Source organism: Balaenoptera physalus, assembly GCF_965194825.1.
Source record: "Balaenoptera physalus genome assembly, chromosome: 5".
NCBI classification, from domain to species: Eukaryota; Metazoa; Chordata; class Mammalia; order Artiodactyla; family Balaenopteridae; genus Balaenoptera; species Balaenoptera physalus.
Genome location: NC_138884.1, coordinates 60,209,799 through 60,278,004, shown reverse-complemented (window position 1 = coordinate 60,278,004; position 68,206 = coordinate 60,209,799). Strand labels below are relative to the sequence as shown.

Sequence of the window (68,206 nt, the reverse complement as noted above, 5' to 3'; positions counted from 1 at the left end):
TACCCTTGAAGGGTCAGCCAAGGGTCAGGGTCACAGAATTCTGTGTGTGTTAATGTGCTCTTCAGACATTAACCAAGAAATTTTGCAAAAGCCTCCCCAAATTGTCTGTTTTTGAACAGGGAGCTCTGGAATCCTGGTGGTCCAGACTCTGTGTTGGTGTTGATTCTGATCTCTCTATAAAGCCATGGACAGCTGAACTATCCACCTCCTTCTGCGCTTTGAGGTCTGTGTTTTAATCTGCCTGGACAGCTTTCTCCTGCATGCCTTTAGGTGCCTCAGAATCAACGCATTTGAAACAAAACTCATCAGTAGCAGAATGAGCTTTTAAAATTCTTTTTCCTCTTGGGATTGAGTTCATACAGGCTAGATGACAAAGGGACACAGCCTAGAAGATTGTTAATCTGAGTGGTATAAAAGGTTGGATTATCCCGCATGTAGCATAGCTCTCTGTCTTCCTTCCCTCTTCTGTGATTCAGCTGGGGAACAGCTGGAGATGAAGGGCTGATAATGAGCTCAGCAGGGAGGGAACCATTAGAAGTCCCGAGAAAGTGGTGTAAGAGGACAAAGGGGCTTTGGGATAGGAGGAAGGGGTATGAGGTTCCTCAACCGACTTTAACTAGGTTCATCAGTTCAACTAGGTGAACTGAAGGTCAACAATTGTGACGTTGCTACAGTAAGAGAAATGTGTGACCAAGGCAGTGGAATGGGGCCCAGAAGCCACTTTGGACTCCCACCTATTCCCATCTTATATTTTCTTTGTAATTTTTTCAGCTATTTGTCAGATTAACGTTTAGGCCATGTGGGACAAGGACAGTGCTGTTCCCACTTGTCTCAATAGAAACACAGCTCTGGAGGCTTCACATTTTTTCAGTTTAGCAAGTCTACAAGCATAGGTTAGACATCAAGTTTCTGAGCAGGGCTCTGAGAGCCACTGATAAGACAGTCCCTTCTGTCATGGAGCTCACGCTATAGCTGAGGAGACAGGTCAACAGGCGAGCACAGCGCCAGATCTCAGGCTGTGGGTGAGACCCTAGGGCTGATAGAAAGGAGTGCACATGACCCCTGTCTTTAAGGAGTGTACCTAGAAATTAAAATGACTGAGCAAGACAGAGCGAGGGTGTTGCATATTATGTGTAGCTCTCCAAGGGGAGTGTTGGATTCGGGGGAAGAGTTGTGGAAGGGAATTCTGAAAGAAATAGTTGAAGACCTGAGTTTTGAAAATGAAGTTATTATGATTATTTTATATTTTATGTGTTTGAAAAAAAAGTTTTTTCTATTTATACTTTTTCTTCTCATAGCTTTCATAGTACAGTGCTTTGAACCCAGTATTGGAGGAGAACCTTTTGGGAAGGGACTGGGGTATAGTTTCAATGGTTAAGGCTTCCAGACGAGACATCTACATCCAGGGTGTAAACATACGTTTCTTTCAAGTATAATTTCTTGGAAAATTAATGGAATAATATTTTAATTAAAGTCTTTTCATTATAGAACAATGGGACCTGATTAGAAAAATGGCTAATTATGGTCTTGTCTTTCTTGAAACCTCAATGGATCCTTGAAAAAACTGCAGCATAAAGTAGACCCATCTAGGAAGCTTAGTTTAGGAAGCTAACCCATCACACTGACATTTGTCAAGACACTTAATTTGTTTGGTTTTAAGAAAATCCTTTTCTTTTTTTCATTGTTAACACAAAGAGCAAATTTATATTTGTTCATTGAAGAGTTTCTAAAGTGTTGGAATCACAACAGTAAGAATTCATTTCTCAATTTGCATTTATCATTAAAGAGACACCAAATTGCTCATGAATTAATAAGCTGACAGATATTGTCATTTCCTGGTGGGATACTTTCACAGTTTTAGGACAGGAGGAGATTGCATACAAGGTACTGTTCATCATGTGTCTTGGGGTATGTTTCCAAAGGTCTGAAGTTTACATTAAATTTATAGGAACAAATGTAATTGAATTAAAAGAGAGAAATCTACATCTTAGAATAAGGCTGTGGAGTCAGATGGTGGTTCTAAGAGTGCCTGCTATGCTTAACCTTTAGCTATAATTTCTTTCTCACATGCACTGACTCAGTATACGCTGCTTCATGTTCTGTAGCTACTTGTCACGCTTATGAATCAAGACACTGAAATATTAGCCAAATGAAATGTTGCACAATTCAGCCTGTTCACTCATAGCACATAATTTTGATTATAATCATCTGTAGCCTCAGATCTGGCAGGCTTGAGTCCACTAAGGGAAGCAGAAATGAAGCAAGAGATGAAAGAATCTGACCTTGGCTGCAAAGGGTAACAGGATGCCAGCAGACTCAAGGTCTTGCTGTTTTCCCCCTTTTATTGAAATGGCAGGTCCATAACAAATTTATGCAAATACTACATGGAAAAAAATTTCTCGAAGGCAGTTTCTTCATGCCAAACCTTTTTGGTTTTCTTTGCCCTAGACTGTGGATGATATTAGCTTACTTTAGAGTCTATTTCTTCCAATTTTCCTCCAAGCTAGGGCAAAGGAGTGTTTATGTCACAAAAAGGCCAAGGCCCTACAGGTAGGGCTGGGAGTGAGAGAGGCTCTGGGGCAGGATAGAACACCAGGAGGTTTCACTAACGTTCTTTTCTTCTCAACCACCCCTTCCCATCTCACGAGTGGCTAGGGTTCAGTAAAAGGATAGTAATTTTCATCTAAACCTGGGAACAGAGGTGCCTGGCACTTGAGGATGAAACCACATCACTTTATTCAAGATCCAACTCAAGAAAACTCTCTCCTCATGACTAATAGAATCTGAACACTGACTCCTTAAAGTGAAAATGCAGTGGCATTAATACATCAAAAGAAAGTTACATTAAAATAAAACAAATCTCTAAAAAAAGTAAGTATTCTACAACAGGAGAATTCTAGTCCCTGGGTCCTATCGGAGCCCATTGTTAGTCAGCGTGTTTCCAAGTGTCACTTACTTCCACCTGTCATACTGTATAAACATCCTGCCCCTTGGGAACTCTGGCCTCCACCTGCACTCTTCTCTACTGGGTGGTTCCATTTTTCCCCTTAGCTTTCAGTTTTCTAGTTTTACCCATCCAGGCATCTCTTGTGGCAGAGGATGCTTGTCCCAGGAGTTTGTCTTCATGGATTAATGGGTGAAGGTGGTTCTTTTGACAACAACCCAGGGTCTAGAACTGAAGTGTTAAAAGATCAAGAATTCATTTCTCATGGACATCCCTTCCCAAATGTCCTGGACTGGTGAAGCATTCTGTGTGCCCAAATTACTGTGTGTAGATTCCAGGTAGGTATTCTCAGTGACCAGCTCTGGGTCCACTTCTGTTGCCCCCACCCCATTTCTACTGAAAATTCTGTTTCATGCAATGACCAAAAAAAGTCGGCATGCCCTGGGGTAAGGTGTGTTAAATTATCCTAAATGAAGGTGGAGAGAGATAGCATTTACAAGTGGAAGGGATCTAAAAAATAATCTACCCCAACTCTCTCAATTTTCTGATGAGCAAAGAGAGCTTTGAAGAGGTTACTCATTCAAAGTTACTTGGTGGTAGTCAAGTCCCTGATTTCCCCTTCTGGGCACTGTTACTTGTACCATGATGTCTACTATGTTATCATTATTACAAGGGCCACAGCAAAGTGCATTCAATCCAACCAATGGTTATTGACTCCCCACCACGTACAGCTACAGCTCACTATATGTTAGTCACAGACCTAGGAGCTGGATGTACCCACAAAGACCCTGCTCTACAGGAGCTCACATTTAACTGGAGAATAGATTGCAAGAAAAACACTATTTGTGTTATGATTATGATCTTAGTTGTTACGCTGCACAATGAGATTATTTTAACTGGAAATGGCTGGCTTTAAAGTTGTTCTACAAAGGTTTGAACATGTTTGTCTTCTGTGACATTCCCAATTTATAACATTCCAGCTGTCTGAATGTTTGCCTAACGTTGGCTATCCTGTTCTCTGGTTCTGAGGTTGTAGTCACAACAATTGTAGCAAGAGGTGGGTGGGCTACTTAGAAGGCAGGCTAGAAAGGCAGTCATTGGAGGAACGGCTACAAAAAGCCAAAGCGGAAGTTTACCCAAACCAATTGGGAAAATTTTTTTACATTAATTACTATTTTTTTTCCTTGCTGAGGAGTTATATTAACTCAGAGTTTCCTCTGAATATTTCTGTAAAAAATTCCCCTTTGATGAAATGAATTACCTCATGAAATCTAAATAAAGAAGGAGTTGGGAGAGCAGGAAGGAGACTCCAGGAATGTGGCCACTGGTAGGTGGGCTTTCTGTGGAGAAGCCTCTCCCTGACCTGCCTGAAAAAGCCCTCAAATCCTCCACCTCCTTTGCTTTTGATTCCAATCATTTTTTTCTTTTCTTTTTTTTTAACCAAAATTCTGCTGACTGGATTGCAGATTAGGACAATGGCATTCTAAATTTTTTAAAGGAAATGTTACCTATGCCCCTTTGTATAGACCAAATTGTTTGAATTCTCCTATTGTGTCTGTAAAAACAACTTGGTAATTTAGACAAAAGTAATTTCTCAAAGTGAGGTTATACATGTATTCCATATATGTCATGCTAGGTATTGTTTCCTCAAGAGGCAAGACCCAGCCCTTGTCCTAGAATAGTTTACAGTCCAGATGGGGAGACACCATGATATGGGCAACTTCTGGTCAACTATTCTAAATTTAGCAGCATCTAGACTCAACACCAGATCGTGGCTATCTGGGATTTCATGTGAAGTCATAATCGGAATCCCATTCATGTGAAATAGAATTCCTTCATTAAAACAATGTATATTGAGCACTACTATGTTTCAGGTACTAATACTGACAGACAATTACAACTCCCCTGTAAACAAAACAGACCTAATTCCTCACTCTCGTGAGAATTTATATTTCAGCTGAAGCTTGGTTAGTTGCTTTGATAGACCCCACGAGAGCTCATTTCCCATGATGCTCCACAGCACTCAGACAGGCCACGTGTCTGCAGCAAAAGAGGTGAGTCACCAGAACTGTGAGGAAAACCCAGTCTGAGGAAGTAAGGACTGTGGTAGGAGAGCACGTATGACTTCCCCCTGCAATTTAAAACTCTTGTCTTAAGCGTTTCTATTGAAATTTTCTAAGCAAGGTAATAATCCACAGACTATGACACTTTCCCTTTATGAAAATTGCTAGGTAAAGAATGGGTCACCCTGGTATTGGTTATGTGATCGACCCTGAGGGAGGGAATGGAGAGCAGGCAGTCTGCTGGATCTGGGCCTGGAGCGCTGGGCCCACCTCTTCAGCTGTGCCTTAGCAGCTTTGCAAAAGGCAATGAAGAGCTCAGAGCCTCAGTTTCCAATGATCTAAATGCAAACAATTTGCAAACTATAAATTGTTATACTCCTACGAGTGATTATAAATATGCATACCGATGTCTACATGATTGAACTTTGAGAGTCTAGTAGAGCAAATGTTACAAAGAGGGTGAAAATTCAAATACACATTGAGAATCTGCATTGGACTAGGTAATGTGCTGGGTTTTTTTTAATGTGGTTCTAGTTACTTACCTTTCATACCACTCTTGTAAGGAGAGATTATTAGTTTATTTTATAGCTAAAATAACTAGGATTCAGAGAGTTACCTAGAGTCCCACAGACAATGAGCAGAGGGTTGGGATTCTAATTCTGAACAATTGGCCTTTATACTTGTGCTTTAACTAGGCTAAGTGGCTGCTCATACACAATAAATAATTCTGTCATGGAATCTCCTAGATATGTGTTTCACTAAAATGTAATTTTCCTGAATGGAGAAATGATAGAACTTTTTGGTCAAAGGAGCCTTTTTGAAACTACAAAAATATACAAGGATAGCATCTTTTTTTTTTAAACATTCTTCTGATGTGACATTTGCCATCATCCTTTCTGAAAGTGGGAAACTACAGTAGAAAACTCCAGTGCAGGATTAAGGAGTTAATTCAAAATACTACCTTTATTTAAATTATAGTTGAGCAAAAATTCACACAATTATTCACTTAAGAAGATTAATTGGATCTCTGACAACTTTCATAATAATAACTACCACATAATGGTATTTGTTGTGTGTTCCGATGTTAGCATAAGGCTTTACATTGACCTCAATTTTCCCAGCTCCCCTCTGAGTCTGAAGTGCCACTATTTCTCCATTTTATAGATAAGAAAAAGGAGACAGAGAAACACACAGGTGGGTTTCCAGCCTGGGGAGGGCTACCTCAACTTCTGGGTTGAGAGCAAACTGCAAAAGAGGGAAAAAAAAATAGATTAGGCAAGATTTCTAGGGATTAGGTCCACTCTGACGAAGGTCTGGTCTTTCTGATTTATACCATTGCTTAAGTTAGTCCAAAATGTGCATCCTCATGTTTAGGTGAATAACACAACACCACTAACAAATATAAGAACATTCTGTTTTCTTGCCAGGATGCTGAACGGGGTTTGCGTAATTATGAAAAGGGAAATGAATTTTGACTAGGTTTGAGGAACAAGGCTGCCCAAGCTATCAACAACTCTTGAATTCCAGCTGTGATCAGTGTCTTGACAAGTATCCTTTGCTTAGTCTTGGATGACAGAGCAGAGTTGTAAAAAATTGAAAGTTTAAAGTTTTTTAGTAAAAGAACCTTTTCTTTTTCTTTCTTTCTTTCTTTCTTTCTTTCTTTCTTTCTTTCTTTCTTTCTTTCTTTCTTTCTTTCTTTCTTCCTTCCTTCTTTCTTTCCTTCCTTCCTTTCTTCCTTCCTTTCTTTCTTTCCTTCCTTTCTTTCTTTCTTTCTTTCTTTCTTTCTTTCTTTCTTTCTTTCTTTCTTTCTTTCTTTCTTTCTTTCTTTCGTTCTTTCTTTCTTTCTTTCCTTCTTTCTTTCTTTCGTTCTTTCTTTCTTTCTTTCCTTCTGCAGGGAAATAGTACGTAAAACTACATATAGTAGATTATTCTTTGGACTGAATTTTAAAATTTCCATCTGGTAATTTAGTTTCATTTATTTGTAGTAAGAATGAGTGCCTCTAATGATTTAGCACTAATTGTGCACTAAATTCTATTTGAGGACTTTACTTAACTCCTTACTAACTTAATTATTTACCATATTTTGAAGTAGGGAATACTGGCATCACATTTTAGACTGAATAAGATGTGCAAAGGATGAGGTGTGTTCCAAGTCCACACTGATGATCGTCTTTGGAAATGTGTCTTCAACCCAGTGTTATCTGACTTCAGACCTGTGTTTCTAAGCACTGTCTCTGAGTTTTAAGCAGCTCTTTCATTACTTCATTGAGACAGGTTTCCAGTCACACTGTTACATGTGGAGATCAAGACCCGTAGTAATAATAATGACAACACTTTCATAGCACCTGTGTTAACACACCAAATTCTCACCACACTGTCAGGTAGGTACTCTTTTACCTCAACTTTATGGATTAGCAACTAAATACAGAGAGGTTAAGTAACTTGCCCAAGACCACATATAGTAGTTAGTAGAACTGGGGTTCAAATCTCAGGCATTCTGCCTCCAAAGCCATATGTTCTTATCCATAATTCTATTCTGTCTCTCCGAGTTTTTAATTTAATTAGAGTGAGCTAAATATGTGTGCAGCTCTTAAAAATTATTCTGCATAATTAAAAAATTGATACTCATATGCATTTCAGTATTTTATCAGTTCTCCAACTTTCACAATCGTCCCCTATGTCTTAATCACATAAAGAAGAAGATTTTCCAAGCACTGATGAAACCTCTAATTCAATGAAATTTACTAGTTATAAACATTTTCTTCCTGGAATTTAATTTGCATATGCCTACTGTTTCCTTAAAGCATTAAGAATGTGCATAAATAACATCTTGGAAAAGCAGGGTATGTGGCATGAGTCTTGAGATTGATAAGGGAGGGCAAGGGAAGGATTAAATCACCCGGTCCTGTGAGAAAAGAGCTCTGGTCTTGTCCTTCCTTTTCCCATATCAGAGATCCTAACATTTCTAAGAGAAGGCCATTAGCAGTTCCTTGTTCTCAGAACTGTTGGTCTGCCAAGAAAAATGACCATTTTTTTATTTTGGGCAAGTTATGTCTGAGATTCCTATTGGTTCCCAAGTGAGATGTCAGGTGGACAATTGGATATTACTCAAGTATGGAGTTAGTTGGCACCAAGCAGAGTGAATGAATGAATGAATGAATATCAAAGGCTGATAGTTCATAGTTGGGGAGCATTAAGAAGCAGACAGAACTTGGTTTTTAATTCCAGCTCTGTCATTCACACAGTGTGATCTAGGTCAAGGCTTTTAATCTCGTTGAGCCACAGTTTCTTCAGTTGTGAAATGGAGATTTATTCAACAAATATATATTGAATGCCCACAATGTGTCAGGTACTGTTCTAGGTGCTGGACACAGCTGTGAACAACACTTGAAAAAATCCTCACCCATGTTTATATTCTATTGTGTGTGTAGGAGGAGGGGACATTGTGTAGAATCAAGTAATAAAGCAATGAAAAAGTGAAATACGTACTGTGTCAAATGCTTATAAGTATAAAAGAGAACAAGAAATCAGGGAGAGTGTGAGGCCATGTCTGTTGGGGTAGAGATGGGGAGCTGAGAGGATGGTGAAGAGTTAGAATTGTAAATAGGATGGTCAAGGAAGTCTTCACCGAGAAGCAAAGATTCCAAGGAGGGAAAGGGAGGGAGTCATACAGATATCTGAGAGAAGACTCTTCCAGCGGAAGGAAGAGCTAGCAAAAAGGGTTTGAGGCAGGGCCCTCTCTGGTGAGATCAAGGGGAAAAAAATCAGAGTGGCTGAAACAGACTGAATGGAAATGAAGAGGGCATGGGAACAACAGAGGAACCACGGATGTCACCACAGTTTTCAGACTGAAAATGGAAAGATGGAGCTTCCAGCTACAGAAATGGGAAAACCTTGGGGGAGGACCATATATGATTTTAGACAAGTTAATTCTGAGATTCCTATCACTCACTGCCCAGGTGAGATATTAAGAAGTCAGCTGAATAGTCAAGTCTGGAGTTAGCAGTGGGGATCAAGCTGCACATAGAACTATGGAAGTTGTCAGGTATTAAAGACATTTCAAGTCATTTCAAGAACTGGTGTAAGTAGAGAAGGGGAGAGGTCCAAAAATGATGAGGGAAGTAGAGGAAGGTCAGGAAATTGCAGTGTTACAAGGGACAATTGTAAGCTGAGGAGGAGGAAGTGAGCTTCTAGGTGAAATGCTGTAGGTAAGTTAATACTCTCTTCACAGCATTTGGGCATGAATTAAATAAAAACAATATTTGTACAACAAGACATAATACCCAGCATAGCATCTGGCACAAAACAAGAACCCAGTCAATGCTTTTTTTTTTTTTAAAGAATCTATTTGGGACCTCCCAAAGTAAAATTTAATCATATTTATAATTTCATAAATATACTTTATCTGCTAATAAAATGCATGACTTTATATCTCTGAGGACAATGAAACTTTTAAAATGTGAGGAAATAAAATATATCTTAGAGGAATTTCATAAAAGCTTAAGGTAGATTCTGTTCCCCATAAATGTTTTTATACTTTAACAAAATGTAATAGTGAGAAATCATATGTGATACACAGAATTTGCTTCATAACTGAATTTTTAGGAATAAGTCTTTTCATCGTTAAGGGACAGCTAGAAGGAGGGAGGGATGATGAAAGGAAAATGGAACAAAATAAGGGATTCTTCATACTTAATCTCTGTGATACTCTGTCAGGTGCTTTAAGTGCATCTCTCTTAATCTGCACATTAACCCGGCAAATAGGAAATGGCTCTTTCCAACCACTGGAAAGAGAGTGGCCCAAATGTATCTGCTGTGATGATACCTTCCATGTGAGCTGTGGGCTGTGAGGCCTCCCATATAAGTGTTTTCTCCAAATTCCAAGAACCATTTATCCTAAGGGAGAAGCTGTATTAGTTATTTGCACCGAAAAGTGCAATGACCAAAGGCTGGAGATATTATTTGTCCCCAGTAGTGTCTTCAGCCATACCTCCAATCAAAGTTTGGAATGATGTGAATAAGTAAATGCAATATCAAGATTTTCTATCTCTTCTGGCCCAAGTTCTTCGTTCTTCGTTGGAGATAAGCAAGGCCAAATGATTTCCTTCTAATCATATAACCAGATGACAGGAAAGGATTCGGGAGGCCTAGCCAAGTGTACCAGCTCTCTGCTCTTGTCTTGTGATGCCCACACACAACACCTCTGAGCAGGTGAGCCTAGACTACTAAGGAATGCTCTCACCTGTGTCATCTGCAGATTTTCTGTAGACTAGACTGTTTGTCAGAAATGGCCATAAGGCTTTGCCTTGGAGGTGAATACAAAGATTGAACACAGATATTTTGAGTATTCTTGTGACTCATGGATTCAGTTTGCACAGGACACTGGGTTCTTCAAGGTCTCACTCACTAAATGGGGTTCCACAAGCACATGTAAAATCTGTGTGGGAGTGGGTGAGTGACCCCCATTCATGGGATCTGTGCTGTAGCACAAGATAATTTAACGACCTTTGTGAAACATCCATCCTCTCAGAATGTAAAATTCTCTGAGAGCTGAGACTATGTTTATTGCTGCCAAAAAATATAAACCCCATCATCTAGTGTATACTTCGTATTCAATAAACATTTGCTATTTGAATGAATTCTGCTTCATTCTACCTGCCTGACAAATCTCAATCCCATTGTTAGCTGAAGAGATGCCCATATAGACTATTTTTAACATCACCACTTTAGACCAAGGGATAGAGGAATGTGAATAATTCCTCTGGAAAGTGTAGAGCCGCATACTTTGAAATTCAGAGTCTTCAACTAGGGGGACTGTTCAGTCTGCTGGACTGTATACTCTATGAGAGCAGGAACCATATTTATCTCACTCACCATTTTTTCCCAGAGGCTTCACAGTCCCCAGTGTATGTTAATTGTTAATAATCAGTTTTTAAACAGTTAATTTATCAAAAAAGATATTTGATGAATAGCAGTGATAAAAATGGACAGGATCAGCCTTAAGTGCTAGAAGTAAAGACAGTTATGAGAGTCTTGTGGTGAGCTCCACTGGGTGAATTTCTCTTCATCACCCTTTTTTTGGCTGTAATAAATAACTTCCTGGGACTGAGCATGCAGCAGACACCCAAGAAATATTACTTTAAGGTAGATTTTGTTCAAAGAAAACAAGAGACATCAGAGAAGATGGTCAATTAATAGAAAATGGTCTGATAGGACAGTTAATGTGTTAACTGGTGTTCAGAATCTGATTATCTAAAAAAATTTTATTTAGTGCTATCTTGAATCTCTGTGCCAAATGTATTAAAAATGGTTTTGTGAAACTGCAGCCATTTCAACAATATCTTGAAATTCAAGTACCACATCTTTGTTGAATTAAATAACAATGTTCCACATAGTGGTTAGGTAAAGGCCAAGAACTGTTTAGGTCTTAATTCTCATTGTAGAGAGTAAGTAGTCTTATAATATATTTATAAAAATATTTTAATCTTCAATTATATCTGTATAGATATAAACAAAATTGGAACTGACAGTGGCCTCAACTGAGATATAACAAGGTCCCTCAAAGCTGAAGAAGCCCTGGCATTAGTAATGATTTTCATTCATCCCCAGAAACTATGTATGGTTACATTTTGTTATGCCAATGGTTTCCTTAGAGCTGTGATGCCAGTTATGGGTAATTACCCAATAGAAACAGAAACAAATAATACATTTTCATCATTCCTTCATCATCCATAAATAAGGCTGTATCTGCTATTCAACTGCATAAAGATAAAACATATTATTATGATTTTTTAACCTGGTAAGGGCAGTGATTCTTAATCATTATCTGGAACTAAAAAAGGTCAGTGAAGACCTGCTAAGCGGTCCAAAATTGGTCCATAACACAAGCTGAGCTACACTTCAGTTTGGATGCATGCAGCTAAAGGAAACATGTTTTATTCTGAATGATTTTACTTTTAGAAACTTACCAATTTGCAATGTGTAGAGGATTAAATGGAGATAAAAATCATCCAAAATATTTGGCACTGTGCCTAGTTCAAATGGGCACTTGGAAATGTTATTTCCTGCCACTCATCTCCCTCCTGCTTCACTTCTTGAGAGCTCTTAATCATGACTGTTCAGCTACATTATGTCTGAGCACCACGACTGTTAAGCTCCCTGAAAGGATGCCTTTTGATTTTGACTCTAAGTATCTCCTTACTCTTTCTTCCCCTATCTCCTCTTCTTCTTTCTTTACTACTTCAAATTAGGACATTCATTCAGGTAGTTGAAAGTAGGTTAGTTACAATGTAATAAAACTTAAGCCACTAGACAGATGAGAGATGCTAAGAAACAGTTAAGAAGAAAGAAAGAAAGAAAAGGAAAGAAAGAAAGAAAGAAAGAAAGAAAGAAAGAAAGAAAGAAAGAAAGAAAGAAAGAAAGAAAGAAAGGGAGGGAGGAAGGAAGGAAAGAAGGAAGGAAAGGGAGAGAAAGAAAAGAAAGAAAAGAAAGAAAAAAGCCCTAAGATGTTAAAGGCCCTTGCTAACCTGTGTTATTAGACCTAAGATATTCAAGGAGGACGGCCCTTTCCTTTTACCCTTCCCAGAACCAGTCCTGAGCTAAGTGGATCTATGCTTCTCTTAGGAATGCAGCAAGGAAGACCTTTTGTTCCTCCAAAGTGATTCTTGGGCAAAATGTCTTCATGAACTGTTACCCACAAAAGTAGTTGTGGTGATCGGGTTGTGATTTGAAGCTTCAGGGTGACCTTGACCAGACAAGGCAAAAGCTACCTAATGACCCACTTCTACCTCCTGTATGGCCTTGTCTAAGTCTTTGGGCAGCTCGCTTTTGAATAAGAGACTCTGTCAAACTTCCCATAGTATCTTTAGGTTCATCTTTCTGGGCTTGATATATGTCTGTCTTTACTTGTGACTCCAGGTTTTGGTTTGGGGTTTAGATGTGTTTATCCTTTGGGTGCTAAATCTGACCCTCACCTCATTTTGCTTCTAAACTTAGTGCTGTTAGGTCTTGGTTTCAGGTATTTATCTACTTGCTTTATTTCTTGATTAGAGTTCTGACCTTTGCTTTTGGGGGATAATGTTTGACCTTCAAATTGTGTCCCTTAATCTGCTTCCTTATTCATGTTTTCTTTCAAATGATCCTACTTGTTGAAATTTTCCTCAATTTTCACAATCTAGTTTAATTGCATTCTCTTCCAAGAAGCCTTTCCCAATCCTCTCAGTTAGAATAGACTTTTCTTCTCTTGGCTTCTGTGTTTTCTGTATCTCAACATTTCTCCAATTTTGCCTTAAATGTGAAACTATCTTACAGCAAGGATCTCCTTCCAAGCCTATGCCTGTGAAATGCCCTGGACAAAGTAGTATCCTCAATTTACTGAATTGAAGTGCTGACCATTCCACCATTGTGATGCTTTGTAGTGGTCAAAGTTTAAGGGCTGACCGTAGATGTCAGCCAGACTAGAGCTACAGGACATGTGGCATACAAGAACAGACCTGTTTAATATCAGGTTTTTTTGTGGTCAAGTCCCAAACTTGACCATTATTCCAAGGGGATAAAAGGAAGAAAAAAGCTCTATGAGGTCAGATGCAAAGGATAGGACTCGAGTTTGGAGTGAATTTCTGAGAAGACTTGAAATCGAGTTGCATGCAATTGTGGATTTCATGGATAGAAAGACCATGGATTTGTTCTCCAGTTCCCATAAAACAAAGGTGAAGGGGGTTTCAGCTAATATTAAGAAGGGCTAAATGTCAAGAAACTTAAAGGAATTATGACTTTTTGTAGTGAGTAATATACTTAATGAAGTCATTCTTCCAACCTGCTACTTTATAAGATGTTTCTATAAATTCAAAACTGCCCTTCTAGTATCCTTCAGCTGTGGTATGGTAGAAAGAGAACTTGACTTGGAATTAGGCAGTCTGATTTAGGAACTGGCTTTTCACTACCAGAAAAAGGAGCATGGTAAAGTCACTTAAATGCTCTGATTCTCATCTCCCCACTACCTCCTGCAAAAGGAGGATATAGTAGATCCTGCTGGTGCGCATCCATATCCTCTTTCTCCTGGGCTAGTGAATCTATCCTCTAGCTGCTAGAAATGCTGGCTAAAAATGACTTATAGCTGCCCCCTTGCCAAGAGAAATGTCCTTGTATGGAGTGGTTATACCCACATTCTTCCTCTGATAGCTCACAGCCAATGAGAAGCTGACATCAATGATGGGGAGTAATAATGCCTATCTCACAGAGTAGTTAGGATGAGATAAGGTAGCATACATAAAAATGCCTAGGATGCTAAAGTAAGTGTTAAAATTTAAAAAAAAAAGAAAGAAAAGAAAAAGGGAAAAAAGGGAACTAAGAAAATTGTAGCCATGTATTGCTAATCTATAAAGTTAGATTCATGATGTCAAAGAGTAGAGTCATGACCTTCTATACTTTCCAGGTCAGAATCCTGGGTAGAATGGTTGGCACATCTAAATGGCATTTATGTTCTTGTATGAGGAACAAGCTTTCTAAATCATCATAAGAAATGCTGTCTCACGGCAGTGTCAATAACATGTGAGGTAAGAAGATGTCCTCCATGTTAGACTGTCTTCCTTAACAACTTCCTGGCAAGTTACAAATATTCATACTTTCAAGTAAGTAGAATGTTTGACATGGCTACTCTTGACTCACTGGAAGCTGATTTAAGATTTCCTTTGATTTAGGTCTTCAAAGTGAGCAACTATAAGTAATTCTCTCAACAAATGACAGTGATAATAATTGAGCTATATATTGGGTGCCTATAGTGTGTTGATTATTCTACATACATACATCATATTGGGTAATCCTTCAAGGTACTTATAATTATCCCAAATTTGCACACTGGAACCAGAGACTCTGTCATTTAATGACTTGCTGAAGGTCATACCACTGGCAAGTGTGTCAGACTCAGGGTTGGAAGCCAGGATTGTCTGCTCATACATTCTGTGCTATGTAGAGCTAAATTAGGGCCACATGAAGACAAATTCATGTCTATATTTTTATTTTATAAGTTAGACCCAAGCCTAAACACCAGAACACAGAAGAGGGGTAAATATAATGGTATGAACTACTTTTAGCTCAGATATTTACCAAAAACCAGCAAAGAGATAACTGAGAACCATTAAAGGAGGGTCCTTGTCTATTGATGAATAGTAACTGAGGAACTGAGTGGTATAATTATTTCATAAAACATGAGCATGAGGACTAAGGTGAGGGATTATTCTTTATTTTTTTTTAACATCTTTATTGGAGTATAAATGCTTTTCAATGGTGTGTTACTTTCTGATTTATAACAAAGTGAATCAGCTATACATGTACATATATCCCCATATGTCCTCCCTCTTGCGTCTCCCTCTAACCTTCCCTATCCCACTCCTCTAGGTGGTCACAAAGCACTGAGCTGATCTCCCTGTGCTATGCGGCTGCTTCCCACTAGCTATCTACCTTACATTTGGTAGTGTATATATGTCCATGCCACTCTCTCACTTTGTCCCAGCTTACCCTTCCCCCTCCCCATGTCCTCAAGCCCATTCTCTATGTCTGCGTTTTTATTCCTGTCCTGCCCATAGGTTCTTCAGAACCATTTTTTTTCTTTTTGATTCCATATATATGCGTTAGCATACAATACTTGTTTTTCTCTTTCTGATTTACTTCACTCTGTATGACAGACTCTAGGTGCATCCATCTCACGGCAAATAACTCAATTTCATTTCTTTTTATGGCTGAGTAATATTCCATTGTATATATCTGCCACATCTTCTTTATCCATTCATCTGTCAATGGACACTTAGGTTGCTTCCTTGTCCTGGCTATAGTAAATAGAGTTGCAATGAACATCATGGTACATGACTCTTTTTGAATTATGGTTTTCTCAGGCCATATGCCCAGTAGTGGGATTGCTGGGTCGTATGGTATTTCTACTATAAATTTTTAAGCAACCTCCATACTGTTCTCCATAGTGGCTGTATCAATTTACATTCCCACCAACAGTGCAAGAGGGTTCCATTTTCTCTACACCCTCTCCAGCATTTGTTCTTTGGAGATTTTTTGATGATGGCCATTCTGACTGGTGTGAGGTGTTTCCTCATTGTAGTTTTGATCTGCATTTCTCTGATGATTAGTGATGTTGAGCATCCTTTCATGTGTTTGTTGGCAATCTGTATATCTTCTTTGGAGAAATGTCTGTTTAGGTCTTCTGCCCATTTTTGGATTCAGTTGTTTGCTTTTTTGATATTGAGCTACATGAGATGCTTGTAGGTTTTGGAGATTAATCCTTTGTCAGTTTCTTCCTTTGCAAATGTTTTCTTTCATTCTGAGTGTTGTCTTTTTGTCTTGTTTATGGTTTCCTTTGCTGTGCAAAAGCTTTTATGTTTCATTAGGTCTCATTTGTTTACTTTTATTTTTATTTCCATTTCTCTAGGAGGTGGGTCAAAAAGGATCTTGCTGTGATTTATGTCATAGAGTGTTCTGCCTATGTTTTCCTCTAAGAGTTTTATAGTGTCTGGCCTTACACTTAGGTCTTTAATCCATTTTGAGTTTATTTTTGTGTATGGTGTTAGGGAGTGTTCTAATTTCATTCTTTTACATGTAGCTGTCCGGTTTTCCCAGCACCACTTATTGAAGAGGCTGTCTTTTCTCCATTGTATATTCTTGCCTTCTTTATCAAAGATAAGGTGACCATATGTGCGTGGGTTTATCTCTGGGCTTTCTATCCTGTTCCATTGATCTATATTTCTGTTTTTGTGCCAGTACCATACTGTCTTGATTACTGTAGGTTTGTAGTATAGTCTGAAGTCAGGGAGCCTGATTCCTCCAGCTCCATTTTTCTTTCTCAAGAGTGCTTTGGCTATTTGGGGTCTTTTGTGTTTCCATACAAATTGTGAAAATTTTTGTTCTAGTTCTGTGAAAAATGTCATTGGTAGTTTGATAGGGATTGCATTGAATCTGTAGATTACTTTGGGTAGTAGAGTCATTTTCACAATGTTGATTCTTCCAATCCAGGAACATGGTATATCTCTCCATCTCTTTGTATCATCTTAAGTTTCTTTCATCAGTGTCTTATCGTCTTCTGCATACAGGTCTTTTGTCTCCTTAGGTAGGTTTATTCCTAGGTATTTTATTCTTTTTGTTGCCATGGTAAATGAGAGTGTTTCCTTCATTTCTCTTTCAGATTTTCCATCATTAGTGTATAGGAATGCAAGAGATTTCTGTGCATTAACTTTGCATCCTGCTCTTTTACCAGATTCATTGATTAGCTCTCGTAGTTTTCTGGTAGCATCTTTAGGATTCTCTATGTATAGTATCATGTCATCTGCAAACAATGACAGTTTTACTTCTTCTTTTCCAATTTGGATTCCTTTTATTTCGTTTTCTTCTCTGATGTGGCTAAAACTTTCAAAACTGTGTTGAATAAAAGTGGTGAGAGTGGACAACCTTGTCTTGTTCCTGATCTTAGTGAAAATGGTTTCAGTTTTTCACCATTGAGAACGATGTTGGCTGTGGGTTTGTCATATATGGCCTTTATGACGTTGAGGTAAGTTCCTGCTATGCATACTTTCTGGAGAGGTTTTATCATAAATGGGTGTTGAATTTTGTCAGAAACTTTTCTGCATCTATTGAGATGATCATATGGCTTTTCTCCTTCAATTTGTTAATATGGTGTATCACATTGATTGATTTGTGTATATTGAAGAATCTTTGCATTCCTGGGATAAACCCCACTTGATCGTGGTGTATCATCCTTTTAATGTGCTGTTGGATTCTGTTTGCTAGTATTTTGTTGACGATTTTTGCATCTATGTTCATCAGTGATATTGGCCTGTAGTTTTCTTTCTTTGTGACATCTTTGTCTGGTTTTGATATCAGGGTGATGGTGGCCTCGTAGAATGAGTTTGGGAGTGTTTCTCCCTCTGCTACATTTTGGAAGAGTTTGGGAAAAATAGGTGTTAGCTCTTCTCTAAATGTTTGATAGAATTCACCTGTGAAGCCATCTGGTCCTGGGCTTTTATTTGTTGGAAGATTTTGAATCTCAGTCTCAATTTCAGTGCTTGTGATTGGTCTGTTTATATTTTCTATTTCTTCCTGGTTCAGTCTCGGAAGGTTGTGCATTTCTAAGAATTTGTCCATTTCTTCCAGGTTGTCCATTTTATTGGCATAGAGTTGCTTGTAGTAATCTCTCATGATCCTTTGCATTTCTGCAGTGTCAGTTGTTACTTCTCCCTTTTCATTTCTAATTCTATTGATTTGAGTCTTCTCCCTTTTTTTCTTAACGAGTCTGGCTAATGGTTTATCAATTTTGTTTATCTTCTGAGAGAACCAGCTTTTAGTTTTATTGATCTTTGCTATCATTTCCTTCATTTCTTTTTCATTTATTTCTGATCTGATCTTTATGATTTCTTTCCTTCTGCTAACTTTGGGGTTTTTTGTTGTTGTTGTTGTTCTTCTTTTTCTAATTGCTTTAGGTGTAAGGTTAGGTTGTTTATTTGAGATGTTTCTTGTTTCTTGAGGTAGGATTGTATTGCTATAAACTTCCCTCTTAGAACTGCTTTTGCTGCATCCCATAGGTTTTGGGTCATCGTGTTTTCATTGTCATTTGTTTCTAGTTATTTTTTTATTTCCTCTTTGATTTCTTCAGTGATCTCTTGGTTATTTAGTCGTGTATTGCTTAGCCTCCATCTGTTTGTACTTTTTGGTTTTTTTCCTGTAATTGATATCTAATCTCATAACGTTGTTGCTGGAAAAGATACTTGATACAATTTCAGTTTTCTTAAATTTACCAAAGCTTGATTTGTGACCCAAGATATCATCTATCCTGGAGAATGTTCCATGAGCACTCGAAAAGAAAGTGTATTCTGTTGTTTCTGGGTGGACTATCCTATAAATATCAATTAAGTCCACCTTGTTTAATGTATCATTTGAAGCTTGTGTTTCCTTAATTATTTTCATTTTGGATGATCTGTCCCTCGGTGATATTGGGGTGTTAAAGTCTCCTAATATTATTGTGTTACTGTCAATTTCCCCTTCTATGGCTGTTAGCATTTGCCTTATGTATTGAGGTGTTCCTATGTTGAGTGCATAAATATTCACAATTGTTATATCTTCTTCTTGGATTGATCCCTTGATCATTATGTAGTGTCCTTCTTTGTGTCTTGTAATAGTCTTTGTTTTAAAGTCTATTTTGTCTGATATGAAAATTGCTACTCCAGCTTTCTTTTGATTTCCATTTTCATGGAATATCTTTATCTATCCCCTCACTTTCAGTCTATATGTGTCCCTAGGTCTGAAGTGGGTCTCTTTTAGACAGCATCTACACGGGTCTTGTTTTTGTATCTATTCAGCCAGTCTATGTCCTTTTATTGGAGCATTTAATCCACTTACATTTAAGGTAATTATTGATATGTATATTCCTATTACCATTTTCTTAATTGTTTTGTGTTTGTTATTGTAGGTCTTTTCCTTCTCTTGTGTTTCCTGCCTAGAGAAGTTTCTTTAGCATTTGTTGTAAAGCTGGTTTGGTGGTACTGAATTCTCTTAGCTTTTGCTTGTCTGTGAAGTTTTTAGTTTCTCTGTTGAATCCGCATTAGATCCTTGCTGGGTAGAGTAATCTTGATTGTAGGTTTTTCCCTTTCATCACTTTAAATATGTCCTGCTACTCCCTTCTGGCTTGCCAAGTTTCTGCTGAGAAATCAGCTTTGTGGTTCATAAGGTGAGGGATATGCTTAATATTTACATATTTCACAGCTTGGGAAAGAAAATCCTCCCCACTTAGGGTGCATTGTTGCTCAATATTTTAATGTCATTGTGAGTACATGATTCAAAGTTTGAAGGAAGATGTGGGTAGCGAGAAGTTTGCAGACTCAGTCACCGCAAAAGATAAACACAAGCTACCAATAGTGGGATCAAGTTAACCTGACTTTAGGAAGCTACGTAAAAATGTTATTGCTAAACAGAAATGTTTCAAGTCTCCCATGAAATATTTTTGGCATGACCTCCTTTTTCAATAAATGCTCTCCAAAATTGGTTACTGTTTGAGAAATGTTGATCATTTTCTCCTTCAAAGATGGCAGTCAAACAGTATGGTGCGTACTAATGTGAATCTATTCTGAAAACATTTCAGAAGCATCAATGTATGATGTGTGAAAATTCTCTCCAGGTTCATTAATTGTATTCTTAAAAATTGCTCAAAATTCAAGGTGCTAATGATGATTGCTTATTAAAATACATCTAATCTGGAAATTAATACAGGTAATATTTACTAGATAGATTCTAATCTTTCTCTTTTTTACAAATCCTTTGAAATAATTTGTTTATTTCCCTAAAGATGCTTAAATTATCCCAAGCCAAGGGACAAGATGTCAAAATAACACACCAGTAAACTAAAGACTAGCTGACCTACTAGGGTAGTTCAAATAAATAACAAGTTTAGACTAGACATAGGTAGAGATTACTGTAAACATTCCTTGTAATTCTTGGTTATCCTTTAGAATAGCATATTCAAGCTTGGTTATATAAGAGCTCATATATGTTAAAAGACAGTATGATTTAAAACGTGCACACACATCAGATGTGTGAATTCTTTTCTGAAATATACAAAATTTTACAGTTTTTTAAAGGAGAAAGATGACAAAAGCAAACTATATCATGGTGTGGTTATAGCTATACTTTGGGAAACTTCAACTTTTTGTGACTGATTGGATTGAGTAACTTTAAAATATATGACATTTACTTTTCCTGACAGCTCCATTAAATGATAGCAACCCTGTTGAGGTTCCATGTGTAAACTCATCACAAGGACAACTTCAGAAAGGAATGATGAAGATGAGGCTAACCCATTAGTTTAGTAGATGAAGAATCATGGCCAAAAGAGATGAAGTGGTTTTCCCAGGGTCACAGAGCAGACAAGCAGCTGAGCAAGAGCTCAGAAACCAACCCCCTGATATCCTAGCCAGTGTAAACTGCCTGGAAAGTGCAGGGAAGGAGAAATTGTGTAAAAGCATTTAATGTGTTTAATTATCAGCCTTTGATATGTCAGGATAGACTTCATTATCTGTAGTTTGTCTGGTCTGGTGAGCATGCAACAAGATTTTAATAGCTGAGTCCTATAAATGTATTATTTTGAAAAAATCACCCAAATCTCTGAGTGAAAGGGAAATAAAGGGAAATGATTTGTTTAGGTCAGTCCATTAGATGAAACCCCAAATCCAAGTCAGATAGAAGTCGTGACATATAGATTAGTTCTGGTGCCATAAATAATGTAGTCCCTTTTAATGTTTAGAGGTTTTGTCCCACTTTGTAAGTAGAAATCTCTTGCCCGTGAAAAAACATTGCCAAATATTTCTGACTCCCTGAATTGTAGCTGCATTTTAGGTTCCGGATACACGATAAGTGAAAAATAGAAAATATTATCTGCAATGTAGAATTTGGACTAGATGAACACTTACAGCTCTCAAATCCTAGGTTTGACTCTGGCCCATTGTTATCTCTTGTGTACAATGGGATTACATGAGATAAATTTATCCATTCTGCTAGGATCAGCAAATGGGAGAAAAAACATTCCACGTTAATGATTATTTATTAGTGTTCTCAGTATTCCAGAATCCAAATACCATAGAACTTTAACATAGCCTGAAAACAGAGAGGTTTAGATAAGGCTTTCTCAAATAATGATTGTAATAGTGAGAAACTTGGACACAAGGCACACATCATCACCTTCATGATTTCTTCATTATGCAGGTGTTGCAGATTGTGCAGTTTCTTTATTATGATGCTTCACTGTTCTGTCAGATGTGCATCAGGGGTGAATGCAAAAGACTTGTAGATTCTTAGTGTTGGAAGAGCGTTGTAGCTCGTGGTATGGGGTTAAGAAGGCAGGCTCTGGAATTTGATATCAGTTTGACTCTTGCTCTGCTACTTAGTCCCTGTGGGACCTTGGACAACCTGCATAACCTCTTCTGCCTCAGAGTCCCCATCTGCAAATTGAGAACAGTAGTAGTACCGACCTCTTAGGGGTGTTGTAAGATTAAAGGACTTACTGCTTGGAAAGCCCAGAAGAAAGTTCCTGTCACATAGAAAATGCACTGTTCGGTAATCTTTGCTCTAACTGCCTAAGATTTTCATTTAGTAGATGAGGAAAGTGAAATCTATCAGGATCAAGTGATTTTCTTTATATTTCAGAGAATAGAGCTTTACCTGCTATAGATTTAAATCCATGCAATTAATCCCAATGGTTTCTACCCTGTGGAATGTCATCTGGTAATGACTGCTCATTTTGGACTTTGAAAATCACTTTTTTCAGAAAAAAAGTGAGTTCAGTCTGATTCATGTAATCCTTCATACGATTACTTCAAGTCTGACCTTATAAGTCATTGGAATTTGTAATTGTCTGTGTGTTAGGAGAAATAGGAATGTCCTACGACAAAAATAATTTCCCTTCACCCACTGACTGATGCTTGAAATTCTCTTTAGTTTAAGGATCTGTTCCTTGTTCAAACACACATTTTTCTAATATGGAGAACACTTCAAGTTTTATTAATCACTTTTGTTATATTGTAAAAAGCAAATTAAAAGGGAGGTTTTGAAAAGGGGGAAAGAAGAGAAAACAAAGATCCTGGGCCCTTGAAGTAGAGCATAGAATTGGGATGGCTTGGGAACTTTGAGAGCAGACTTCTCCACAATTCTACTTATAATCAACTCTCCACTTGAATATTCCTGAAATAACATTTGCCCTGGAATTAATGAGTCTTACTCTGTTTGCAGTGCACTAAGCCACATGCTGGGCACAGTGGAAGAGGTAGACACAGTCTCTGTCCTCACAGAGTGCCAATCTAGTAGGAGACAGAAAACAAACACACGTAAGTAACTACAACAAATTGTTAAGCACAGTAGAACGTAGGGGTGTGAGTAGGAGTCAGAGGGAAACCGCAGTACACCAGCACTTTTCACTCCTGTGAGCAGAGTAGCTCTAATGACAAAGGAGAGCGCAGAGGGAGCCTAGGGATTTGGGACCAGATGTGGGAGCCTGATGACCCATACGAGTGAGAAATTCCTTCGAAAGCATTTGTTTTAACTTAACGATGCAAGCAACATTTCCTACTTAGTAATTTTTCCCTTGATTATTTCAATGCATTATAAAAGTAATATTTTAATTTACACCCATTGAAACTGATGCTCCATGGAGATGCCCACTTTGATCTGTGGCTTCTTGTACAATCTTGTACAATGTTGTGTAACCGTGAGGACCAGGATGCTCCAATCTGGTGCTTGGTGGTATGAAAGCACGAGGCCTAACACTGACAACATTTCCTGTGTTCGTGTCACCATATGTCATCTTCAGTTGCTTGTATAGTCCATCAAAAACTCTTGAGTCATGGCCAGGAGGGAAGCAAGTGTTAGACTGGCCTATGCTTTCTCTTCCATACACTAATTACAACCCGCTGGACATCCCAACACCATTTGGATCAATAACTAGCAGAGGGAGGGGAGGATCAGGGAAAAACTAAATTCATGAAGAAGATTCATGGTGGCCATAACCCTTCAGAGTTCTTAGCACTGTCAAGTGTGCCTATTGTGTGTCTAGCTCTCTTATTTGTAACCCAGTATTTATAGGTTTGTTTTTTTCTGTGCTAAGCAGCATAAAAAAGAAGATGCTAGTATATGGTCATTTGGGAAATAAATAAAGCTAAATTGAAGTATAGTATGAGTGTACTCTACTCTCCCCGCTCCCCTCCCGCCTTTGGACATTAGTCAGAGTTTTTTATAATGATGATACTACATTTTCTTTTGTTTATACAATAAGGGAAATATATTATAATCTGTTCTAATTTCCAGGCTGAACTAATATTGTGTAGTACAAAATATTTATTTTTGAGGTTGAATTTTCTGAATGTAAATTTTGTGTTTAAAATAATATTGATATCACTAATTTTTAGATTCAGTGTTTAGACTTTTTTATTAAAAATTTAGTGGAAAGCATTAATACATTTTAATAAAAATTCATTTGTACCTAACACCATGCTTAGCATTTAAGGGCTTTCAATAAATATTAATCCAATGGATAAATGAAAGCAACACATTAATGAACAAAATTAATCACAGAATCCCTTTTAAGAACATAGTGAAAGATGGAGGAAAGCACTGCCATAATTTTATGCTAGATAAATTCTCGACATTTTCTACTACTTGTGTATTTTGACAAATTAATATATAAGGTCGACTCATCGAAAACTTCAATTAAATGGCTTTATCAGTTTATATTGAAAACCATTTTTAAACTTTCAGTGAGTCAAATGAATCATCATTCTATCATGCTGTAATTTTGGTCAACTGTCATTACAAACATTTTATGTATGTGTGTGTCTCCATGTATAGCTTTTAGAGTCTCTGAATTCCAGCTCAGGGTTGGATAATGTTGGTGATAGTTTTTCTTTGGGCTGAGACCTAGGACTGTCCACTTTCTGCTGGAGTGAGAGACTAGAACTCCTGAGTTTTTATTTACTGGTTATTGAATGACTATATATGCCTAGTAAGAGGACAGAACTCAAGAAAGAGCCACCTGAATTGTTCAAAGCAAATCTTGTTCTCCTATTTTGGGAAGGAGGGGAAAAGGTCCTTTCATGACCATCCTTTATATTGTTTATAGGTAGAAATTAGTTGAAATGTGTCTGCATTGTTGGCTACCTTTATTTTTTTTGTTGATTAAGTATCATCTATAAGTCATCTAGTTAATTGTTGATCATCCATGAGTTATGTAACTGCATTGTCATTTTCCGGTTCAGCTTCCTGTATGTGTTCACATACTAAGTAATTTGTGCCCTGCTTAGTATGGTGTTAATGAAGAAAGAAAAAAAAAAAAAAAAACCGAATTGGGTGGCCCGATAAAGACTGAACAATAATTGCAAAAAAATTTGGGGAAAATAGGCACCGAGGGAGCTGGATCCTCCTAGCGCCTTGCTTCCTCTTTTCAGTGCTGGGAAAGAAAGCTGGCTTCTAAGCCTGTCTAAAGCAAGCTTGCCTAAAGAAATTGAAATTTCTTTCAGAGGGTCGTCGAAAAGATGGAGCCAGCATGAATCATTTTATCTGTTGCTACTATAGAAACTATTTGCACTGTTTTATAGAAATTACTAATATACAAATTATTAGCTCATTTTAAAAGACTGTCTTAACACCTACAAGTTTAACATGTAAAAATGAAACCAGAAAAATTTAGGGAAGCAGCACTTTGGTTCCTAGCTTTATGTGTTTATGAGAAGTTGAATGAAGAGTTGTTTACCTGAATTTGGTAAATTTAGATTTATATTTGACATGTCATCTGTTTGGTTAGTAGGGAAATGGATAGAACAGAATCTGTCCCAGGAAAGCTTTATTAAGTCACATCCAAAGGGAATTTACTTTCCATGACATTATATTTTCCTTGACATAGAGTTTTGCCTTTCTTGCTCCCTACCCTCTACCAGAAATACAAATAACCTGCACACGGAAAAGATTTTAACCAAAATTTTAAGATAAACTTCATGTAGCTTCCTCTATATCATTTTGTGACTCTTAACAGCAAAGTTAGAGACATTTACACAACTGATGATCTATCCACAGGAAATCAATGCCTTATTATTCTTACTTTTGAGGCATCTTGTGAGAGAAAATTCATTGAGGAAGGGGGATTTAAAGGGAGATTTCCAAAATCCTCAGGAAGTCCTGCACGCAGTCAAAGGGCTCATACTCATGACTCCTGCAGCACATCTGCAAACGGCATTGCACAGGAATTTCTTCTGAGTCATGCCTCAGGAATTCATCACAGTGGCGTCTGCTGAGGAAATGTGGATGGTCACCGTTACCACTCTGCTGCTGAGTCAGGACTCCTGGAAGGGTTCCTCTATTCAGGAGATGTTTTTAACGTGTTCACCATAGGCTAGGATCTTGGGGTTCATTTCAGACCCTGTTACACAGAAGTCACCGACCAGAAGGGAGAAACAAAAGAAATCACTTACGATACGGTATATGAGGCTATAGCTGTGGGGATTAAAGTCTGTTCCCTGGATAGGCAACATCTGGGAACTTGTAGAAATGCGAAATCTCCGGCCCTGCAGACCTTCTGAGACAGAAACTCTAGGAGTAGAGTTACAAGATTTGTGTTTTAACGAGACTTGCAGGTGATTTTGCTGTTCCCAGCAGGCTAGAGGTAGGCTCACATAATCAAGGGAGGGCAAATCAGGAGGCCCAAACCCAGATGGGGCAGGTTGAGGGCAAGTTGGAGAGGATCTTTGTAAATGATCAGTACGTTTGCTGAGACTTTGCCTAGATCTTGTAAAGGATCAGTGGGTTTGCTGAGGAAAAGGGTGGGCGGGGGGAGTGGAGAAATATGTTCCAGACAGCATGCACTGGGCTCCAAGAGCCAAGAATGGAAGGACCGAAGCCAGAGGAGAGGAGACAGACAGATCCAGAAGAGCTCAGGGGAGAAGGACTTTCTTCAAGCCGAGGAGTGTGGATTTTATCTTGAAGATCACTGAAGATTAAAACCAGGAAAGACATGGTTAGATTTGCATTTTAGAAAGTTCACTTGGCAGGAATGAGTGGATGGTGAAGGGATGAAGATTGAGGTTAGACCAGTGAGGAGATTTCTGTGGTGATCCAGACCAGACAGGAGGGCTCAGCCCAGTGCAGTGGGTGGAGCTGGGGAAGGGGACGAACCCCAAATAGAAGAGATGTTTGAAAAAGTGATTTGGAAAAACCACATGTTATAATATATTATAAGTGCTAAAAAGCATGAGGCGTACGTACTGACTGATAGTGAATGCCGACAAGAGAGTGGAAGGTGAAATAAATGGAACGGACAATTGTCTGTACAGTACAATACAAATTTTGAAATATATGCTCATAAAAGCAGACAATATTGGAACGTATATATAAAAATCTTTATCTCTGGGTGGTGAGATTGCAGATAATTTTGGGTTTCTTCTTTATATTTTCTTTATTTCCCAAGTTTTCTAATATCGAATGTGAATCATATTTATAATCAGTAATTATAAATGTTGAGGAGGAAGGAAGGAAAGAAGGAAGGGAGGGAGGGAGAGAGGAAGGGAAGAAGGGTCATATTGAGGAATGAATGGGATAATGTATGGGAAGTCAGAATGGTTCCATAAACAGAGATAAATTATAATTCCTACAAGAGTCTTTTAAATTTAATCTGTCATAAAATTGCCTATAAAGCAGCCTTGACAGGCTATAGCACTGAACTCAGATATTCTATGGGGCAGTGGGGGAAAGGAGGGGGAAGGGCAAGATTGGACACGAGGTAGGCACCAAGCTAGGGAAGTAAGTAGGCTGTGCCCTCCCTGACTGTCCACTGGGTTAGCCAGAGCTACAAAAGTCACAAGACGGGGATATGGGCCCAGAGAAGTCACTGTCTTTGAGTCTGACTTCTTGGGTGGAGGCTGCCTTACCAAAGCTGTGCCGAGGACTGGCTGCCCAGACCCTCCCCAAGCCCTCCCCCAACCCAGGCCCTGCCTCAGGGATTCGGAGCATTTGCTGCTCTAGTTGTTGAGATAAGTAGATAATCTGAACGTGTTGGAACAGAGTTATTCAAAAGACTATTTTTGATTTCCTTGGCAGTACTCTTCCCACCCCCGCACCCCAGCCAATTTCCCTGCTGTGGGAAATGACACGCAGTTCTCCACATCATCTTCATCATCATCATCGTAACATAGAAAATCTACATAGCAACAAGGTGTGTTTGCCAGGGATCTAGAATCACGAGATGATGGTAGAAAGTTTTCATGCCATTCACGGAGAAGTAACAAGTGGCTAGAATTCCAGGAGATCATACTAATGACAGTAATGGATCATTTATCACTATGCTAAGCACTTTACAAGCATTATTATTTAATCCTCACGACAGCCCTATGAGTTTGCTTTGAAGAAAAAAAAATGTATAGGTGAGATAAACTGAGGCCTCAGGCATATGATTCTAGTAAATATCAGAACCTCAGTTTGAACTAAGATAATTTTTATTCAGAAGTCAGTATGAAGAGTTCAGAAGATGGATGGTGTTGATGGTGGCACAACAATGAGAATGTACTTACTATCACTGAACTGTGCACTTACTGAACCACGGTTAGGATGGTAAATTTTATGTTATGCCTATTTTACCACAATTTTTTGAAAAAGGCGGTACTACTGTACACTGCATTAGTACCTGTCCCAGAGCTGTTTTGATGTGACCATTTTAATAGTCTTTGAAGTTAAGGTAATGCGTGCTTTTTGGAGAGAAAAACTGAGGTGTCCTAAACCCTTTGCTCAGCTTCTTCTTCTTCATCCTTTTCTCTCTCTCCTCCTTTCACCCCTCCCCACCCTGAACAAACAGACAGACAGATGGACCGTCCCCTTTCCCCAGCACACATGCACACAATCCACAGCCACAAACTCTCTGCCCAGCCACTGTTGCTGAGGCTACCTGTTAATTCTCAAGATGATTCCAAACTGAGGCAATTCAGAGCAAGCTCACTTGACCCTAACACTGTAAATGGAAGAATAAGCACCTGGGAAGCCAAATTTCCCAGAGGTTTTGGAAATTCTGATGAAGATGAAACTGAGAGGAGGTACATGTAGCAAATGACAAGCTCAGGTTTTTAAATGCAATGGCAAACACACTCACATACACACATGCAGGAAATGAACAAGTGAACTGGCTCAGTTCCAGAAAATGAGAAAGGTCGAGGAAAAGAGGATGACATCCTTGCCTAAAATGCTGGCTGCATTTCCTGAAACTCTCCGAACCCCACCTTTTGGCAATTCTTTTGTAGACGAGAGGACGGTGTTGCCGCTTTCTGACCACAAGGTGGGGCTTGTATTGGGACAGACTGAGCAGCTCTAGGATTCTTTGTGTTTGCCTTTTCCATCTACAAACCTTTCTACAGTGCCACCTAGATATGATTAAGGGCAACCAGTAGTAGCTTACTACACACTACCTGACCAGGCTGCAGGATTCTGAAAGCACCCAGGGTGAAATTCATGCACAGCTTAAGACCTGCATCAGGAACACTTACTTAACACAGGAAAGATAAAATATCTTATTTTTTCAGAATCCTTTTTCCTCAACATGGTATATTTGTGAAGGTAGGTAATGCTTTGCTGTGCTGTAGGGTTCTTTCATGAATCCCCTGAAAGGTCAAGGCTAACCTGAGCCACTCCCTCTTTTTCTCTCTTTTTTTAGAATATGAGTATATTGAAGAAGAGAAGGGGAGGAGAAGAAAGAAGAGGAAGAAGAAAAAGGAAAAGGCATATCAAAACAGGATTAAAAGACTTTTAAAAATAAACCAACAGTTTATGTTTAATAAATTATACTCTTAAGATTGCAGAAATATATTGCAATAGTCATGTTACTAAAAATATAAGCACTTCATAATGCATTCAGGCTCTGTGTCCAGGATGGGATAAACAGTTCAAAGCTGAACACTAAATATCTAATGTTTTCAATCCTGCCAATATATCTCTGTGACTGAGGGTGTGACCTTATTCAGTGATAACATTAAATACCAGCTTTAAGAGTTTTTGTGAATGCAAGACTCTGGACAAATATACTTCCATCCCTCACCCACACCCTGTTGATAAACTCTATTTATAAACCACAGATGTTATTGAATAGATTTATGGATGTGGTAGTGACGGGGCACTTTTCGGTCTTCTAAGCAGCTTCAGACCTATCAGTAGCTTTTCCTGATGTTCTTATAACCCTTACTTTCTAGGCTTAAAATGGTCTTTTGCATTATAGTTTTCAGAACTTAGGCCATCGAGATATAAACTCTACAGGCTGCTGGATCCACACCCAGCCTGGTCTTCTTTCTGTAGAGGAGAAAGGGCCCAGGCGTTGGGGTCAGAGAGACTGGGGTTCAGATATGAATTCAGATTTGAGCCCAGCTGCTTGTTTGCTTTGTGTACACAATTTTTACTCTCTTAGCCTCAGTTTTCTCACTTGTCAAATGAAGATAGCACCGAAAACATAAATTTGTGGTAAGAATTAAATACATTAACTTATAGAAAGAACCTAATATACTCAAAGCTAAATACAGATTCAATTCAATCCCTATCAAAATTCCAATTGCATTTTTCACAGAAATGGAAACAAATTCTAAAATTCATATAGAACTGCAAAAGACCCTGAATAGCCAAAGCAATCTTGAAAACAAAGAAATTGAGTTGGAGATACCACACTTTCTGATTTCGAATTATATTACAAAGCCTTAGTAATCAAAACAATATGGTACTGGCATAAAAATAGACACATAGATCAGTGGAACAGAATAGAGAGCCCAGAAATAAACCCAAGTATATACAGTCACCTAATTTTCAACAAAGGCACCAAGAACACACAATGGGGAAAGAATTGTCTTTTCAGGTAATGGTATTAGGAAAACTGGATATCCACATGCAAAAGAATGAAACTGGATCCTTATCTTACACCATACACAAAAATCAATTCAAAATGAATTAAAGACACAAATGTAGTACCTAAAACCATAAACCTCCTAGAAGAAAGCATAGGAAAAATAATCCAGGACATTGTCCCTGGCAATGGTTTTTTGGATATGACACCAAAAGTGCAGACAACGAAAGGGAAAATAAACAAGTGGGACTACATCAAACTAAATTGCCTTTGCACAGCAAAGGAAACCATCAACAAACTGAAAAGTCAACCCAGAGATTGGGAGAAAATATTTTCAAACTATATAAGTGATAAGGGGCTAATATCCAAAATATAAAAAACTCATACAACTCAATAGCAAACCAACAGCAACAAAATCCAAAAACCCAACTTGATTAAAAAAATGGGCAAAGGACTTGAATAGACATTTTTTCCAAAGAAGACATACAAGTGGCCACAGGTATATAAAAAGGTGCTCAACATCACTGATCATCTGGGAAAGGCAAACCACAATGAAACACCGCCTACACATGTTGGTACGGCTATTACAAAAAAAAAAAAAGAAAAGAAAAACCATAAAAGATAATAAGTGTTGGCCAGGATGTGGAGAAAGGGGAACTCTTGTATACTGCTGGTGAGAATATAAATTGGTGTAGCCACTATGGAAAATAGTATGGAAGTTGCTTGTAAAACTAAAAATAGAATTACCATATGATCCAACAATCCTACTTCTGGACATATATCCTAAGAAATTGAAATCAGTACCTTGAAGAGATATCTGCACTCCCATGTTCATTGTAGCATTATTCACAACAGCCAAAATATAGAAACGATCCAAGCATTCATCAATGGATGAGTGGATCAAATCAATACAAATCAATGTATAAACTTATACAATGTTATATATCAATTATATCTCAATAAAGCTGGAAGAAAAAAAAGAAATTTCCATATATATATATATATATGTATATATATACACACACACACACACACACACACACACACACACACATAATTCAGACTTAGGAAAGAAGGAGATCTTGCCATTTGCAACAACATGGATGGATGTGGAGGACATTATGCTAAGTGAAATAAGTCTGACACAGAAAGAAAAAAAAACAAAAAAAACCCCAACCTGCATAATCTCACTTATGTGTGGAATCAAAAAAGTTAAATACATAGAAGCAGAGAATAGAACAGTAGTTACCAGGGTTGGGAGGGTGGGGGAAATGGGGAGATGTTGGTTAAAGGGTACAAAGTTGCAGTTATGTAGTATGGATGAGTCTAGAGATCTAATGTACAACATGGTGACTATAGTTCATAACACTGTATGGAATACTGGAAATTTGCTAAGAGAGTAGATTTCAAGTGTTCTCATCACACAAAAAAAATGGTAGGCAATGATATGTTCATTAGCTTGACTTAGTAATCACTTTACTATGTGTGTGTATATCAAATCATCATGCCATACACTTTAAACATATATAATTTTTATTTTTTTAAAAAAGAACCTAGTACAGTGACTGGAACACAATAAATTTTAATCTATCCCTCACTTCCACCTCATTCCTGCCTCAGTCTTCTTTTTTTTTTTTTTTTTATAAATTTATTTATTTATTTTTGGCTGTGTTGGGTCTTCGTTTCTGTGCGAGGGCTTTCTCTAGTTGCGGCAAGCAGGGGCCACTCTTCATCGCAGTGTGCGGGCCTTTCTCTGTCGCGGCCTCTCTTGTTGCGGAGCACAAGCTCCAGACGCGCAGGCTCAATAGTTGTGGCTCACGAGCCTAGTTGCTCCGCGGCCTGTGGGATCTTCCCAGACCAGGGCTCGAACCCGTGTCCCCTGCATTGGCAGGCAGATTCTCAACCACTGCGCCACCAGGGAAGCCCTGCCTCAGTCTTCTTTGCACTACCAGCTATAGCCACCACTTCATGCAGCTATGGTTGTAATTAAGGAGCTCTACTCAGGATGCAGTTGGAAGACTCCTATTAAGCAAGAATTGCACCATACCTAAATAATTTGGCAACAGTAGTTTAGATGCTGCCTCAAGTATCTAAGCTGGTGGAGACTCTATCCTTCCAACAGCTTACGTTTGAAATCTTCATCATCAATGACTTTTCTTTTTCTCACATCTCATACCCAATCTCTCAGGATTTTGTGTTGCCTTTAAAATATCCAGGATCTGACCACTAGTTACCACCTCTGCTATTACCACTCTGGCCTGGTATAAACAATTATCATTGTGGCTTTCCAGAGTAACCTCTAACTGGTCATCTTTGCCTTCCCTACAAACTCTTCCCCCCCAACGCCTGCACCCTGCCCCATCTCTACCCAGCAGCTAGAGAGTCAGATCATGTCACTGATTTACTGCAGACCCTCCAATGGATCTCCACGCAGAATAAAAGCTGAAATCCTTATAATGACCTACAAAGCCCATCTGATATAGGCCCTTACTCTTTGTCCTCCTTTCCTATTCATTATTTCCTTTCCCTGCACCAGCCACGCTGGCCTCCTTACTACTCCTCAAGTATACAACCAAGCTCCCAACTCAAACTGTTACCTCTAGCTGTCCCTTTGCCTGGAATATTCTCCCACATAGCCATTTAGCCGATTCCTATATCTTTCAGTTCTTAGTTCAAACTCAACCTCTCAGGGAGGCTTCCCTGGACTCCCCAGTGCTGTAATCTGCTAACCCCCTCACCCACCTGACAGCCTGATCACCCTGCCCTACTCTTTTCCTCATAACATTTATACAACTAAAACCAAGGGTAGCCATTTCTATTCACGTTATTCACTAACATTTCCCCAGCAACTAGAAAAGTGTTTGAAATATAGAAGGTACTCTGTAAATATTTGTTAAATGGATGAATAATGGGAAAATGAAGTCTCTTTTCATATATTTTCAAGTAATAGCCGTTAAGCCATTTGATGTTTTTGTTTTCCAACAAATCAGATGGGCTTTAGTTCTTTCAAAAAAAGTTTCCAACTCCAACCGCATTACTTGTTTCACAGTAAAGGGTCAGCAGCTGCAAACGATCTAAGAGTCATGAAGAAACCAAGTAAGAGGAAATTGTGTCAGGAGAGAGGGGAGCGCAGGAAGCACTTCCTCTCATTCTTGGAAGGTGGGGGGAAGAGGAGTCTGATGGTAAACACACCATCCCCGTGACCTCCAATTCTAGACTCTTGCTTCATTAAACCCATCAAAATTAAGGCTCTTCTCCTCTCAGTTGATGAGAACCATGCAAGTGACACTTTTTAGTTAACTACATCTAAGGGCAAGTGCACATTCTCTTGAAGTTTTGTGAAATCTCAGGTTTGGGCAAGTGTCCTCTCCTGGCACAAGTGGTCGAGTTTCCCAGGGACAGTTTTTCTTGAGGTGGCATAGAATCTCTGGACTTCTTGTTTAGGTTCAAATCCTAATTCTCTCTCCTACTTGCTGGCTGACCATCTGCAAATTGCTTAATCTCTTTGAGTCTGTTTCCTCATCTATTAGATGGGAATAAATAATACAAAAATATAGGGTTATTGTGACTATTACAAAAAATAAAACATATGATGTACTAAGTTATAAGGTCCTGTTAGTACAATTATTCTTGAAGGAGGACTTTCTGCACTCATTGCTAATGTCTAAGTAAGTCAAGCTCAGAAAAGAAATGTGCCATTTTAATTCTCCCCATTAACCTTGGCTCTCCGATACCTGCTTCATTTTTCTTTGGGTCTCTTTAGTGTGTGTTTTCAAGGTCCTGCTTTTCTGGCTGGGGTGTTATTTTTATCCATTTCTACTCTCTGCTGCCCATTTTGCTTTTATCTCCAACTTTGTAGAGGGCGATGCCAGTGGTGTTTTCCAGATTCACCCCCCCACAGCTGGGGTAAGGGAAGTACATGAAAAGTTCATCCAACGGGTCTGGAGTGGACGGCTTTTCCTTTGTTTAAAACTCCACTAGATTCTGTGGGTGGTGATTTCCTCCTTCCTCGTTTAGGGACCACCAAGAAGGATTTAATTTTGATGAGTAGCAGTGATATAGTCAAGAAGAAGAATACCCTAGATGTGGTAAATAGTAAATTACGTTAGATGAGAAGATAAACTGCCTCGAGACAAAAGCATCTCAAATCTGGAAATCAGATAATACAGAGCACCAGATTAAGGAGAGATGGATAAAGAAGTTTTATATCCTTATTTTGCATAAATTTGGGGAATTCTGAGAGACTGGCTCACATCTCTAAACCCATACACAAGCTGAATTATTTTCTGATTTTGTTTTCCTTTTATGTGAAAACATCACATAGATTTTTCTTGAATTATATATATCTATTTGGCGAGCTGAAAGGAATTATGAAAGGAATAAACTTTCACCCTCTATCTTAGTCGCCTTATGTCACTGGCACTGCCTTTTAGCAGACTAGCTAAGGAGATTGCGTCAGTTGAAAGCAGTACTCCCTTTTCATCTTTTTGGATGGATTTGGGCTTTCCTCTTGCGGGCAACAAGTAAACTGATGGTCATTCATATCTTGAACTCATTGAATATGAAGATTCTCTTCCACTTTCTCATTCTTGTACTTATCTATCCTTCTCTTTTGGGAACATCAAGAATTTTTTCCTGAAGCCTCTGTCCTGGACGTATGCAGAGATGGCAAGCAGCGGGCAGAAAATATCATTTCTCTTTCAGTTGACTTAAAGACAGTAAACTCAGAATGCACTCATTATTCTCAAGTGTTCTACTTCCAATATACCCTTTATTGATTTTACTCCTTAAGAGTTTTTAACGGATGTCAGTGAATTTCTGAAACTCGACGCACAACTTTGTACATTTAGGCTTAGGTGGATCTAGGGGTAAGGAGAGGGCACGGAACTTTCATTATATTTCCAAAGGATTAAGTGTTTAAAATAAAAAAGGTTAAGAACCACTGCGGTGATAACTACAAGGGAAGTGAATCTGTTTAGTCTTAGCACGTTCAAAGTTAATTAGACTAAATCTGTGGGTCGCCATTCAAGTTCACTGACTGGCCCCTGGCAATACTGTCTGTGTGGTCTTCTGGGCTCTCCGTGGTCTGTGAAGCACAGCTGATGGGAGGAAGGAGGCAGCAGAGGCCTCCTGCATCAGTGGATGCTGGTCCCTGATAGTCCCCACACACTGCTCTCCACCCCTCTCCCTGCCTGCTGTGTTGTACCTCTTACCCCAGCCCGGGAGCAGCCTAGAAGGCATTGGATGGTTAATTCACCAAACGAGGAGATTGCTGCCTGGCTGAACTGCTTACTATTTTATCTATCCATCACTAAATGAGAGCATGAACTAAAACTGTAGTTTCCATACTGGATCCTTCTGGGTTCATGAAAATAAAACAATTGTCCCTGAGGGAGAACAAAAATAGACAAAGATAAACATTTTTACTTCCTTGTGTTGCTATTGCTCTTGGTGGGAAAACTTCTGAGAACTGGGGAAGTTTTACTTTCATTTGAGAAATGTTTATCGAGCACCTGTTTGTTGCGGACACTGGGCTAGAAGCTGGCACATGGTGTAAAGAAGGCAGACACGGTCTCTGACCTTGAGGAATTTCCAGTCACGTAAGACTTACATCAACAACTGCACAGATGGGTTGAGCTCGTTTTAACAGAATCTGACATGGACTTTTTTTTTTTATTATTGGAGTTTAATTCCTTTACAATGGTGTGTTAGTTTCTGCTGTATAAAAAAGTGCTATACATATACATATATCCACATATCCCCTCCCTCTTGCATCTCCCTCCCACCCTCCCTATCCCACCCCTCTAGGTGGTCACAAAGCACCAAGCTGATCTCCCTGTGCTACGCGGCTGCTTCCCACTAGCTATCTATTTTACATTTGGTGGTATATATAAGCCCATGCCACTCTCTCACTTTGTCCCAGCTTACCCTCCCCCTCCACGTATCCTCAAGTCCATTCTCTATGTCTGCGTCTTTATTCCTGTCCTGCCCCTAGGTTCTTCAGAGCCACTTTTTTTTTTTTTTTTTTTTTAGTTTCCATATATGTGCATTAGCGGACGGTATTTGTTTTTCTCTTTCTGACTTACTTCACTCTGTAGGACAGACTCTACGTCCATCCACCTCACTACAAATAACTCAATTTCGTTTCTTTTTATGGCTGAGTAATATTCCATTGTATATATGTGTCACATCTTCTTTATCCATTCATCTGTCGATGGACACTTCGGTTGCTTCCATGTCCTGGCTATTGTAAATAGAGCTGCAGTGAACATTGTGGTACATGACTCTTTTTGAATTATGGTTTTCTCTGGGTATATGCCCAGTAGTGGGATTGCTGGGTCATATGGTAATTCTATTTTTAGTTCTTTAAGGAACCTCCATACTGTTCTCCATAGTGGCTGTATCAATTTACATTCCCACCAACAGTGCAAGAGGGTTCCCTTTTCTCCACACCCTCTCCAGCATTTGTTCTTTGTAGATTTGTTGATGATGGCCATTCTGACTGGTGTGAGGTGATACCTCATTGTAGTTTTGATTTGCATTTCTCTAATGATTAGTGATATTGAGAATCCTTTCATGTGTTTGTTGGCAATCTGTATATCTTCTTTGGAGAAATGTCTATTTAGGTTTTCTGCCCATTTTTGGACTGGGTTGTTTGTTTTTTTGATATTGAGCTGCATGAGCTGCTTGTATATTTTGGAGATTAATCCTTTGTCAGTTGCTTCATTTGCAAATATTTTCTCCCATTCTGAGGGTTGTCTTTTTGTCTTGTTTATGGTTTCCTTTGCTGTGCAGAAGCTTTTAAGTTTCATTAGGTCCCATTTGTTTATTTTTGTTTTTATTTCCATTTCTCTAGGAGGTGGGTCAGAAAGCATCTTGCTGTGATTTACTGACATGGACTTTGGATTCCAATCAGATTGTGTCTTAAATACTTCAACGATCCCTAAGGCCAAACTGGGGGAAAGAACTAGTTAAGGTGAAGCTCACATTTTGAAACAAAAACTTCAAAACAATCAAAGTTTTAAGAAAGGAGAATGGTGAAACTACAACATAAGATCTGTTTTTCCACTTTAGCTACTTTCTTTAAATTGCTAAGAGTTTCATCTCAACTCAGCTTTTAAAAATATCACTTGTCTATAAGAGCAAAAGATCAAAGTAATAAACTTTTAAGAAAAGAGGAAGAATAACCTTATAAAATTGTACAACCTTGAATCAGCATTTTTAAAACCTTTTTTTAACCTCCTGTCCCTTGACTCAACTGCTTGTGTGGGTCTTGGTTACCTCAAGACATAATTAAATGCACGCATAAGTCCAGTCATTTCTAATACAGCAACTTCTCTTTTTGCCATGAGATTTCATTTCCTATGATGTTTACTTCACATGAAAGAAATCCTAGTGGCAAATAACATATAATTGTTATTTTGGAGATATATATTTTATTATAAACACTGGAGTAAACAATCTCTAAAACTTTTTTTCCATAAATATAACAAAGAAATGACTACAAGTAAACAGTTACACTTAATTTTTTTTTTTTCATATTGAAGACAGGCTGATCTTAGATCTCCCAAGTCCATAATAAATGTCTGTTTCCACAACCAGCTTCTTCCTCCAATCTCTTCCTTTAAACTCCATCTCAAAATCTTCATTGATTTGGGAGATAGAATTGGAAACAATACTCAATCCCCTGTGTATATCAACAGTGTTTTTTTTTAAACACATAAACATGAATTAAATTTTTAGGCATAAAAAAGAAAGCTCTATAATTAGAAGAAAAAGAAACAGCTTTAAGAGATCTGTTGTGTCAATACATCTTTACTTTTTGATTGGTAAATTTAAAAATATATATATAGTTCTCCCACTCCAGACAAGGTGAAGTGTAACTTAAGTGACAGATTAGAGGGAAAAAACTGACATTTATTGAGTACTTCGTATGTGCCAGGCACCACTCTTGACATTTTCCATGTATTTCCTCACTTAACTCTCACTGTGGTCCTGTGGAATTGGGGTTATCCTCATTTTACAGATGAGGAAACTGAGACAATGAGGTTAAAATAACTTCCCATGGTTGTCTGGTTAATAAGTGGTGGAGGGGTAGGTTTGAAGGCAGGGTTGACCTAGTCCAACAGCCATGCATACCCTTAAATTTAAGTTACTCTTACTTGACATTGCTCAAAACCAAAGCATTTAGCTGTTTCTGTTCTCTAACTTGTCCAGACTTTGAAAAATGTCTTTTCTTTAAAAGGTAGAACACTTTTAGCAGTATGGACCAACTTTTCTTAGTATTTTTATGAATCGTTAACTGGAGACATTTGAATTTGGAGATGGAACTGAAATGTTCTGTAGCCCTGGAGGAGATTAAGTTATCATATTAACGAAGTACAGATAAATGTCTTTTATCTGTAAAAGGCAAGAACGTGTTTTAAATCTTTCAACTAACTCTTAGCTTTATTGACTAAAATTTCAGGGGGTAGGTATTTTATGTTTATGATCTTAGTATTAACAATATTGTAGGTCAAATTCAGTGATATGTGTTTAGCATTTGTCTATGGTTCTCTTAACCTCAAGGGTTGTTGAGCTGAGACTAATTTCCTCAAAGGGAGAAAAAATTCCAGGTGCAAGTTGAGACTTTGCTACTGGTTTTGGGAAAGGTGGCTCAAATTTTAGCAGCAGCAGATGCAATGCCAGCATAGAATTGACTTGCTCTAGGTCTCTTGGTTAATCAGCAGGGGAAAGATTCAAACCCAAGTTCATCTCACTTCAAAGTCCATGTTTTTCCCACCACATTCTGCTTTATTATGTGAATACAACTTTGTTTACGTTTACAGAAAATTCCTAATTCTATAATACCTATTTGAAGTGGGAGTGGGGTGGAGAGGTGGGGATGGGACATAAATTGTTTAATGCACTAAAAAGACATTCAGTTTTCTTGTGAGGAGTTTCATGGAAGAAGAAGAGTTACTTGGCAAGGTGGAAAAAGTAAATGACTGTCTTTGTTTTGGCTCTTTCTTCAGCTCTTCCTTTTCTTGGATGATGGACTTAGTCCCATGGCTATGGTAGAGATCTCTGGATGCTCTTTGTTAAGTGCTAGTTGGAACTTAAATAAACAGATTACTGGTCAATAGTCCCATTCATTCCTACAGGGTGACAAAACGTCACTTGTATTTATGTGCAGCTTGCTCTTCATTTAAACTTTTCACTCCAATCTGCTCTATTTTGAAGCAACATTTCCTCAAACAGGCTAATTAGCCTTTTGTTTGTTTGTTTGTTTTTTACTTTACCCAATTAACCCTTTTACTTACTATGCAATAACTCATAGGGTTACCTTTACAGAAGTGGGACAAGGCCAGAATTACTGCCCCCTCTAGTCACTTTGTCTTTGTCCAACCTTACCTCTGATGAAGAGAGTCTAAGGACATAATGCATCAAGGTTACACTGGGAGAGATCAACAACATTTGCAAAGATGTCCTTTTGCTTTATAAATGAATGCTCCATTCCGAAAAAATTGTGAGCATCTAGGTTAAATGGAACTCATTAGCTCAACCTCTAAGGATGATGTCAGGATGCAGAGAAGAGGAAGGGAAGAGATAAGGAGACGGGATAGACAGGGAAAAGAGGTGCTTAGGTAAGTTGCAAAATTACTAAGGCAACCCTGAGGAAAAAGTAGAGGAATGTTTGCAATTCCTCAGAACTCTGAGCGTCTTAGTGGTACCATTAGTATAATTGGGTCCTAGTGATGATGCCTTGAACCAGTCACCTCAGGGTCTTTCCATATGAGAATATGTCTTTGCTGAACAAACCAGCATTACTAAAGCAAAGAGACTGAGAATTTTCTTAAAGATTCAGGCCTTGCTTACATATCTGGTCCCTATTTTTCCTTTCCTCATCCACACATATTTTCCATACAATGCTCAACAATTTCAGGAACCCAGTTGGGCCATATTCTCTTACATCTTACCACCTTGTACTTGCTTTCCCCCACACTAGCAAAGCAGTACCCCCTTCTCCCCTCTCCACTGGTCTTAGCCCTACTCATCACCAAGACTAAGGCACTACGTCACAGTCTTAAACTTGTTTCTTCAGACAACCCCATTCATCAAAACTGCATCAGAGGTCCCATTTGTTTGCTCCCTAAGCTTCCTATAATTATACGTATTATAATACTCATCCACTGTATTGTACTTGCTTGTGTAACTAATTGTCCATATTCTACTTTAGACTGCAAACTCCTCGAAGTCAGAGACTATATCTGATTTACAGAGTATTCCCATCTCCTACTACAAGACCTGGCATTAGCAGATAATCAACATATATTAAATAAATAAGTGAACAATCAAGTTCCTAAAATAGATTTAAAAAGAGTAAGAACTGCATTGTACATAATAAACATTTACTTTGCTGCAGAAGTTGGTGTAAGGTTCTATTTTGTCTTTTACTATTGTAAGCTCCCTTCCTTAGTGTTCCCTTTCCAAGGAAGTCCAGACTCATCTCTGAGGACCCATGAGGGACAGAGAAAGAAACTTCATTGAGTCATACAAAGGTGGTTTTGTGTTCCAGTGTCCTGAAGAAAAGTCTTTTCATCACCCCTTTGTAAATGTGCTTTTAGACCAGGACTAAAACTCTCAGCTCCACCACTACTTAGATATATGAACTTGGAGATGTTATTGAGTTTCCTCATCTGTAAAATGAGGACATTATTACTTATCCCATTGTTGTGAGGATTAAAAAACACACACACAGTCCCTGATATCAAGTAAATTGAAGTTATATTTAAGAAGTTAGTTGGGGTCACTACACAAATCTTTCAGCAAAGGAAGTTCTCTCCCCAAACCACAAGTGTTCACATTCTGAAACATCATTACTCTTGGCCTAATTTTCAATAATGTTTTTGTCATAGAATTTAATTTAAATCCTATATCAGTATTTAAACTAGGTGTTTCCTCAAGCATTCTAGAATTCCATAGATTTTAAGACTCTGTACTCCAGATTTTCTATCTGAAATGGTAACGAACCCTAATGCAATCAGATTTTGCTCTGGAGCTTTAAATTCTAGCAAATCATAATTTACACTGATGTTGTTTCTATTTTATTATATTATTGCATTACATGCTGAAATCTGGCTCAACTTCGTATTTCAGAAACCAATCTTTTATCAAGAATCCTCTAAGGCAAATGAGATTTTTAAGAAATAATTTGTGGTGGAATATCTTTGCAGTTTGGAAGTCAACCGTCTGACAAAAATGAGAAATACAAGCTATGGCTCTTGGGGTAGATGGAAATTCACCAGCTTAAAAGTTAAGCCAGGAAGTTTACGTATATGAACTTTATGAGACAGGTGGATGTTATTAAAACCATTTTATAGATATGGAAACTGGAATTCAGAAAGCTTAAAAACCACACAAAAATTAGTGGCTGAACAAAGGTTTAAACCCAGATGCTCTTTCCACTAAGTATATACTGCTTATTTTTCCATTACACACCACCTCATCCCACCCCAGCCAAGTAAGCCCAGTGAACCACATCTTGGAACATAAACAATTCTTCCTTTTACCACTTGAGTGTCTTTGAACAGCATCTCTACCTAGAACGTGCTGTTTCCCTTCACCCTCCTTTATTAGAGTCCTCTGTACTCCAATACCCTGCTCAAAATGCTTATGGAAGATTCTGCCCTTGTGTCCTTGTTGGAATAAATATCTTGGTACCACTTGTCTGTTCTGTAACATAGCCTGGTCTTTATATTGCTTTCTTCTTCTGACAGACCAAAATCTTTAAAAACAAGTACTTAGTCTTATCCATCTATAGATTCCCACATTACTCAGAAGTTACTTGATAATATTTATGATACTGAACTGAATGCTATCCCCTTTCACTCTGTCAAGCATGCATTAGAAAACCAAATCTTTTGAAAAGTTGTCGCATGCTCCCTGAAAGCCGTAATGGTTCCTGGAAACTTTCCAAAGTGCTTAGAAATGGACTTCTTGTAAATTATGTCCCCAGTAAAAGTGGTTGACTAGATTACCTTCTCTATCATTACAGCATATATAATTTACCTAAAGAAATGACTGTGTCATAAAAGAACAATAACAAATGACCTTACTCTGACTACTGCAAGATAGGACTATGATAAAGTTATTTATAAATAAAAAGAACTACCACTGACAATAATGTATCAAACTGAGAAGTTTGAATATTTAAAAAAATATTTTAAAACATTTTAAAAGAAAGAAATGTTTTCAAAACATGTTTTGAAACATGTTTTCAAAAAAAATCCATAAAATTATTTGAAAGATCAAATAAAACTTCAATCACACTGAAAATTTAATAAGAAAAAAATCACTAGGGGAGTCAGATGACTCAGCTCTGCTCTCAAAGTGCGGGCAGATTGTTGCATATTGTGGAATTTCCTCTGACATGACACAAGCATGAGGGTGCACTTGTTCCCTACTCTTACTATCATATAAAAAGCCACGGGAGCTTCCCATCTGACACAGGTCCTCTGGGACAGCAAAGCTCACAACCGTCTAGGACAAGAGCCAGGAAGAAACCAGAAAGACAGCACCTTGTGTAAGCATGACTTCCAAGCTGGCTATCGCTCTCTTGGCAGCCTTCCTTCTTTCTGCAGCTGTGTGTAAAGGTAAGCACGTCCTTCTGATCTACAGAAGTTTGCTGTGTCTAAATGTGATCCTCAGATAGCAAGGTTATCCTTAATGCCTCGATAACAGACATCCTTTTATTCAGCAAGAGAAAACCATCTTTACAGTCATTTAATGTTAAATTGAAGTCTTTAAGTTTTTAGGTTGTTTAAATATAATATTTAGAAAATTGAAAAGTTTGATTTATATAGAGCTCTATTCCTATCATTCATACTCTGTAGTATACATATATTTAACATAAATCTATAATTTAGAGTATATTTTATTGGAGGCCACATTTACCTATTTTATCTATTAATACTGAGTAAAGTAACTCAGGTAATTTTACTCCATGTACTATTTAATTGACGAGCTTCAAACAACTATCAACTGCTCTTTGGCTTAAAGACAGATTATAAACCTTATTGGGATCCCTCTTATGAAATAAATACAGTTTAGAATGTTTATGGTATATATAAACATTTTATATGGTATATATATGTATATATATATATGTAGTATATATATGTGTATGTGTGTATATATATATATATATATATATATATATATATATATACTCTTAAACATCAAAGATTTTGCTAAAATATAGGACAATCTCTGTGCAACTCACATATATTTCTATTAATTCTTCCTGAAGGCAATTTTCCTGTTGGTGAATCTTGCCTACCATGAATAACATTGTGGTATCACAGAAGATTATGCAGTGTCGAGTAGGAGAAAAAGTACCATGAGGATGTCAACATTGCCCAAAGACAACTCCAAGTGTTTATGTCATTCAATGTTGTCAGGAACGACTGTTTTTAAAACAAAGAGAAAAACTGAGGTCGGGGGCTAGGAGAATATCCAGCCATCAATTTCAGGAATAAGTTTGCTAAAGATGTGTTGTTTCCCAAACACACAGTCACCAAATGATCACACTGGAATTACCAAGGGCGAAGCTAGCTGAGTTATGCCTGTTAATGAAATCAATTCTTAATTGCTTTTTTTTCACAGCTGCAGTTCTGGCAAGAATGAGTTCAGAACTTCGATGCCAATGCATAAATACACACTCCACACCTTTCCACCCCAAATTTATCAAAGAATTGCGAGTGATTGAGAGTGGACCACACTGTGAAAATTCAGAAATCATGTAAGTAATTTCAAAAATGATTAGATATTTTACTTTAGTAAACCTAGAATTGAGGAAGGTGGAAGAATCCAGCAAAGTTCTAGGTACTAAGAATACATAGTAAGCAAAACAGAAAGAGAAAATTCTTTGTCTCCATGGTATTTAAATATTGTACCCTCCATGACTCATAGCTAAAAATTAGTTTGGACTTAGATTTTATGCCTGTACTTAAGGAACCATGACTTGAATGCCAAAGGGATGTTGGAAACCCATTAAATACTGATTTTAATCATATCTCTCTTATTTCAGTGTTAAGCTTGGCAATGGAAAAGAGGTCTGCTTAAACCCCAAGGAAAAGTGGGTGCAGAAGGTTGTGCAGATATTTTTGAAGAGGTAAGTTTTTTTTTTTTTTTAATTTAGATTCTTCATTTATCCTGTGATGTACAGTTCAGAAATCAACCTATAAATTTCCTGCTGCTGCTGAAAATTTTCTTTTAAGTATCTGCCTCTTTGTTTAAAAAAAAAATAGCAGCAATAGTGAGTTTGTTGTACTCATAACTGGGAGATCACATATCTCAGGTTGTCCAGGGAAGTGTGGGTATATGCCTGTGTCCTGTGTCGTTAGTATGACTCTCTCTCAATCTCAGAAGTGTTCTGGTTTACATACCTTATCTGAACTCTCCATTTATAGCTGAAAATATAGAGTATTTCTAACACATAAATATCTAAGACTCTCTTAATTTCTATATTAAATATATTTTCAAGAGCCATACATTCCTCCTTATTTAGAACATTGTTAATTTTTAAACTTTTTATTTTATTTTACTTCTTTTCAGAGCTGAGAAGAAAGATCCATGAAAACAACAACAACAACCAAAATCCCATTTGTCCATGGCTTCCCAGAATTCCTCAGTAAAGATACCAATGAAACTTCAAACAAATCTACTTCAATGCCTCATGTACTGTGTAGGTCTGCTGTAGGGTTGCCAGATAAAATACAGGATGCCCAGTTATATTTGAATATTAAGTAAAACAATGAATATTTTTTTCAATGTCCCACATACATTGTTCCATGTAGGACACACTTATATTTTAGAAATTATTCATTGTGCACTGTAAATTCAAATTTAGCTGGAAATCCTGTTTTCTGTTTTTGTTTTTTGTTAAATCTTGCAACCCTAGTCTGCTGGCCAGGATTCACGAGTCCTTGTTCAACTGAGCCTCAGTTTCTTCTTTATTCCCAAACTGGAGAAAAACATCTCAGCCACTGACCTACCTCACAGAGATGTGAGGGCATGTGGAAGCACTTTAACTTTTATTCAGTCATGTAAATTATTTTGAAGTGTAACTTATTCACCTATTTATTATTTATATATTTATTTAAGCCTCAAATATAGTAATGTTTGTGCATGAATTTGGAGAAATGGGAAAGAAGCATTGTTGATAAGTATAATGATGGTAGTGAATTTATATTTATTTTTTATATTAAGTGATGTATTACAGAATTACTTTGATCAAGGTTGTTATATTATGATCACAGTTGCCAGATTTAGCAAATTAATAGAAAATAAACAAAAAAGACATCCAGTTGATTTTTCTTTCAGATAAACAATAAATAATTTTTTAGTATAAGTACATCATTATTTATCTGAAATTTTAATTGTGTTGGCAATCCTACTTTTAATATGCCTGGTCTGGTGTTGTCACTGCAAGCCTTATTATGCAGTGCTGTGTTAAATCACCTGAATCCTGAGTTATGACTATCTTTCTCAAAACAGCAAAAATTCACCAGGGAATATGAATAAAGTAACTTCTTATTATTTCTTATTTATTTATTCTGAACAATTAGATTCTCATAATTTTATTTAAATTATTGTGTATTTTAACATCAATTTTATTTTTTACTTTAAGATGCTTTTATGTGTTCCCAAGGAGACTCTTTCTACTGTTTTTGATAGAATGAAAATATGAATGTAACTATAAAACATTTAAAATAAAATTAATTGTCAAAGTCATCAGGAGTTTGTTTTTCTTTGGTAGTTTTAAGATTTATTATATTATTCATTTATATTAAAAATCATACTTTGATTTAGAAAACATAAGTGCTTTCCCTTAATATTTTATATATCATGTGGAAAATTACCAACCTTTATTTGTAGAAAAACATAACTCCTTTCCAGAGATGGATTACAATCAGTAGTCTCTTCCATAGAATGATGGAAATATTCTCAACTCCCTATCGTATACCAATCTGAAGGGTGACTTCAGATTTTCAACAGATAGCCTAGGTGTCTGTACAGCTTAACACAGCTGGGCACTCAGTGAAAGCAGGAAGAGGGTACACATTATAAGGCACTTCTCAGCTAATTGAGGAAAATTGTACACCTGAGCAAAGAAATTTTAAATATAATTAAAGACAGAGCATATTTGAAAACAAATCAAACAAAACTCTTAAAAGTAAAAACACAATCTAACAAAAAACTCAGTGGCTGAGTTTTCTAACAGATTTGACACAGCTGAAAAGAAAACTGGAGATTAGAAAATAAACCCAAAGAACTTTATCTGGAATTTAAATCAGAGAGATAAAGAGTCAGTAAATTGGAAAGAAAAATAGAAAGAAAGACATAGAGGATGTCCAACTGGATTTTTACAAGCAGATGAGAGAGGAAATGGTCAACATTTGAAGACAATGGCTGAAAACTTCCCAGAAATAATAAAAAATAACAATCCACTGTTTTAAGAAATCCAATTTACCAATTCTTAACTTTACATTTCTAGTCAAAAAACAAGGATCTTAGAACTCTGATTGGCACTTATCCACCTCCCAGCTCATTTACTATTGCTGTTGGGCATTTTAAGTCCATGTTTTTTTTTTAAAGCTCCACAACTTGGGGTGAGGAAGAGAGTCCTCTCTTATTTTCTCATTTGTTAGTTCACATTGCAATCTACTTTTCCTATGTCATTTAGCTCCTTACAATCACTCTGGGTACCTGCAACTGCCATTTTCTCTCTGAGTCAACTTTATCAGTGGTGTAGAGCAAAGCCCGTTCTCTTCTAATTCCCAATGCACGTTAACACAAAGGTGTGCAGCATAATAGAATTAATAAAAGATTTGAGAGTTATGCACAAACAGGAGCCAACTGAAAATTCAACTCCTGTAGTTTCTGTTCCTAGAAACATTGTTTCCCTCTAGAGTTAATTTCTCCCTGCTTAGATATCTTCTCTGGTCCCGCTGTGGGGGACCACAGAGTTCTGCCTAAATTTCATTTCCCAGAGTTCTGCCTAAATTTCATTTCCATATTCTCTTCTTCAAATTCAGGTTCTCTTGTCCTACCCACTTTTGTAATCATTTTGTGGATCTCATACACAGTGAATAAAAAAGATAACAAACAAACAATTTTTTAAAAATGATGATGGGAGAGATACAGGGTTCTTCAGAAGCAGATAGCAAGGAGTTATCTAACCTAGGTAGCCTAGGCTTCCCTGAGAAAATCTAAACTAGAGTCTGAAGGATGAGTAGGAGTTAGCCACACAAAGGGAAGAAGGACGTGTGGGGAGGAGTGGTCTAGAAAGCAAGGGAGAAGTAATTTGTGTGATTTGAGAAGTGAAAGAATATCAGCGTGACAGGAGTTTGGCTTGAAACAGAACAAGTACTAACAGATAAAGCTATGCTAAATGGACTGTGGAAAGCTCTAAAGGGCTTAGATTTGGAATTGAAAAGTTCTACTGGATTCCGATTACCTTCATTTTAAATGGTGAGCATTATAAGCTATTCTTCTTCCTGGGTTTCCTTCCAAAAAGAAATGGGAAGCCATACAAAGCAACCCAAAAGTCTGATCTTGGGGGCTTTTTAATGTCATTTGGGGGTTGAATCGTTAAAAAACTCCCAACCTTATACAAAACCTCTTAATGTGTTAAGTACACATGCTTAATATGACCAATGTCCAACCCTGAAGGCAAAGTAAAGACATCTGCACCAATTTGGTGAATCTTAATAATGATACTTAAAAAAATCTATCTCTTAATTCCAATTTTATCACTTTTAAAATATGCCAAATGCTCTTCCTCACTCTCATCTATATTAGCACTGTCTATAAGATAACAAAGCATTCCATCGAAAGGACAATTAAGTGGATCAAATCGAAGATTAGGCGTCATGTAAACAAGCCAAAAAGGAAAAATGAAAAAGAGTAAAGGAGAGACGATGTGAGAACAAGAGTGAGAGAGAAGGAAAAGCCAGTAAATTTGCGGCATTGACAATTTTGTTTTATTTTGCTTCAATGATATTAGTAAAATATGTATATAGACACAAGTTTTATTTGTATAGACACAGACTTAGACACAAAATTGAGCATGCAATTTATTACCCTATACATTTAATCCATTTGTGTGGATTACAAAATACAAATCAAAATTTTCCAAGTAGAAACATGAATATAAATATAGAGATACACACAATAAAAAAGTATGGAGAGATAATAAAATGTTCACCTTAAAATTGAATTAAGTGTAAAATACTATAACACATACATTGTACATACAACATACAAATCAAGTAATTTTCATAATTGCCCTTTTTTTGCTAGATAAGCATCAGAAAATAGATTCATAGGTTGAAGTTACCTAAGCAAAATCTTTTATTCTCAAGATTTTAGTAAATAAGTATCAATAGATAATTATTTTTACTGTAATAGATCTATTTTGCCATTTTCTTCTTCAGAAGAAAAACTATTTTGATTTTTGCTTGTGGTAGTAATACAGCTAAAGAAAAATTGCTTAAGATTGTATTAACCCTGCAATAACAAAAGAAAGCTTAGATAACGATTTCTCCATTACCCACTTAAAAAGATGGTCAGACAGCAATTGCCTGAAGTTTGGTAACCACCTGCTGAGTTTGCAAGGATCACAGACAACAAATAGGGAATTTTTCGATGTAACAGAGTAAATAGCAGGCTTATTACTTCCCACAGGATTTACAGATGGGACAATCAGAAATTCTCCAAAAGATTACTTAAGGGTCAAAGAACCTAACTCTTAATGAGTAGAGAAAGAGGGCTTTCTTTGCTCTTTGCATTCCCACAGATAAAAATCAATTTGGATAAATATCATTGTTACAAGACTTTTAAACATTATTTGGTAAAATGATAGATGGACTTAAAATCATAGCATGTTGGAAAATTAAGATGGGGAAACATTCATAGATATTTCCACTCAAAGTTTGCTTCAGACTTTAGAGGAATATTCTAATAGCTTTGTAAAAGATCATGGTGCTGGGGCTGAAGATAAGCTTTTTTTTAAAAAATTTTATTTATTTATTTATTTATTTATTATTTTTGGCTGTGTTGGGTCTTCGTTTCTGTGCGAGGGCTTTCTCTAGTTGCGGCAAGTGGGGGCCACTCTTCATCGCGGTGCGCGGGCCTCTCACTATCGCGGTCTCTCTTGTTGCGGAGCACAGGCTCCAGACGCGCAGGCTCAGCAATTGTGGCTCACGGGCCTAGTTGCTCCACAGCATGTGGGATCTTCCCAGACCAGGGCTCGAACCCGTGTCCCCTGCATTGGCAGGCAGATTCTCAACCACTGCGCCACCAGGGAAGACCTGAAGATAAGCTTTTAATGTATCTAGCGATTCTATTTCATAGGGCATGGTTTAGCTCATGGTTTAATCATGTTTTGATGTGATTGTTTCCACTGTCTGCATCCTAAATTAATCTTCTGCCATTCTTCCCATGCTTTTCAAAATGCCTTCACATTTATATTTTCAGTGTTCCTCTGAATAAAACGCTTATGGGAAAGCATTCTAAATGCAGACACCTCTGCCTAGATTTACTTCTTTATGCTTCCACAGGTATTCACCATGCCCCTTTACAGGAAGCCCACGTAGAGACATGTTTTATTAAAGTGACTTGTTTCTTCTCAGGTCTCAGAGGTGTCCAGCAGCCTCAGCTTGGCATGTGAATCAACCCTCCAGCAACTTTCCACACTTGTCTCATTCTTCTCTAGCATATGCCAGTCATGTTCGTAAACAGTTCATTCCAAAATTTTCTTAAGTTAAATATTGTTATTATTGATTCCAAATACAATTATATATCTGGATGTTAAAAAAAAATCTCATATTTACAAAACCTTCCTGTAAAGCTTGAGTGAGACCCCTGTATTAATATGAAAAAGACTCTGACTTCTCCTTATTAAGTTCCTTGTCTAGCACTACATTTTTTTCTGAGGGAATCTTTTCACTTGCCCAGTTTACTAAAATTCTCAGTACTATTTTCTTTATCTCAAAATAGAGATAAAAGTTAGTAATATCTACTTATTGGAATTTAAATGCTCTCTTGCACTTGTAATGTTACATAGATTTTATATAAGCTGTGTGTTTTTTCAATCTATATCTTCTCCAATTATTTAAAAATTTGACCGGATTTAATAGTGAGCAAAGATACATAAACTCTGATTTTAAAATATGGTAAGTTCTGTGTGGATTTATTGAGAATAGAGTAAATGCCATTTTTATACTTGCTTTACACGTTAACATAGTATATTAGCTTTTACAGAGTTAGCTTTTGAAATTTTGACTTCTGAAAAATCTTTGGCGGGAAGGGGTATGGGTTGACAATTTGGATACTGTTACATCTGTAACTGAACAATTTACTTGAACATTTAAGCAAATGGATGGCTGTTAATGGGAGCCAGGTTCTTCACTGTTACAGTGGAAATTTTCAGATAAGCAAAAGGAAGCTAACATCATCCATGTACTAATGAATTAGAGTTGGAGAAATCAGTATGAATTCATGTTTAGCTTAATATAGATACAGATGGACACATATAGAAGTACTTATAGATATGTATATATAAATGGGTTAGTAAACACATATATTTCCTTCCTTTGTCAGCTGAGAAGACCTAGAAGCAGTGACACTCTAGTAGCAACAAGCATACCTAGCACTCAGATCTTGGTTCCTAAAACCATTTTCTAATAAAATGAACCAGGGCTCCTTGGAGGAATGTCTGCTCATAGGACTGGGTAAGGAAATATACAAGATGAGTCATGAACATCTTCCCAGCATCAGAGCATAAGGAAGTGCCTTTATCCAAAAAAAATGGTGAGGGTATGTCAAGAACAGGAGCCAACTGAAAGCTGGAAAAATGGCCCAAACTGGAACAAATTGAGAACAAAATAAAGTCATATATTACAACCCCAAACATAAAGCAAATATTCCTAAGTCCATACTGATATAAATGAATAAGTAAGTAAATGGAGAAGAGACAAACCTCTTGTGCAGAATTCCAAATAAATTTCATAGATACTTCTTCCCCAAGGAGCTGATGAATAACTATGCCCTCCTACAGTGTAAGCAGCACATAGTAGCTTGGTTCCAAAAATATATAGTATGGGAGGGGGAGGAAGAAGAGTAACTTCACTGTAGAGAAACCTGAAAAACACTACGTCAGCCAAAGTCAACAGCAGCAGTGATAAATCGTGTTGACAGAATGCAATGATATAATGAAAATGGCACTTTACCTCTGTGGTCTTTCTCCTAAAAACCCCTGATCCCTGTCTAATTATGAGAAAAAGAGACAAATTCCAATAGAGAGGCATTCTACAAAATACTTGAGTAGAGTTCCTCAAAACTGTCAAGGTCATTTTAAACTAGAAAATTCTGAGAAACTCTTAAATCTAAGGGGAGTCTAAGGGGACATGACAACTAAATGTAACGTATCCTGGATTGATCCTAGAACATAAAAAGGACATTCAGTAAAATCTATGAAAATAGGAATAAAGTAGGGAGTTTGGTTAATATTAATTGTTTTAGTTCAGGTTGCTACAAGAAAGTACCATGGATCTGGTAGTTTATAAAAAAAAAAAAAAAAAAAGACATTTATTTCTCACAGTTCTAGAGGCTGGAAATCCATGCCAGCATGATCAAGTTCTAATGAGGATTCTCTTTCTCTTTTCAGTCCTCTAACTTTTGATTGTATTCTCATGCAGGAAGCAGAGAGCCTGAGCAAGCGCACGTCTCTTTTCATGAGGGCAATAATCCCACTCAAGAGGGTTTAACTCTCATACCTAATTTTCTCCCAAAGGCACCACCTCTTAATAACATTTCATTGGGTGTTAGGATTTCAACATATGAATTTTGGGGAGTCACATTCGGTTCATAACAGTAATGTATCAATATTTGTTCATCAGTTGTAACAAATGTACCCTACTAATGTAAGATGTTAATAATAGTGGAAACTGGGTGTGGGATATATGGAAATGGGAACTCTCTGTAATATCTTCTCAATTTTTCTGTTAATCTAAAACTGTTCTTGAAAAATGTCTATTAAAAAAAAAAAGTGGGGAGGTGGGAACCAAAAATAAATAAATAAAAACCCTACAGCATATAGTAATTGTAGTTTTCTGCCAGTAACAATGAATCTGCTTAAATGGGCTTTGAAGCTGGTGTGTGGGAAGCATGTCCCTTAGGCAGTGACTGGAGCTAAACTGACCATTAACCACATCTGTAAGGTTTTGTCTTCCCTTCCTTGAGTTCTGCTACTGAAGTATTTTGAGAACTTGCCAAATGTCTAACAGTATTTCTCAAACTATGTCAAGGGTCTACCATAATAATGATAGTCATATTCGGTGACCTAATAAGTTAGAAAAATGTAAGTAACAGCTCAGTACCATCAACAGGAGGTTATAGGAATCGTGGTGAACTGGAGAACACATGGTCTGCCTGGAGTCATAATAATTAAAATTATCTTAAAACACAGAACACAGTTTGCTAAGTCAGACTCCTTTGGCTGCCAGTTTGGACCACAGAATTGACTGATAAAAACTAATCCCTCAAAGCAATTTTTAAAAATCTGATAGTAAAATCCAGCACTCCAGGTATTCCTTCTTTAATTAATTCCATGGTTCCATTCAAGCCTACTTGTCTTGGATTCGGATTGGATAATCAACGTTGGATCACATATGTCAAACACAATGTTTCTGTTTTTTTTGTATTTCTCAACTTTCTCCATCTGGAATGGCGGAGAAAGTTGAGAAATACAAATAAAATGCTGTTCAATCAATATGATTTAAAAGTCAAATTATTCTTCAATTCTACACTATGGCCAATTGAAAAGAAATACAACAAAATAGAGACAGGGATTGAAAGAAATTAAGAGAATAAAGAACGACTGCCTCTTTAAACTCTATTTTCCCCAGCTACTTATAAATGGTTCATAGGATGACCTAAGCCTGAGCTTCAGTTTTCCCAAGTTCTTAAGCTAATACTGCCACGATGAATAAAAATATAGGCACCAAACCAACAAACCACTTTTCTTGAACCACATATTCTCTTGCCTTGTACTCTGTGTTGGCAACCCCAGCTTCTGGTGGTTTCTTTTTCCTCCTAACTACATTCCCCCACTTGTTCTTTAGATGTAATAACTGAGATTGAATTTCTAATACCTCCTTAACTTGCCCCTTGTACTGTGTCTGCCTCTGACTGTTCAGAATATTCTCCAGCCTAATTCTAACATAACCTTGAGATTTTTTTTATTGAGCCCTAGAAGCAAGGAACATGGCAGCCCAAGAGTATCATATGTTGAGTAGGCATAGGTGAAGAATAGTTAATGGAATTTGGATAAGCTATACTGGATTCCCAACTTATGAAGCATAAATTTGAATTCAAGGCTGCCTTATCTGTGTTTTTTTAACCCTTTTTATTCAAGTTAGGAAATTTCCACGTAATTCTAAAAATCCTCTGTATCTATCTATCTATCTATCTATCTATCTATCTATCTATCTATCATCTATCATTTGTCTATTTGTCAAGGGTCATCTGTATTCCCTATTGTGTAAAAACTTACTTTTTATTGTGATAACATATACATAACAAAATATACCATCCTAACAATTTTTAGGTTTACAGTTCAGTTGCATTAAGTGTATTCATATTGTTGTGAAACATCACCACTATAATCTCTAGAACGTTTTCATCTTCCCAAATTGAAACTTTGTACCCATTAGACAATAACTCCCCATTCCCCTTTCTCCTCCAGCCTCTGGTACTCATCATTCAATTTTTCTGCAACTATGAATTTGATTACTCTAGGTGCTTACTACCAGTGGAATCATACAATATTTGTCCTTTGCAAGTGGCTTAGGTGACTTAGCATTATGTCCTCAAGGTTCAACCCTGTTGTACCATGTGTCAGAATTTCTTATCTTTTTAAGGCTGAGTAATATTCCATTGTACATATATACATTTTGTTTAAACATTTACCTACAGCTGGACATTTGGGTTGCTTCCTCCTTTTGGCTATTGTGAATAATGGTATGAATGTGAATTGTGAATAATGTTATCAGCGTTTGTGTACAAATATCTGTTTAAGTCCCTGCTTTCATTTCTTTGGGGAATAAACCTAGAAGTGGAATCACGTGGTAATTCTGTCTTTTGAGGAAACACCCAACGTTTTCCCCCCACAGCGGCACCATTTTACCTTCCCACCAGCAATGCACAAGATTTCAATTTCTCCGCATTCTCACCAATACGTAATTTCTTTTCCTCCCTCCCTCCTTTCCTTCCTTACTTTCTTTTTTCCTCCCTACCTTCCTTCTTACCTGCCTTCCTCCCTCCTTCTCTCCCTCCCTCCTTCTTTTGTTTCTTTCTTCCTTCTTTTCTTCCTTCCTTTTTCTCTCTTTCTTTCTTTCTTTCTTCAGCCATCTTCATGAGTATGAAAGGGTATCTCAAGCTGGTTTTGATTTGAATTTCCCTAACAATTAGTAATGTTGAGCATCTTTACATGTGCTTATTGGCCATCTGTATATCCTCCTTGGAGAAATGTCTATCTGAGTCTTTTGCCCATTTTTAAGTTGAGTTGCTTGTTTTTGTTGAGTTGTAGGATTTCTGTATAAAGCTTAGAAATCAACCCCTTATCAGGTAAATGATTGGCAAATATTTTCCCCAATTCCATGTGTTGCCTTTCACTCTGTTGATAGTGTCCTTTGATGCACAAGTGTTTAATTTTGATGAAGTCCAATTTATCTGTTTTTTTCTTTTCTTGCTTGTGCTTTTGGTATCACATGTGTTAAAACTTTTGTGATATTAGATCTTTCCCCAATTTGATCTGTAGGATTTATATTACCTGATGTTCTAGATTTTATGGAAAATATATCTTTATGAGGAAGCAAAATCTTGAGAGTCAAAATTCAAGGAATTCCTGGATTCATGTGGGGATTGTTTTCTTGCTCATGAGTGCTTGTTTTATGATACAAGGACCAAGGACTCATAAGAAAAATATACAGTTACTAAATGAGCTCTCTGAGGAAGCTCAATCTCTTTCTCTCTCTGGAAATTCCCCTTCCAGGAATCACTGGCTGTGGACTGTTAGGTAATGGAAGAGAGAATAGGAAAAAATATTGCCATAGAAAAAGAGAGGTTAACCTATATAAAGATTTGAAAAAATTTTACAGCTTTAAGCTGGGCTTAGAATGTACCATTTCCTAATTCCATGCTGCAACATTCATAATGAGGCCTTTAAAATTTCCCAAGATTCTTCAATATTGAACAGTTTCTATTCTTGCTCTTCCTCTAGAAGCTTAGGGAGGTCATAGCTACTGAGGGATATACTGCTAAAAGCAACAGTGAAGTTATTTTTGAATTCGGAATTTCTATGAAAATAGGGAGCAAATAATGGCAGATATTTTATGCAAACACTATATTACTACAAAAAGTTAGGGACAAAGACACTTTTAATAGAATTTTTCCTTACTTTCAGTATAAATAACTATTTACTCTTCTGAAAGGTAGTAATAGTTGTGTTTCATTTTACACAGAAAAAGAACTATGTGCATTTATAGTTATTTCGCCATTCAGAGATGAGTGTTGCCGCTAAAGGTTGTATATAGATATACTAAAAACTATAATTAAAACTTTACATAAAGATTTCATGGAACTTCTTTTCACAGGGGCTCATGGTCCATACAAAATTAAGCAAAAGTATTGTTCTAAATATAAGAAAGATAGTCCTTACCCTACTGAATTTTAGTGTAAAAGGCTTACAACCTTTGAAGGCCTGACAATGAAATGTAAATTAAACACATATGTTGCATTCATATGTCTATTATTTAATTGGTATTTTTATAGTCTCATTTTAATATAACACTTTGAGAAAGGTAATATTATACCATTTTGAACTCATAAGACTAAAATTCAGAAAAATCTAAGAAACTTTTGTTTAAGTTTACCTCAAGCCAAGATTTGAACTAGGTCTTCAGCTCCCCAAATCAATCCTCTCTCTCTCCATTACATCTCTCCATTACATCTCCATTAAATGTCAGGCTCATTTAAATAAATTTCACAAGAATGCATTATCAAACCTCTATTAATCTCTGTGCTGGAAACTTCAGGTAATATATATGAGTGAGTAAGATGCAGTTCTTTTTCTTAAGATGCATTGGGTAGAAAGTAGTCATAGGTAATATTATTTGTTGTAAGTACAGTCAAATGTGCCATAGCCCATAGGCACTGGCAAATGCTGTGCAACTCTGAATTCTCATAGACAACCACCATTTCTGAGTAAGGATTTAGTACTGTAATGTCAGCTGGAGCCCTCCTCCCCTTGAGCATCTGGTTAAACTTGACCTAAGTACAATGTCCAAGGCTTGCAGAATCTGCTGCACGAATTCTGTGAGATTCCAGAACTTATTCATTCTGCAGTGATCATCAGGGTGAAAAATCCCAAGTCTTCACCAGATTACATCCCCAAACATATACCCCCAAATGCCATATTATCTATGCATTTAGAAACCTGTCATAATACTAGTTGGGGGGAAAAGGAGCCCATTGCAGATCATGTGGTCTCCTATAACTCACGATTCATTTCTTCTCTTCTCTTCTCAAGTTCTTCTGCTTTCTCACATGTAATAATTCTACTCACATTTGGCACCTTTTGGAAAACTCACCTATTCTTCTATTTGCTCATTGCAGTATTTTTGTCAAAAATTAACAATTTTATATTTATGGGGAATTCTGGTAAACAAAATATTTTGTTTTCATTATGTTTTCCTATCTTTTTCTCTCTCCCTTATCTTCACTCTCTGAGGACATTGTAGTTACAACAACTGAAAGGATTAATATTTCATTTAACTACAGATAATCATACTCAACAACATATAACTAGTATCTATGGAAAAGTTCTGGAATTTTGATGAATTATTAGGAATTGGTGAATTACTAGAAATGATAATGTATAGTAGACAGGCAAGGTCATATTTTACTGTTATTATTGTTGTGGTGGTGATTGTGATGGTTGTTAGCTATCAATACTCTGTCTTACTAGATCACTTGTAAAAGTATTGACTCCTGGTGGGGGGACCTTCAAGATGGTGGAGGAGTAAGACGTGGAGATCACCTTCCTCCCCACAAATACATCAAAAATACATCTACATGTGGAAAAACTCCTAAAGAACACCTACTGAAAGCTGGCAGAAGACCTCAGACTTCCCAAAAGGCAGGAAAATACCCATGTACCTGGGTAGGGCAAAAGGAAAAAGAAAAAAGAAAAAACAGAGACAAAAGAATAGGGACAGGACCTGCACCTCTGGGAGGGAGCTGTGAAGGAGGAAAAGTTTCCACACACTAGGAAGCCCCTTCACTGGTGGAGACGCAGAGAGGGCGGGGGGAGGGAAGCTTCAGAGCCTCGGAGGAGAGCGCAGCAATAGGGGTGCAGAGGGCAAAGCGGAGAGATTCCCGCACAAAGGATCAGTGCCGACCAGCACTCACCAGCCTGAGAGGCTTGTCTGCTTACCCACCGGGGTGGGTGGGGGCTGGGAGCTGAGGCTCAGGCTTCAGAGGTCAGACCCCAGGGAGAGGACTGGGGTTGGCTGCGTGAACACAGCCTGAAGGGGCTAGTGCGCCACAGCTAGCCGGAAGGGCATCTGGGAAAAAGTCTGGACCTGCCTAAGAGGCAAGAGACCTTTGTTTCAGGGTGCACGAGGAGAGGGGATTCCTTCCCTGTCTGCCCACAGAAGGCAGAGCACCGCCTGCCTAAACGAGCTCCAGAGACAGCATGAGCTGTGGCTGTCAGCTTGGACCCCAGAGATGGGCATGAAACTCTAATGCTGCTACTGCAGCCACCAAGAATCCTGTGTGCCAGCACAGGTCACTATCCACACACCCCCCCAACCCCCAGGAGCCTGTGCAGCCCACCACTGCCAGGGTCCCGTGATCCAGGCACACGTTACTCGGGAGAACACATGATATGCCCCAGGCTGTTGCAACATCACGCCAGCCTCTGCCACTGCAGGCTCACCCTGCATTCCAATTATGACTACTGTACCCCTCTCTCCCCCTGGCCTGAATGAGCAAGAGCCCCTTACTCAGCCGCTGCTTTAACCCCATGCTGTCTGAGCGGGAACAGATGCCTGAGGGCGACCTACACGCAGAGGTGGGGCCAAAACCAAAGCTGAACTCCAGGAGCTGTGCGAACAAAGAAGAGAAAGGGAAATTTCTCCGTGCAGCCTCCGGAACAGTGGATTAAATCTCCACAATCAACTTGAGGTACCCTGCATCTGTGGAATACCTGAACAAACAATGAATCATCCAAAAATTGAGGTGGTGGGCTTTGGGAGCAACTGTAGACTTGAGGTTTGCTGATTTGTTTCTGATTCTTAAGTTTATCTTAGTTTAGTGTTTAGTGCTTGTTATCATTGGTGGATTTGTTTATTGGTTTGGTTGCTCTCTTCTTTTATTTTTTTAAATTATTATTATTATTTAATTTTTTTATTTTAATAATTTTTTTCTTTATTATTGTTTTTTTCTCTTTCTTTCTTTCTCCCTTTTCTTCTGAGCTGTGTGGCTGACAAGGTCTTGGTGCTCTGGCCTTGTGTCAGGCCTGAGACTCTGAGGTGTGTGAGCCAAGTTCAGGATATTGGACCACCAGAGAACTCCCAGCCCCATGTAATATCAATTGGCGAGAGCTCTCCCAGAGATCTCCCTCACAATGCTAAGACCCAGCTCCACCCAATGGCCAGAAAACTCCAGTGCTGGACACCCCATTCCGAACAACTAGTAAGACAGGAGCACAACCCCACCCATTCACAGAGAGACTGCCTAAAATCATACTAAGTACACAGACACCCCAAAACACACCACTGGACATGGCCCTGCCCACCAGAAAAACAAGATCCAGCCCCACCTAACAGGACACAGGCACCAGTCCCCTCCACCAGGAAGCCTACACAACCATTGAACAAACCTCACCCACTGGGGACAGACATCAAAAACAATGGGAACTATGAACCTGCAGCCTGTGAAAAGGAGACCCCAAACACAGTAAGTTAAAATGAGAAGACAGAGAAATATGCAGCAGATGAAGGAGCAAGGTAAAAACCCACCAGACCAAAAAAATGAAGAGGAAATAGGCAGTATACCTCAAAAAGAATTCAGAGTAATGATAGTAAAGATGATCCAAAATCTTGGGAAAAGAGTGGAGAAAATACAAAAAACGTTTAACAAGGACCTAGAAGAACTAAAGAGCAAACAAACAATGATGAACAACAAAATTAATGTAAATAAAAATTCTCTACAAGGAATCAATAGCAGAATAACTGAGGCAGAAGAAAGGATAAGTGGCCTGAAAGATAAAATAGTGGAAATAACTGCCACAGAGCAGAATAAAGAAAAAAGAATGAAAAGAATTGAGGACAGTCTCAGAGACTTCTGGGACAACATTAAATGCACCAACATTCGAATTATAGGGGTCCCAGAAGAAGAAGAGAAAAAGAAAGGGTCTGAGAAAATATTTGAAGAGATTATAGTTGAAAACTTCCCTAACATGGGAAAGGAAATAGCCAATCAAGTCCAGGAAGTGCAGACAGTCCCATACAGGATAAATCCAAGGAGAAACATGCCAAGATAAATATTAAATAAACTACCAAAAATTAAATACAAAGAAAAAATATTAAAAACAGCAAGGGAAAAGCAACAAATAACATACAAGGGAATCCTCATAAGGTTAACAGCAGATCTTTCAACAGAAACTCTGCAAGCCATAAGGGAGTGGCAGGACATACTTAAAGTGATGAAAGGGAAAAACCTACAACCAAGATTACTTTACCCAGCAAGGATCTCATTCAGATTCGAGAGAGAATTTAAAAACTTTACAGACAAGCAAAAGCTGAGAGAATTCAGCAACACCAAACCAGCTTTACAACAAATGCTAAAGGAACTCCTCTAGGCAGGAAACACAAGAGAAGGAAAAGACCTACAAAAACAAACCAAAACAATTAAGAAAATGGTAATAGGAACATACGTATCAAAAATTACCTTAAATGTAAATGGGTTAAATCTCCAACCAAAAGACATACACTGGCTGAATGGATACTAAAACAAGACCCGTATATATGCTGTCTATGAGAGATTCACTTCAGACCTAGGGACACATACAGACTGAAAGTGAGGGGTTGGAAATAGATAGTCCATGCAAATGGAAACCAAAAGAAAGCTGGAGTAGCAATTCTCATACGAGACAAAATAGACTTTAAAATAAAGACTATTACAAGAGACAAAGAAGTACACTACATAATGATCAAGGGATCAATCCAAGAAGAAGACATAACAATTGTAAATATTTATGCACTCAACATAGGAGCACCTCAATACATAAGGTAAATGCTAACAATAAAAGGGGAAATCGACAGTAACACAATCATAGTAGGGGACTTTAACACCCCACTTCCACCAATAGAAAGATCATCCAAAATGAAAATAAATAAGGAAATACAAGCATTAAATGACACATTAAACAAGATGCACTTAATTGATATTTATCAGACATTCCATCCAAAAACAGCAGAATACACTTTCTTCTCAACTGCTCATGGAACAGTCTCTAGGATAGACCATATCTTGGGTCACAAACCAATCCTTGGTAAATTTAAGAAAATTGAAATCATATCAAGCATCTTTTCCAATCACAACGCTATGAGACTAGATAACAATTACAGGGAACAAAACTGTAAAATATACAAGCACATGGGGCTAAACAATACACTACTAAATAACCAAGACATCGCTGAAGAAATGAAAGAGGAAATAAAAAAATACCTAGAAAAAATGACAATGAAAACAATGAAAACACAACGACCCAAAACCTATGCCATGCAGCAAAAGCAGTTCTAAGAGGGAAGTTTAAAGCAATAAAATCCTACCTCAGGAAACAAGAAAAATCTCAAGTAAACAACCTGACTTTACACATAAAGCAATTCGAGAAAGAAGAACAGAAAACCCACAAAGTTGGCAAACGATAACAAAGATCAATAAAACTAAAAGCTGGTTCTTTGAGAAGATAAACAAAATTGATAAACCATTAGCCAGACTCATCAAGAAAAAAAGGGAGATGGCTCAAATCAATAGAATTTGAAATGAAAAAGGAGAAGTAACAACTGACACTGCAGAATTACAAAGGATTATGAGAGATTACTACAAGCAACAATATGCCACTAAAACGGACAACCTGGAAGAAATGCAAAAAGTCTTAGAAAACCACAACCTTCCTAGACTGAACCAGGAAGAAATAGAAAATATAAACAGACCAATCACAAGCACTGAAATTGAAATTGTGATTTAAAATCTTCCAAAAAACAAAAGCCCAGGACAAAATGGCTTCATAGGAGAATTCTATCAAACATTTAGACAAGAGCTAACACCAATCCTTCTCAAACTGTTCCAAAATATAGCAGAGGGAGGAACACTCCCAAACTCATTCTAGGAGGCCATCATCACCTTGATACCAAAACCAGACAAAGATGTCACAAACAAAGAAAACTACAGGCCAAAATCACTGATGAACATAGACGGAAAAATCCTCAACAAAATATTAACAAACAGAATCCAACAGCACATTAAAAGGATCATACAACATGATCAAGTGGGGTTTGCCCCAGGAATGCAAGGATTCTTCAATATATGCAAATCAATCAATGTGATACACCATATTAACAAATTGAAGGTTAAAAACCACATGATCATCTCAATAGAATCAGAAAAACTTTGACAAAATTCAACATACATTTATGATTAAAACTCTCCAGACAGTAGGCATAGAGGGAACCTACCTCAACATAACAAATGCCATATATGACAAACATTGTTTTCACATGGTGAAAAACTGAAACCATTTCCTTTAAGATCAGGAACAAGACAAGGTTGCCCACTCTCAACACTATTATTCAACATAGTTTTGGAAGTCCTAGCCACAGCAATAGAAGATGAAAAAGAAATAAATGGAATCCAATTGGAAAAGAAGAAATAAAACTGTCACTGTTTGCAGATGACATGATACTATACACAGAGAATCCTAAAGATGCTACCAGAAAACTACTAGAGCTAATCAATGAATTTGGTAAAGTAACAGGATACAAAATTAACGCACAGAAATCTCTTGCATTCCTATACACTAACAATGAAAAATCTGAAAAGAGAAATTAAGGAAACACTCCCATTTACCATTGTAACAAAGGGAATAAAATACCCTGGAATAAACCTACCTAAGGAGGCAAAAGACCTATAGGCAAAAAAAATATAAGACACTGATGAAAGAAATTAAAGATGATATAAACAGATGGAGAGATATACAATGTTCTTCGATTGGAAGAAACAACACTGTGAAAATGACTATACTTCCCAAAGCAATCTACTGATTCAATGCAGTCCCTATCAAACAACCAATGGCATTTTTCACAAAACTAGAACAAAAAAATTCACAGTTCATATGGAAACACAGAAGATCCCTAATAGCCAAAGCAATCTTGAGAAAGAAAAATGGAGCTGGAGTAATCAGGCTCCCAGACTTCAGACTATACTACAAAGCTACAGTAATCAAGACAATATGGTACTGGCACAAAAACAGAAATATAGATCAATGGAACAGGATAGAAAGCCCAGAGATAAACCCACGCACATATGGTCACCTTATCCTTGATAAAGGAGGCAAGAATATACAGTGGAGAAAAGACAACCTCTTTAATAAGTGTTGCAGGGAAAACTGGACAGCTACATGTAAAAGAATGATGGTAGAACACTCCCTAACACCATACACAAAAATAAACTCAAAATGGATTAAAGACCTAAATGTAAGGCCAGACACTATCAAACTCTTAGAGGAAAACATAGGCAGAACACTCTATGACATAAAATACAGCAAGATCCTTTTTTGACCCACCTCCTAGAGAAATGGAAATAAACAAATAGGACCAAATGAAACGTAAAAGCTTTTGCACAGCAAAGGAATCCATAAACATTTTGAAAAGACAGCCCTCAGAATGGGAGAAATATTTGCAAAAGAAGCAACTGACAAAGGATTAATATGCAAAATATACAAGCAGCTCATGAATCTCAATTTCAAAAAAAACAAACAACCCATCCAAAAATGGGCAGAAGACCTAAATAGACATTTCTCCAAAGAAGATATACAGATTGCCAACAAAAACATGAAAGGATGCTCAACATCACTAATCATTAGAGATATGCAAATCAAAACTACAATGAGGTATCACCTCACACCAGTCAGAACACAGATGTAGAGAACAGACATATGGACGCCAAGGGGGGAAAACTGTGGTGGGGTGGGGATGATGGTGTGCTGAATTGGGCGATTGGGATTGACATGTATACACTGATGTGTAAAAAATTGATGACTAATAAGAACCTGCAGTATAAAAAGACAAACAAACAAAACAACTAAAAAAAAAAAAAAAAGAGTGGCCCCCCCCCCACTTGCCGCAACTAGAGAAAGCCCTCGCACAGAAACGAAGACCCAACACAGCCAAAAATAAATAAATAAATTAATTAATTAAAAAAAATTCAGTGGAGGAAAACATTTAACTTTAAAAAATAATAATAATAATAATGAATTATCAGAATTTTCAGAATGGAGACTTCCCACCTAAAATATTGTTGTCTTGCCCAGAACTACTTCAGTTTCTACGTTTTGTAGTGGAATTAGTGGAATCTATTGGGCTCATTAAATTAGATAAACATGTGAATGTAGATAGTTAATAAGCAACCTATGCTTTAGAAGCAATGTCAGAAGACTTTGTACTTCTGTGAATGAAGATTCTGACCTACAGGTTGTGAGCTCATGAAGGAAGATGAGCAACTGTTCTCTCAGTCTTTTTATCTGTATAGATTAAGGTAACTGGATCAGAGCATTAAATGGTTATAGAGAGGTTGCATAATGTTTTTTGGGGAATTAATTGACTTACAAGTCATGAACAAGAGAATTCCAAAATAGCTTGCTGACCAGAATTTTATCTTTCAACATCTGTGGTTATCAGATTCTCAAAGTGGACTCTATCCCTGAAGAATAAGTTGTCAGATGAGAGATAACAAAGTTATGTTAAGGAGCTGTCTTGCACTAGCTGGTAGAGTGGGTTTTCTCTTCTGGACTCTGGGTGAAACCAGACACTCAGAAAGGCAAGGGAAGTTGTTGATCTATGACTGGCTTGCCTAAGGTCCTCTTGAGTCCAGACACTTCCTGTTCAGACACTTGGTTCTGATTAAATATCACCCTCCAACACACACACACACACACACACACACACACACACACACACACACACAAGGATACACTCAATTGCCATGCAATTTATGAGAAAATTTATAAAGCGGGAAAATGCTGTGTATATTGACATTATGAAGCCACATTTCTGGATGTTAACATTCCATGTGGTAGCCAACAAATCCCACAGTTTGACTGGAGTAGCTGGTTATCAGCAACAAATATGCTGAGTGAGGGAAAGCAGCCTTGCGGTCTCTCATTATGTTAAGATTATATAATATTAAATAATTTGATGCCTTATATGAAAATGATATTCTTAAGTAGCATCCCCAAGTGCGCTGAAATTCTTAGAAGCACTGCTTATATATGCTTCATGACCAAGGAAGGGGAGGCCAGGGAATTTTAAGAAAGGACATTTACCCTCCAGGGGTAATCAAGACATCAACACAACATTGATATACATTTCTGGTGTTTTATTTTTATTTTTTTAAGTAAATTAAAAGTTTGGTTAACTCACTCTCCCCAGTCTCCTTTGGGTCCTCTGTCAGAGCAGATTTTTTTTTCTTAAATATTTATTTATTTATTTGGCTGCGTTGGGTCTTAGTTGCGACACACGGGATCTTCGTTGCCACGTTAATTGTGGCGTGCGGGGTCTTTAGTTGCGGCATGTGGGTTCTAGTTCCCTGTCCAGGGATCAAACTTGGGCCCGCTGCATTGGGAGTGTGGAGTCTTAGCCACTGGACCACCAGGGAAGTCCCAGAGCAGATGTTAACTGATTTTGTTCTTAGATGTAAGATGAAGACTTCTGAGAAAGCTGAGCTTTGAGAAATGTGATCTGTGCGACTGCACTACTTGAGTTGAAGAAATTAGTGTTCAGAGAACAGGATCATAAAATGATTTTCTGTTAGAAAAGATTCCCTCTGAGGTGGAAGTTAAATATTCTATACAGTTACTACATTTTTGTTTTCTAAAACACATGACATTTAGTGAAGAAAAGTAAATGTACCTAAATACAATTATGGAAAACAAACCAGAAATGTTATTATGAATGTGAGCTCTATTTTAAACTATACGTGATCCTGTTTTTCAGCGTAACGCCTTTTCTTGTCTATAGCAGTGTTCTGATAAGGAAAAGTAGGAAAGGATCTGACTTAGAAGCAGTAGTTGGTTTAGTGTAAGCTTAGTTAGAGATAGGAAACAAATTTGTTAAGACTAACATCATGACAAAAATAGTAATCAGTAGGCTTAAAGTTTTATATATCAAAACTAAAAAGATTTTTCCTTTTGCTTGGAGACATTTCTAGCTACAGGTAAGAGAAACTGAAAGAAGCCTGCTCAAGTTACCACAATTTTAAGAAAAATTAACCTCAAGCTTAAGATTACAAATTGAAAATCCTTTCCATTTGGGAATCTTTTATCACTGGAACTTTTAGACTAAAGAAAAATAAAGTGTGGCTGATTTTTTTTCTCTACTGCTTTTAACTAAGACCACATTTGAATATATATGTTTTTATTCCTGTGGTGATAGTGAATTACAACTATTCAAAATCAGGTTACAAGTATGAAATTTTAATTAGTGAAAAATTTTGGATTTTGTACAAAGATGTAAACTGGTAAAATTTTCTAAATTTCTTATATTTCCTTATGTAACATCATTATACAAACTGATACTTGAAAGTATATAAATCTAAGCACAGGCTTGTAACTAAATTATTTGTTTGTAAATAACTAAAGTCTTTTAAATTTGGTTTCTATGAATCTCAGACAATATTGCTAATTATGTGATCCTATAAAATTATTTCATTTGAATTTTCTAGGTAGATTTAAATTTTTTTTTTCTCTGACACATTCTAGTACTGATGTTGACTGTATTGTACTTTGTTGTTAACTTAGATTTTCTGTTCTCCTAATTGAATTTTTTGTCAGTTTGGACCAATACAATCCCAAAGTAACAGTAATACACGTATTCTTATAAACATTTTTGGAGAAATAAAAGTTTCAGCCCCTTAAAAGCCAGGAATAAAAGAAAATTAAAGTAATGAAGTCATTTTAATGTGTGTGAGTCATTTTGGGTCACAGGTCATACTTAAGCAGAATATAGAAAAAATTTTAAAAAATCAATTTTCATTTGTCTATATTTGCTCTCTTATCATTTAGAATAAACCTAACGAAATGCTAAATATCTTCCAAGGGGTACATCTTTCTAGATAATTCATGTTGTGTTAAAGATCACAGCAACATATACCCAGTAAATTTAAGTCCAAATATATGGGCCCCCAAACTTAAAGAAAATAAACATATGTAACCTCCTCACTTGTGTGCTATCTGTATATTTTTGTCTAATTATAAATGGTCTTGGTTCATCATAACGATAGTAAAATAATATATTATGGGCATTCACTTTTTAGACTATTATTTTAAAATAACTTTAGATTTATGGAAGAGTTGCAAAGATTGTACTGTGTTCCCATTTACCCTTCAGTCAGCTTCCTCTAATGGTAACATTTTTTGTAACCATAGTACATTTATCAAAACTAAGAAATTAACATTAGCACAATACTATGAACTAAACTACAGTATATTTTTCCACTATTGCCCTTCTTCTGTTCCACGGTCCAACCCAATACCATACTTTATTTAGTTGTCATGTCTCTGTAGGCTCTTCAGCCTGTGATTGTTTCTCAGTTTTTGATGACCTAGACACTTCTGATGGGTATCAGTCAGGTATTTCGTAGGAGGTCTCTCAGTTTGGGTTTGTTTGATGTTTTCTCATAAATAGACTGAGGTTACAAACTTTAGGGAAAGCTATCACAGAAGTGCCCTGTTTATTGCACAATATCGGGGCACATGATATCAACATTATTTATTTCTGAGGATGTTAAACTTGACCATCTGGTTAAGGTGGTATCAGCCAGGTTGCTCCACTGAAAAGTGATTATTTTCCTTTGCATACCCTATTTGTTAGAACAGAGTCCTGGGTTCATCTCATATATAAGGGGATGGAAATTAAACCCTACCTCCTGGGGGCAAGAGTATAAAAGATTTTGTGGTCATATGTTCAAATCGGCAGAGTAATTAAATATTTGAGGGAAATACTTTGAGGTTATGGGCATTTACTTTTGATATCCTTATTAAATATAATTTATATTAAAACTACAGTTTTAAAAGTTCTAAATAATATTGTATTTTAAAATATTTTATAGAATAATGATCATAGCTAACATAGAGTGCTTACTCTGTGCCAGGAGCTGCGCTAAGTGTTCCTCTTTATTATAACTCTGTGAGGTATGTACTATTATTTTCTACATTTAACAGATGAAAATACTGAGGCAAAGAGAAGTTATATGATGTGCCCATTGTCATATGGCCAGGAAGTTACAGAGCTGGGATTCAAAGCTAGGAAGTGTCAGTCTGGCCCAGAGCCTGCCTCGTTCTCTGAATCATGATGCTCTATGAGATAAATAGATAGGTAGAGATATATAGAGATCAAGATATATTAGAATAGGTAAGGAAAC

At 37.4% G+C, this 68,206-nt stretch overlaps 1 protein-coding gene across 3 annotated transcripts; it reads left to right on the top strand.

Annotated features, from left to right (window-relative positions):
* Positions 1-33,817: 33,817 nt before the first annotated feature.
* Positions 33,818-46,171, top strand: CXCL8 (C-X-C motif chemokine ligand 8; the record flags this gene model as incomplete). 3 transcript variants are annotated; one of them, XM_082463994.1, is made up of 5 exons in its annotated part: positions 33,821-35,994; positions 40,614-43,029; positions 44,042-44,177; positions 44,466-44,549; positions 44,993-46,171. In XM_082463994.1, exons 2-5 carry the CDS (start codon positions 42,966-42,968, stop codon positions 45,012-45,014), a joined length of 306 nt encoding a protein of 101 aa, XP_082320120.1. In that variant the 5' UTR covers positions 33,821-35,994; positions 40,614-42,965. The 3 variants fall into 3 exon arrangements, with proteins under 3 accessions (XP_082320121.1, XP_082320120.1, XP_082320119.1); XM_082463995.1 differs by lacking the exon at positions 44,993-46,171 and having other exon boundaries at positions 33,818-35,994; positions 44,466-44,553; XM_082463993.1 differs by lacking the exons at positions 33,821-35,994; positions 40,614-43,029 and having other exon boundaries at positions 43,581-44,177.
* Between the last annotated feature and the right edge of the window lie 22,035 nt (positions 46,172-68,206).